This window comes from Vulpes vulpes, chromosome 5, assembly GCF_048418805.1.
Source record: "Vulpes vulpes isolate BD-2025 chromosome 5, VulVul3, whole genome shotgun sequence".
NCBI classification, from domain to species: domain Eukaryota; kingdom Metazoa; phylum Chordata; class Mammalia; order Carnivora; family Canidae; genus Vulpes; species Vulpes vulpes.
The window spans coordinates 61,136,466-61,193,192 of NC_132784.1; the positions used below are offsets into that span (position 1 = coordinate 61,136,466).

The 56,727-nt window shown below is 50.5% G+C and overlaps 1 protein-coding gene across 9 annotated transcripts; it reads left to right on the top strand.

The window, feature by feature from the left end:
• Positions 1–9,723: 9,723 nt before the first annotated feature.
• Positions 9,724–49,696, top strand: CD6 (CD6 molecule). Of its 9 annotated transcripts, none has more exons than XM_025987465.2 (13): positions 9,724–10,074; positions 36,649–36,717; positions 37,680–38,030; positions 38,654–38,965; positions 39,865–40,167; positions 41,337–41,402; positions 43,599–43,739; positions 44,064–44,162; positions 45,211–45,333; positions 47,006–47,125; positions 47,352–47,606; positions 47,906–48,010; positions 48,742–49,696. In XM_025987465.2, exons 1-13 carry the CDS (start codon positions 10,014–10,016, stop codon positions 48,804–48,806), a joined length of 2,070 nt encoding a protein of 689 aa, XP_025843250.1. In that variant the 5' UTR covers positions 9,724–10,013; the 3' UTR covers positions 48,807–49,696. The 9 variants fall into 9 exon arrangements, with proteins under 9 accessions (XP_025843250.1, XP_072614280.1, XP_072614281.1 ...); XM_072758179.1 differs by having other exon boundaries at positions 47,909–48,010; XM_072758180.1 differs by having other exon boundaries at positions 47,006–47,077.
• Positions 49,697–56,727: the final 7,031 nt, after the last annotated feature.

The following is a 56,727-nucleotide window of genomic DNA, read 5'->3' on the forward strand; positions in this document are numbered from 1 at the left end:
AGTGGTCACTGATGTCAGATGAGTGTGATTTCTCTGCACTTTTCGCCCAAAGCTGAAAAGTTAGTCAAAAACTTTGGCCAGTGGACTCCAGACACCAAAAGATGTCCACAGGACAGTGGATAGATCTAAATGTCAGGCCATCTCCATGGCACACTCGACCACACGTGGAAAGGACCAAGATGACATGGCTCAGTCGTAGTAGGACAAAACAAACAAACAAACAAACAAACAGACAAAAACAACAACAAGAAACCTTGGGGATTTTATTAACAGATTCGGGATGAGTCAACATTGTTTGGGTCACCTGAGGCCACAATAGAACAGTGGTTGTCAAGGTGATGGGATTATACTGATTTGTTTTCTTTTCCTAAATTCCCAGAGTTGCTCTAATGTGGTTCTAAGGCACTGTTACACAAAGATCAAATTTGGTATCGAGGGTATCCTTCTGCTCAACTTCAGGCTGATTTTAACAGACCATTGGGTCCAGCGGGTGGCAATCAGAGGGGAGGAAAGGCCTTGAAATCCTGCCCATGGGAGAGAAGAGACAACTGGGCAGCACATCCCTATTGCCAAATGTCCACAGGGCTGCCCCCTGAAGAGGGCTTTATTTGTTTGTTTGTTTGTTTGTTTGTTTTTTAAGATTGATTTATTTACTTGAGAGAGAGCGAGCAGAGGGGTGGGGCAGAGGGAGAGGGAGAGATTCTTAAGCAGACTCTGTACTAAGTGTGGAGCCTGATGTGGGGGCTCAATCCCAAAACCCTGAGACCAGGACCTGAGCCAACACCAGGAGACAGACACTCAACTGACTGTACCACCCAGGCTCCCCTTGAAGAAGGATTATATGTCTCAGGCAATGCTTCAGAGAACAGCTAGGATTTCAGGGTGTTCGAGGTTTCAGCTCTTGAGTCCCTCAGCCCTTCCCTGTGAACCGGGGGTTTTCAAAGGTCCATGGGTGCCCTGTGGGTCTCCAAGACCATTTCTGTGATCTAGGAGGTCAAAACTATTTTCATACTAAATGAAGACATCATGTGCCTTTTTACTGGCATAGTTTGCTGGTACAAAAGCCATGATGAGTAAATCTGCAGGGACATGAAATTGTCCTAGAAGCCACAGCATTCTTCCACCCTCTGCTCAGAGTATAAGCAGGGAAAAAATTGTGAGTTTTACCTAAGAATGTTCTCAATGTAACAGTTAAAATCATTAACATTATTAGATCACAATTAGATGCACAATTTTTTAGTATTTTTTTTTTTTATTAATGAGAGACACACAGAGAGAGAGAGAGAGAGAGAGAGGCAGAGACACAGGCAGAGGGAGAAGCAGGCTCCATGCAGGGAGCCCGACGTGGGACTCGATCCCGGGTTTCCAGGATCAGGCCCTGGGCTGAAGGCAGCGCTAAACCGCTGAGCCACCCAGGCTGCCCAATTTTTTAGTATTCTTTAAAAAAAAGTTGTTTTTAAAGATTTTATTTGTTTATTTGACAGAGAGAGAAAGAGAGAGAGCACGAGCAGGGTAAGGGGCAGGTAGAGGGAGAAGCAGACTCCTAGCCAAGCAGGGAGACTGATGTGAGGCTTGATCCCGAGACCCTAAGATCATGACCTGAGCGGAAGCCAGACGCCCAACCAAACAAGCCACGCAGGCACCCCTAATTTTTTAGTATTCTATGTATGTGATAGGATGAAAATAGCATACACTCTTTCGCTGAGTCCCACCACGCCACGGTCACCACCAGGCTGCGTCATTGGGATTTTTTTCATGGAACACCATCTTTACTTGAAAACTATGGTTATTCAGACTGGAGAATTTGGCAGAAAAAAGTTTTGAAACCAAGCAAAGGAAACCTGTCATTTCAAAGGAAACACATGACAGTATTTGCTGCCAGTGATGAAATTGGAGCTTTTAAGTGAAAATTTTAATTTTAGAAAGACTCTTATCTGCCACCATGCTCTTGACAGCTTCCAAGGACTTAAGGTTTCCTGATGATATCACAGATGATATTAGTGAATGTGATTTTTTGATACCATATAATGAAATATATCAACATTTGGGAGATCTGCATAATTTTTGTGAGCCAGTATGTTCCAGAATGACCGATATATGTTAATACAGAACCATGCATGGATAAAAGATCTATTCAAAGTGCAAGATAGGCCAGTGGATTTTAATTTAACAGTTAATTAAAGTTCATTGATAAAGTTTCAGATCTCACACTGCAACTGACCTTTAGAAAACATCACTTGTCAAATTTTGTTGCAGTATCAGAGAAAAATATCTAAAATTATCTAAAAAGGGTAAAAAAAAAATCTCCTCCTTTTTCCAATTGGTTATTATGAGGACAGATTTTTGTCCATAGACTTTGACCAAAACAACACATCTCAACAGATTAAATGAAGCTGATAAGAGAACCCAAGTGTCTTCTATAAAGTCAGACATTAAAGAGATTTGAAAACATGTAAAACCATGCTACTTTTCCCAATAATCTTTTGGTTAGGAATATATACTAACTTTTCATCAAAAATGTTATTTACAATGACGTATTATAAATTCACTGTTGTTATTTTTAAATGAATTAAATAAATGTTTAAAATGTGTCAATTTTGGGCAGCCAAGGTGGCTCCACGGTTTAGCACCACCATGTCCCAAGTCGGGTTCCCTTGGCATGGAGCCTGCTTCTCCCTCTGTCTGTGTCTCTGCCTCTCTCTCTCTCTCTCTCTCTCTCTCTCTCTCTATCTCATGAATAAATAAATACAATCTTAAAAAAAAATAAAATGTGTCAACTTAATTTCTAATATGGTAAGTATCAATAGGTACAACCCACGTAAACAAAAGTTCTTTGGGTCTTGATAATTTTTAAGAATATAAAAGAGGCTTGAGACCAACAAGGTTGAGAACTGCTGCTCTCTGTGTGCTAAAAGGAGGGACACACGCCCCACAAAGATTTAGGTGGCTGCCATGTTGGAGAAGATTTTAGGTATCCAAAGGTCTAGAGCATGCCAGGATACTGCCTCTATGGCAAAGAGCAAGACTTTGAACCTTGCATCCCCTCCCACCAAGAACAGGGCACAGCACACAGTAGATCTGTTTAGAATTTGGAGCATAGACTATCCTTAGCAATTCTGTTCTGACCCATTTTTCATGTGACTTGAGGGGCTGCCAGTTCTGAGTGGAGCCCAGAGCAAGAGAAGGCTCTATGACAGTTCTAGGCATGATGCTGTGCTAACCTGATCATAAGACCTGCAAAGTCCAATCATACCAAAGGTGCCAGGATGAATAAGGATGCTATGTGGGGGTGCCTGGGGGAGGCTCAGTTAGTTAAACCTTTGCCTTTGGCTCTGTCCTAATCTCAGGGTATTGGAATTGAGCCCCGCATCAGGCTTCCTGCTCAGTGGGAAGCCTGCTTCTCCGTTGTCTCCCTCTGCCCCTCCTCCTGTTCATACTCTGTCTCTCTCAAATGAATAAATAAAAAAATCTTTTAAAAAAAAATGAGGATGCTGTGTGGAGTATCTGGAAGGCTCTAAAGGGGGAAAAGCAAAGCCCTGGAGTAAATCTATGACTCCTATAGCAAAGAACCACTTGTCATTTGAAAACCATCTCCTGCTGGCTACATGGAGACTTAAGCCTGATGATGGGTCACCAAAGACTGGGTGACCTAAGAGCTAGTCATAAGCTAGGTAATACATACACCAGGTTGTAAGGGATTCACTATACACAATAGCTTCAGGCCCAAACAGGTCCAGAAGGTGCAAAGAAATAAGAACAGGGGATGCCTGGGTGGCTCAGCGGTTTAGTGTCTGCCTTCGGCCCAGAGTGTGATCCCGCAGTCCCGGGATCAAGTCCCACATCGGGCTCCCTGCACGAAGTCTGCTGCTCCCTCTGCCTGTGTCTCTGCCTCTCTCTCAGTCTGTGTCTCTCATGAACAAAGAAAGAAAGAAAGAAAGAAAGAAAGAAAGAAAGAAAGAAAGAAAAAAAGAAAGAAGAAAGAACAGATGACCCTGACCTCTGTTGTATTCATGTTTCTCTCTAAACTCGTTCATACCTCTGGCTTCCATGGAGCTGCCATTGACGGAGGAGGAAAACTCAAGTCTGGTTTCCATCAACAAGGGCATAGGCAGTTACTAACTAGAAATAGAAGCCCTCCTGTGGGGGCAGAGATGTGAAAGTACCTCTGGTCATCTGCCGCCTGCAGAAGGAAAAGTGGCTGAAGGCAGGATTAACCATGAGCCCCTGGTGGGGTGCGGAGGAGCTGGGGATGGGTCTGGGGGAGTGGACACCAAGTATGCAATGCTCTGTGTCTTATGTTAATGCCCAGTAGAGAAGGTGTACCCACAGGAGGCTCCAGCAATCCAGTGGACAGGATGCCTTTTCCTGTGGCTGTTAGCTAGCTTCTCTCCCCTAGCCACAGCAGCACTGGTGCAGTGCGGGGCAGGAATGGAGGCGTCCCTGGAGTGGACAGGTCTGAGAACCATCTCGTAAGTCTGACATCAGGCACTACTTGCTGTAGTAGGACCAACCCAATGGTGCACCCTTTTACTGACTGTCCTTCTTCTCCTTTGTCACCCCCCTGTATACCACTCTGTCCTCTAGGATCACGTTCCCTAATAACCCATCTGCAAGCAAGGCTTTTCTGAGAGGGGCAGGCCGAGCCTCAATTTATAAGGATGACCGCTCCCTGGCTCTCCCAGTACCCGGGACTCAGCTTCCCTCCTTTTCTCCATATAATTTACTTATTGGCTATGTCTATTATTTGTGATGTGACTCTCCCACTAAGAGCAGCAATATTTATCTGTTTTGTTCAGTGTTGTGTCCCTAGCCCCTAAAACATGAGACATCTGTGTTAAATGAGTGACCAAGTGATGAGGGTTAATATATGTACATTTAGGTGTGGATGTTTAGACTGTGATACAAAACGCTGGGCCTCAGGAAAGACAAGGAGCTGGCTGTGGCTGCTCTGGAACTTCTTTCAGGACTCCCGAGACAGGAGTGGGCTTGACTCGAGCTGGGGGCAGGGCTGGTCTGAGATTCAGAGCCCCATAGAGCCAGAGCCCTCCTGCTAGAGATGCCGTGTTTCAGCCAAAGAGTTCATGCTTCCACAAGTCCCCCAGGGCCCCCCAACCTTCAAAAGGCTGAACTGCCTATGGTTAAGAACTCAGGGCCTTGGAGTAGACAGCCCTGAGTTCAGAGCCTAGCTCTACTCCACATCTTAGCTGTGGGATCTTGAGCAAACTGCCTCTCTAACCTGTTTCCTGATCTGCATGAGTGTGTGAGGGACAGTACCTGTTTTGTTGTGATGCTGTGAAAATCAGAACAGATCCCCTGTGAAGCATGGGGCAAAATAGGATGCACTCACTAAGTGTCCGTCAGCATGATGCTTTCCTCTGTGCTGCATGACAGAGGATGCAGTCCTAGGGCTTCCCTCCCTTCTGTCCAAAGAGGCCCTCAATGATGTTGCATATTCCACTTTGCTGGGCCAAGGTCAGGAGAGAGACAGAGTCTGGATGAAGGATGCCTGGGCTCTCCACAGCATGGAGGAGCACGAAGTGTCCTTGCAAATCGAGTTCAAAAGGGCTTGGCTCTGGAGCACCTGACTGACCCAAGTCAGTAGAGCATGTGACTCTGGATCTTGGGGTTGTAAGTTCAAGCCCTATGTTGGGCATAGAGTTTACTTTAAAAAGAGAGAGAGAGAGAGAGAGAGAGAGAGATCTTCAAAAAAAAAAAAAAAAAAGATCCTGGCTCCAAGAGTTATACATAAAAATCAGCTCATTAAAGGGCACCTAAGTGGCTCAGTCAGTTAAGCATCTGACTCTTGATTTTGGCTCAGATCATGACCTCAGGGTTATGATATTGAGCCCTGAGCTGGGCTCCACACTGGGCATGGAGCCTGCTTAAGATTCTCTCTCTCCTTTTCCCTCTTCCCCTCGCCAACACTCCCCTCAAAAAAAAAAAAAAAAAAAAAAAAAAAAAAAAAAAAGAAAAGAAAAGAAAAGAAAAGAAAAAGAAAAAAAAGACCAGAAAAAGGAGCTCATTGAGTTAGATACTCAGCTCAGTGTAACTTCCAGCTTCCTATTCAGAGCTTCATGTTCATGAAACATAGTGACTGAGGTGTGTCACATCCATTACCAGGGACACTCCCCCATGTTGTCCTGCCTCAACTTTACCTGTGCCCTCTGCCAGGAAATCTACCAACATTCTGTTTGTCCTTCATTTCTTTCTTTAAAAAAAAAAAAGATTTCATGTATTTATTCATGAGAGACACACAGAGAGAGGCAGAGACACAGGCAGAGGGAGAGATAGGCTCCTGTGGAGAGCCCGATGTGGGACTGGATCCCAGGACCCAGGGGTCACGACCTGAGCCAAAGTCAGTTCAAAGTCAGTTCAACCTCTGAGCCCCCCAGGTGCTTCTGTCCTTCATTTCTTTTCCTTTCCTGTCCTGCCTTCTCATGGCTTTCTGTCAGGCTCTTCAACTCATTCCATTTGATTATTGTACTGGTTTATCATGCACATTGAATTGAACAAAGTCTAAAGCTAGTCAATATCTTATGCTTCTGACAAATAGACCTTCCCAACTCTGCTCACTCCTTATTAATTCATGTCATTTTCTTCTGGTTCCTTATTTTTATCTTGTTTTTTTTCTAACCCACCAGTTAGATATTATTGTAATCGTTGTATACCATCAATGCTTATTTAATTCACCTCCATGTTGACAAATTTCTTTGCTCACCATTCCTATTTGAAAGGTGGGATTTCCTTCTGGGACTATTTTCCTTGTTCCTGAAGAATATCCTTTAAAATTTCCTTAGGTGAGGCTCTGTAGGTTGTAAATGCTCTCAATTTTTATCTGAAAATTATTCTGTTCCACCTCATTCTTTTTTTTGAGTCTATAACAAAATCATTCTCGTTTTTTTTTTAATTGAGGCATGATTTATATGCATCATATTAGTTTCAGGTGTACAAGGTAATGATCTGACACTTGTGTACCCTGTGAAATGATCACCGCAATAAGCTAATCCCCATTCACCACTATAAAAAGTTACAAAAATTTTTTTTATTTTCCTTATGATGAGAACATCCAAGATCCCCCCTCCTGGCAACCTTCAAATCTGCACCACAATACCACTGACTGTTGTGGTCACCTGTTGTGCACCACATTCATATCACCTGCACATTTCACAACTGGAGTCTATACCTCTCAAGCCCCTTCATTCATTGTGCCCATCCACCCTCAACTGCCCTCCCCACCCCCAGCAACCACTACTCTGCTCTCCAGATCCATGATTTTGGTTTGGTTTGGTTTGGTTTTTAGATTCCACATATAAGTATCTGTCTTTCTCTGTCTGACTTCTTTCACTTAGCTTAACACCCTCTAGGTCCATCCATGTTGTTGCAAATGGCAAGCTTGAATAGGCCGATAACCAGGGAGGAAATTGAAGCAGTCATCAAAAACCTCCCAAGACACAAAAGGGCCAGATGGCTTCCCTTCAGAGAGAATTTTTGCATTTGTTTCTGCCAAGTGCCCCAGGAACTACTATCTGCTTTAAATCCTCCTGCTCTTTGTTTATTTGTTTGTGGTGGTGTTTCTGCCTCACAGGTCATGTGAATTCCCTCTCAGCCCCAGTTGCCCGTGGCCTTGAGGTTAGGAGCATTCAGGATTGCCATTTCTTTTTTTTCCACTCAGAGTCAATGCTGAGCCAAGCACATTCTCTGTCAGAGCCCTTGGAGAGGTTTTTTTTCCCCTAGTTCATTCACTGTGAGTCTTGTTTTTCATTGTTTTGCTTTAGGGGGTAGGTTTCTGATTTTGCTTTTCATTTGCTCAGGCGCTAGGTTTTGTCCCATTAAACTGAACTTCTTGGCCACCTGGGATCAGCAGGTACCTCAGGGGAACGTTTGCTTCTGCTCTTAATGATCTCTCTCTCTCTTTTTTATTTGAGAGAGAGAGAGCGAGTGAGAGAGAGAGAGACAGCACAAGTAGGGTGGAGGGGTAGAGGGAGAAGCAGACTCCCTATTGAGCAGGAGCTCGACATGGGGCTCCATCCCAGGACCCCAGGATCACAACCTGAGCAGAAGGCAGACGCTCAGCCACTGAGCCACCCAGATGCTCCTCAGCTTTGCATTTCTAAAGATATTTATAACTGTTTTTATCCCCCTACCCCTTTTTTGGTGTTTTGTATCAGGAGAACTTTCAGCATCTGCTGCTTACCATATTGTCAGAAATAGAAGTCTAGCCATACCCTCCAGCCCATTCAGATGTGTTTCTCTCAGGATGTTGCCCAGCAGTAGGACACCTCTCCTTGTGTCCATCGTACCCTGGCCTGTGCTTTGGTCACCTGGGTTTGTGAACTCCATGCTCCTTGAGGGCAGGGATATGGTTTCCCATCTTTACCTTCCACCTAGCCCATTCCAGAGTTTCCCACACCAAAGTCTCCCTAAGTGTCAGTGGAATGGAAGTGAACCCCGGGGGATGAAGGCCCCCTATTCGCCGCCTGTGCTACCAGGGGCCTTCCACCAGGGGGCAGCCACAGTCCGGTCCAGCTCACAGGTTTAGGCAGGGTTCGTGGTGGAGGGGGCCTGGCTCTCTGTGGCTCCCAAACCTGCAACTGATGCCCCCTTGGATGGGGACCCAGTGGAGAAATCCTGTCCATTCCACAGATGGGGGAATGAAGGCAAACAGAGAGAAAGGAAGCATCAGGCCAGAGATAAGGTCACACGACAAAGGGCCAGGATGGAGCCAGTTTCCTCTGGACTCCATTTCTCCGAGGATTCTGCTTAAACCACCAAAGTACGTTCTCTGCTCCTTCAGTCACTCAACAGCATTTATTCTGCATCTACCTTGCGCCCCACAGGGAGTGCAGCGGTGAATGAAACACACCATGTCCCTGGGGCTCCTGGGGGCTCAGTCGGGTGAGCATCCAACTCTTGGTTTTAGCTCAGGTCATGATCTTGGGGTCATGAGATTGAGCCCTAACTCGGGCTCCACGCTTGGTGCAGAGTCTGCTGGGGATTCTCTCTCCCCCCCCTTTGCCCTTTCCCTGACTCAAGCTCTCCCTCTCTCTCTAAAATAAATAAATCAAATCTTTAAAAAAAAACCCACTCTAAATCCCTGTTCCCTTCCCACAGCATCCACTGCAGACAAGCTGAACAACTCAGAGTTTCCCAAGCAGCCCTGGCCCTTGGGACTGGGAATAGCCCTCTTGCTGTTCCTGCTGACCCTTCCGGAGGCCTTCCCCCTCTCTGCCTGTTGAAACCCTGCTTGTCCTTCCTGGGCCAGATCCCATGCCTCTCTCTCCCTGAGGAATAGACACCCAGCCCAGTGCCCACAGGTGGGGGGCGGGTACTGGAGCCACCTGCACCATCGCAGAGGACACCTCCACCCTGTAAGGAGATGGGGTGCACACCATGTCTCAGACCCTGCTTCACTTGATTCTCTGAGAGGAAACTGAAGCAAGTGCAAGACCACACCCTCCTTCTTTCCAGCCATAAACACACCCAAGGACAAAGTAAGTCTTGGGATTTTATCCCAGAAGATCTGGATTCTGTGGCCTGGGACAGGCTGTGGGTCAGGCATCCATTCTTCCCACATGTGTTGGTTGAACATCTACTATATATCAGGTCTCCAGAAAGAAAGCATGCCCTCACTTCCCTTTTCCTTAGGAGACACTTAGAGGAAGTGTGTGTGTGTGTGTGTGTGTGTGTGTGTGTGTGTGTGTGCTTCTGTGACTCCTGGGGTTCAGCCAGGCTGGGTGGGCTCACAGCAGAGGCAGCCAGGCTCTCCCTCTCAGCCCCTATGATACCAGCCTGGCTTCCTGGAGACCAAAACCACAAGTAGAGCACAGAAACGTGAGAGACACTCACAGGCTGGGTTTGGTCGCATGCGTGCAAAGGAGCACTCTCTTGCAGAGAGAAGGTTATAAACGGGAGCAGCTAAGGTCCGAGCAGGCTCGAGGAACACACAGCAGCCACATCCACCTGCTGGCCCCAGGATGGTTCTTCCCTCTGGCAGGCACACGTAGCAGTCAGAGATGGCACCAGACATGTGGCTCTTCTCTGCGATTGTTGGATTGCTCACGGCAGCCCTCTCAGGTAAGGCCTCTTTCCCCACCTCCCACCACTCATGCTGGAGGACCTGGTTCCTGGCCTCTTGATCCTCTTTCTGGTCATTTTCTCACTCATCTTTCTAGAGCCTTTTACCCAAGACTGTCCCAGGGAGGCCAGAGCCGGGACCTGGAGAGGGTCCAGGAACCCCCTTTTGAGGGGTCGGGGCTGTGCCTGGATGGTGCTAGAAGACTCCCAGGCATGAAAGGATGTGGGCAGCATACCTGGTGTCCCCTGAGCCGCCTCCCAGGGTCTGAGGAGGGTGACTCCTCCTACCATAGGTTCAGGAACTCCCTCATCCCTATTTCTTGGCAACTCTCAGTAAGGAGTAGTTTGCCTTCCAGAAAGGTGAGACCACGGATGATTGTATTCTCAACCTCCAAACTGAGGCTCTGGACTCACCAGGCTTCTACTGCTCATGGCAGAACTGTCCAGAAACAGAACTTGGGGAAGGAACGGGAGATGAGGATAGCTGGTTTCTCTGGTGCAGCCAGTAAGGGTAGTTTATGGCACAAATGAATGGGAAAGCTCTTCCTCCCCCATCCTGAGCTCTCCCTGAGTGCCAACGCACTTCGAAATCCAGGCTGGGGCATCAGGTAGCCAGAAAGTTTGGGGGCTAGCTATGCCCATCAGATGCTGTTGGCCTCTGCTGCATGTAGTGTCCTAACTAACTGGCAGAAACTGAACAGGGGTCCATCATGCCTCTGTTGGGACCTCATGTTTCGGGGGAGGAGGAGATGCATGGAAACAGAATTCTAGGCCAGGGAGTCTGAGCCCACCTGGCAGTAGGGATCCCAAGTGCTTTCACTTTGCTTTCAGAAGGAGACCTAGAGAGGCCCCATCAGGAGAGGCATCCAAGCCCACTAGGAGAACTGGGGAGTTATTTGGGGATGGGGGCAGCTCTTTTCTCCCTCTCTATGTAGAGGTACGTGTTCCTGACCTCACATTGGTTCAGGGAAAGCTGTTTAGCTCTGGGAGCGGGAAAGTGTGTGCCTTTGGCTCCGTGCGGGTAACTTGGCTTCTCTTGCTCTACCAGGAGCATCTGGAGATCAGCCACCTTCTGCCTCTGAGCTAAGACAGATGGTCAGAGAAGGAAGTCCCTCCTTCCCCATTTCTATCATGCTACCCTCCGTCCTTTCCCATGACACTTAACCACTGGCCTCGGCTCAGAATGAAGTCTGGGACCAGGAGGTTGGCTGGCCAACCCCAGGACCCCAAGGGATCTGGCTCTGAGTGGCTCCTGACAGCAAGTGGTCCTCAGGGCCCCAGCAAGAGCTCAGGAGGAGGGTGAGATGAAGGGGCTCCCAGAGCCAAGGTCCCTACACTCGAGTCCTTTTGCCCCCTCCCAACACCCCTCACCGGCCCACTCCACTCCACACCCAGTACAGATATTTACTTAATGTTTCTAAAGCTGCATTTATACTCAATGGCCTCACTTGTTACTAATACAAGTTTAGTTTTGAAAGGAAACTTTATGTCACTATCATAAGGGGAAAACCGATATCATGTGTCATAAATAAAAGATGAAGGTACGCATAAAGATAAATGGGGATGGAAACCAATTTCAATTCCGTGCCAGCAAAAAGTTAAAAGAAATGCAAAAGCCCTTGAGCCTGAAGCCTACACTTGTGCTCTCTGTGGAAGGGGAGATGGCGGGGGGTGGGGGGGCAGTGATAAAGACACCCCAGCCCCCAATTGGCATTTTCTTCTTGACTTTCCAGGAGGACTGATTGGACTTCGAGCAGGGAATAGTTTCCCTGCCATGAAATCTTTTTAAATTTATTTATTTATTCATTCATTCATTCATTCATTCATTCATGAGAGAGGGCGAGGCAGAGGGAGAAGCAGGCTCCTTGCAGGGAGCCCCGTGAGGGCCTGGATCCCGGGACTCTAGGATCACGACCTGAGCCAAAGGCAGACGCTCAATCACTGAGCCACCCAGGCATCCCCTGCCATGAGATATAGAAGCTGTAAATGCTGCTTCCTTAAAGCCTCCGTAGGCTCCCCAGTGGTGTGTGTCCTACTGCCGAGGGCTGTGGCCTGGCAGGATGGGCATTGCAGGCAGAAGGAAACCATGCGACAAAGCCCAAGAGTGGGTGGGAAAGGCTAGAGCTAGCCGAGGCGGGACGCCGTTCCCCCTGGCCTGCCCAAGCAGTTCTTCCCTCCCCCAGCAGAAGCCAAACCCCAGCACAACTGAGCCCGAGGCAGCGCCATAGACTCAGATCTACTTGTGAGGTTCTCCTTGGCGAAATCAGTGTGTGGGGCAGATCAGGTTGGGAAGGGAAGTTAAGATGTCCAAGGAGAGAAAGAAAAACAACAAACAGGGAATTAGGGGAGCTCGGAGAATGAGGCCCAGGAGGGAGATCTAGGGCCTTCACTCAGAGAGAAGCCCTGGCAGGGGTATCAGGCTATGCTCTGGGACCACAGGCGGGTGGAGGTTGGCCCCCTGAGGCCCTGGCAGGCCTGGCCATGGCTCTTCGGGGTTCGGCAGGTCTCCCCTAACCTGCTCTCCTTTGCAGTCCCAGCGCCAGGCTCCATCCTGGGCCTCAGGCAGCTATTCCTCTGGGCTCTTCTCTCCTTGGGCCTGGGTGTGTGCTGTTGAATGAGCAGTTTCTAATTCTGCTCGTGCTCCCTGGAAGCCTGGGTCCAGGACCAGTTTGTCCACCTACCCTCCAGTTTTGTGCCTCAGTTTCCTAATCAGCCAACTGGGGAGAAAGAGGCAGAGAGAATGAATTTGAAGGGTCAGGAGATTGGGGTATTGCTTGGGCTCAGCCTCTAACTCACCATGCATTCTCCTCTGATCTGGTTTTGCGCCAGTGAAACGGGGTGCTTTGGGCAGAAAATCCCTAAAGCCTCAGCGAGCTCTGACATTCTGTGTGTGAAGTAGTAACAAATAACCAGGCCTTTCCGCCAAGGGCTGTGCTGAGGTTGGTGACCTCTATTCTATCTGGACCAAGGTCAGGGAGGGCCTAGGGGGCTGCCTCATGTACTCAAAAGGCCATTTGTGACTACTTAAAAGAAATTCGTCTTAAAAAGAAATTTTTAAAAATCTGATTTTTTCCTTCACTAGTAAATTCAGTATCCCAAATTCATTTTATTTATAAATCCAGTAATTTTTAACAGTGACTTTCAGGAAGCCTTTGGTGAATATTTCATCAAATCAGGTCAAATGGAGTAAGCTTCCTTAAATAATAAATACCACTCACGAATGCAGCTAATTAAGGGCCCTTAGATCTGTGATGTCCCATACAGCATTCACCAGAATATGCATTTGAAACGTGGTAATCTGAGTGGAGAAGAGTTGGAAAGGTAACATCTAGAACAGATCTTGCAGATGTGTTCAAAAAAAGGACATAAGATATCTCATTAATAACCCGTTTATGAATTATGTGTTGAAATGATATTTTGCATAGGTTGAGCTAAATGCATTTTATAATTACAATTAAGTTTACCTATTCTTTTTTAACTTGTAAAATATGTGGCCAGTAGAAAATTATAAATGATGTATGTGCCTCGCTTTATGTTTCTATCGGATAGTGCTGCCTTAGATCATCTAAGCTGCATCTACAAATTTAATGAATTGATTCTCTTATAAATGCTTCAAATACCTCTAAGAAACAAACCATTTCAGGGGATTTCAGAGGATACTTTCCGATCTAAAAACTGACTTTTAAAGTGAATATTAAGTTCTCTTAAATATTCTAATAGAGTTTACAGACACTGCCACATTCTCTTAAATTTTTAACTTAAAATTTTAACTGAAGTCAATTACTCGGTCACACACATTAGAAATACTGACAGCCAAGTGTTGTTAAACACCACAAATATGGGACTTCATGCACCAACACACAGCAATTGATCCAGCTGGCACTTAGCATAGATGTAGAATTACTATGGGTTTTCATGTACTGCCGCCACCTTTATTTTTAAAATTCTAATCTGTCTGGGCTTCAAAGCCCCTTACTGAGGAGGAAAGGATTGTCCCATAGCAGGTAACTTGGATTATCCCCAGCAGATGGGAGTGTCTCTGTCTTAATGGACTGAAATGAGGTCAGCTTTTTTAATGTTCTACTGAAAAGTAAGATGTGACTCTCCTGTGCTGCTGATGGGTGTGCAGTGTGCTCTTCAGTAGCCTCTGCCCTCTGCTTGGGCTGGTCCCTCAACCCACGACCTCTGGACCCAGTTTTATGAACCTGATTCTCAGTGTCTGCCCCAGAACCCAGAGGGCTTCACCACTTGATTGGATCAAATGAAACAAATGTTAGCGATTCTCTTCTTTCCCTTCACTTCTTTCTCTGCTGGCAAGACTGCAGCTGACAGACGGATGAATAATACATGACTGGCATTCGTGTGTTTCTCCAGGCTTAGTCTGGCTCTCTGGTCACAGGTCAATGGCTGGTGGGGACATTCACTTGGCATTCACCACAGTGGTGATGTGGGACGAGGAAGCTCTTAGGGTAATGTGAGTTATTACAGATGGATCTAGAATGAGTAAGAAACCCTGTCCACACTCACTCATTCGATCTGTGTTTATCAAGGCCCACTCTGAGTCAGCCTCCCTGTCTGAAAAGAAGGCTCAGGAATTAAAGTGTTAAAGCTGTTGGATTCCAAGGCTGAAGAACCAACCATATTCCTGGGGACACGGAGGGGTTAAGCAGGTGGCCCCAACTGAGGCTTTGGACCAGGCCAGCTCAACAACCATGAAACCACCAATGGCCACCCGTGCGGATGCTCAGCCCTGCACTGAGCAGACCCTGGTGGGACTGGCATCCCCAAGCCCATCTCCAGTCTACTCACTGTGTCCTCCAACCCTCCCTCCCACCCTCAGCACTGCCTCCTATCCCCCCACGCCCAGGCCCACCCCGCCCCAGGGCCAGGGTGACCAGAGTTAGAGCAGCACTTCCTGGGGGCCCTGGTTCCTGCCCCTTCCCAGTGTTTGCGAAAGCTGCCATCTATTTGACAATTCACTTAATACTCTTAATTGATGTTTTAAAGTGTAAATACATTCATTTTTAGAAGAAACTTTATGCTGCTCCCTTAAAGAAAAAGCCATTGTAAATCACTTTCATGGTGAAAATAAACATGGAAACAAAACAATGTCATGAGATTCAGATGTGTTACTGCTTTTCCTTTGCTCAGACGGGAGGGTTTCTAGATGTCAGGCATTAAGGACGAGTGCCCTGGGAGACTTTCTCCTCCAAGTAATCAGAAAAGCTGAAAGAGAACTATAGGGCACTAATTCCTCCATATAGCTAATGTAAACCATGCCAGTGACCTCCTAAATCATTTTTCAAACCTTGGGTACATGCCTCACACTTTGGAAGCATTGATCCAGAGAAATGACAATGGGGATAGATGATCTGTTCCTCTCACTAGACACAGCCGGGGGGAGCCTTCTGGTCACCTTCTCAGGGGCACAGGGACCCCATATCAGGCTGTCCCCAGGCCCCCTGGGCAGCCCCCTGGATTTCTGCTGAGCCTTGAAGTCAGGGATGGTGCCCAGATTCACATCTCCCAATAGTTCTTGGAATCGAGTCCCTGCAGCATGGAAGGAGGAGCCCAGAGGAAGGATGAGGTGGCGGTAGATTCTTAGAACTCACTCCGGCTCTTGATTGCTGGGTAATCTTGGACAGGCTCATTCTTTTCTCTGGCCCTAGGTCCTTTGCTGGAAAAATGGGCAAAATGAACATGAAAGACCCAGCCAAAAAATCCTTGTAGTCTATGTTGGTGCCTCAAGGCTTTATCGTTTGTGGAGCAGGGCAGGAGAGATGCAGCTATTAGAAACCAGCTCATGGATGGACACAACATGGTAACCCCAGCTGGCATCTGCCATGTGGGGTGATAGACCCTGGCCGCAGGCAGACTTGGGTTCTCAGCCCCGGCTGTGTGACCTAGGTCATTGCTTAGCTTCCGTGTGCCTGAATGCTGCAAATAAAAACACCCACTTTAGGGTGCCTGGGGGGCTCAGTCAGTTAAAAGTCTGCCTTTGGCTCAGATCATGATCTCAGGGTCCTGGGGTGGAATCCTGTGTGGGGCTACCATTCTCAGCAAGGAGTCTGCTTCTCCCTCTCCCTGTACCCCTCCCCTTGCTTGTGCGTGTTCTCTCTCTCAAATAAATAAAATCTTAAAAAAAGAAAACCAAACCCACCTCACCATGGTATGAAAGTTAATTTAGATAATGCATCGGAAAATGCCTGAATATAACAGTGCTTTAAAATGTTAACTTATAAATGTTACATAGCAAGGAAAAGGGTTTCGTATATGTGAATACAGGATTTAGTGGTTAACACGCAGTTTGCATGAACGAGCTCGTTTACCCACATGACAACCCCAAGTGTATAGATGAGGAAAGCAGAGGCTATCAAGCCTGAGAGACTGGTCTGAAGTCTGTAAGTAGGAAGTGTCAGGACTTCAGCTTAGGTGTCCCAGCTAGCAGCTCTCACTCTTTCCCAGGGAAGAGTGGCCTGGCTTGTCTTCGGCTGTCTGCCCTCAGGGTTCCATCCAAATTTGAGGCATCTACCCCAGCTACTTGCAGCTGGAGGGGCCTCTGAGGGCCTGGGGTCCCCTGGAAGGCTTCTCATGGACATATGGGGCCAAATGGGGCTGCTCTCACCAAGGCCCAGCCCTCGTGGGGTCTGCTGTGCACTTACCTTACCTACCTAGGCCAGAAATGGGTGAGGGTAAAGCCGAAGAGATGCCATGAACCTAGGGAAAGCTTGCCTGGCAGAAAGCTCCATCTACTACCATTTATTGAGCACCTGCTGTGTGCCAGGCCCTGTACAACAGTGAGATGTGAAATATGAAGGTTTGCCCTTGGACACTTGACGCGTTGTAGGGAAGATAGTAAAACACACAAAGGTCAGCCTGGGATAGTTGTGACAACAGGTGCAATCCAGTGACAGCCATAATCACCATGCACTGGAGGGGACAAACCGTTCTGACATCAGCTAAGCTGATCCTGTCTTCACCTTACATTGGGGCAATCGTCCCATTTTACAGGTGGTCAATTAAGGCAGAAAGTTATGAATTTTGTCCCAGGCTAATGCGGAGTTTAAACCCATGTCTGTAGGGCTCCCAAACCCACATTCTCCATCACAGGGCTACGCTGCCTTCAGGAGCTAGAAGTCTGAGGAGGGAGATCTTGGGCCTCCCAGAGACACAGGGCGGCCTCCCAGACAGGCGTGCACGAATATCTCAGGGGCTAGACATACAGAGAAGGAGGGCGCCACGACATTTGTAAAAATGAGTGCGTGAAAAAACTGCTGAGGTCTGAGTAAAATGTATATCAGTTAGTTGTGTTGCGCTAATATCAACCTCCTGGTTTGGGTAACTTACTCTAGTTGGTTATACACAATGTCCCTATGGGGGGGAAGCTGGGTGATAGGTAGCTGGGACTTCTCTGCGCTGTTTTGCAACTTCTTGTGAGTCTGTAATTTCAAGATAAAAAGCTAAAGGCGGGAAAAGCATTCCAGGCAGGACTGATTTGAGCAGAAGCCTGCAGGCCAGACAGGCAAAGGTGAAAGCCCAGAGGGGCTGGCTACAGGAAGGGGCGGCCCTCCGCCCTGCCTGTTTTCTTCCTTCTGACTCCTCTGCTGCTGTGCCAGGAGCATTTGACGAGCTAATACTCATGAAAAGGCCAAGCTCAGTGACCGGCACGCAGAAAGCACACACATGAACCATGTATTTCAAGGGGTGAACTGGACAATCACAGAGGTTATGGCCGCCCAGACAGCACTTTGCAAATTCAGAAATCTATTCCTCATGCAGCCGTATGCAATATGAGTTATTGCCTCCATTTTACTGATGAGGCTGCTGAGGCTCAGAGAGGTGAGATGATTTTTCCTAGATCACACAGCCAAGAGACGCACAGCTGACAGATCGTTACCTTGGTCTGATGACTCCTAATCCATGTTCTTTCCCAGCCCTGGGAAATGGGCAGGGCTTGGGCCACGGACCCCATCCATCTCAAGATGTCTTCAGGAAAGGTCTCCCCATTCTCTGCAGACTTCTCATCTCACCCACTGTCAGCTGGGCTGTCATGGAACCTGGGCAAAAACAAAACAGAACAGAACAAAAAGCCTTGAAGCTACTCATGAGACAGAAGTCATGTCCTGGCTGTGTGTCCACTGTGAGACTCAGTTTCCTCAGCTGTAAAGCAGGGTCGATAGCAACCTTCGGCACCCAGGTCTGGGATGAGGCTTCATGAGATGTTGCCTGTGAAATACTTGGGGAGCTCTGCGGCTCCTTGGGGGTGTTGAAAGGTGGCCCTAACTGCTGCTGGGCCTGGAGCCGCGGCAGGAGCTCACGGGACAGGAGAGAGAGAACAGAGGGAAGCCCCGGTTTCCGCCCATTTTGTAGACACCTGTGGCCTGACTGCCTTCTGCCAGAAAATGGCAGCCAAGGGAGCCCCCGGAAGGCCGGCCTGAGCAGGGAGGCAGCATGGGGTGCTGAGGGAGAAGCCACGGGGGCCCTTGGAAGACTCACAGGGACCCCATCATGGGCGAGTGATCACCTGTATTAGGGGGTGGTGGGGCCCATTAGAAGGGCCATCCTATAGTTGCCAGGCCTCCCCCAACCGTTCCATCATGGCAGAGCTGGGCTGGGCTCTCTGGGCTGTGCAGGCAGATAGATGCCCACAGAGCTGATGTATGGGGCTGGGGGCCTTGGGCTGTGTGAGGGGCTGGGAGTTTCTCAGCGTGTCGTGGGGATCTCCCCTGAGCACCCCACTTCTGATTTGGAAGCCACCTGCTGAGTCCTGAGCTAGGGAAGTCACAGAAATGAAGTCACTGTGTCCTTATGGCTATGCACAAAGCCAAGCACAGCTTTGGCTTTTATAGAAGCACATTTGATGGAAGCTCAAACTGATTGATGCTCAGAGAGCTCCAGCCATGCAGCCAGTTGCTGTCAGAACTGAGATCAGTCACTTTCTAGTCACCGAGCCCTCCGTCCCCATCTGCCTCTTTCTAAATGGAGCTTAAAGGAAGGATTTTATCTATGTTCTAGTATAAATTTTGGTAGAGTGCTCACCTTGTCTGGGAGGAGTGTGTGGGAGCTGGGCCGGGCCAGGGGCATGGTTTCCAAGAGGTGGGAAACCGTGCCCTGGATGGGGAGGAAGTCCATCCCTCACTCTGCTCAGGAAGATCCAGAAGTGAATCTTTTCCTCCGTCCACCAGCTAAACTACAGTAAAGGCACTCTCTACATGCATTAAACTCCTGGGACAAATGTGCCGCCCTCTCCAGATAGGATTCTAGAAATATCATGACAGTATCTGGGCTGGAAGAAACCCCAGGGGGCTGCCAGTCAACTACTCCTGTTTGTGAGAGGACAAAACTCAAGGTGCAGAGTAGGGGGGTGACATGCCCAAGGACACAGAGCAGGGGTAGGCAGCCCAGTCTGCAGGGGTGCGGGGGGGGGCGTGTCCTGTGGTCTCTCAGCTGCGGGCTGTGGTCCACTGTGGTCTGAGGTGAGCACAGGTGACTGGGTCCTTAGATGTTAGCTTGGCAGGTGAGGAGCTGGCTTCTGGCACCCACTCTGCCTACACACCTCAACGGCCATCCCTTCCTCAGTGTCTGTCTTCTTTTCCTCTCAGGTTTTTTTCTTTTTCTCCCCAACATTTTATGTCAATGTAATTTCAGACTGGCTGAGAATTTGCAAGTTCCATATGCTCTTCACTCAGATTCCCCAACTGTTAACATTTTACCACAGTTGCTTTACATTTTCTCAGCCCACCCTTTTTTTTTTTTTTTTGTCTATCTCTTACTTTGGTCCTGAATCATTTGAGAGTAGGTCTATAGACATAATGTTTCTTTCTCCTAAATACTCCAGTCTTTTTTTTTTTAAGGACATTCATCTAACCACAAAACATGTATCAAAATTAGATAGCTGACATCAGTACAACATAGATGTTGTACTGATAACCCACAGACCTTTTTCAGATTTTGCCAAGTGTTCCAATAATGTCCTTTAAGACAAAAGAAAATTCTGGTTGGTGTACTATGCTATCTTCTCATGTCTCTTTATTTTCCTTTAATCTAGAACATTTTCTCAGACTTTCTTTCTCTTTTATGACATTGATCTTTGGAAGAGTATAGTCCAGTTATTCTTTTTTTTCCCCTAAAGATTTTATTTATTTATTTATTTTTGTATCTATCTATTTATTTATTTATTTATTTATTTATTTAAGAGAGAGAGAGAGCATCAGCAGGGGGAAAGGCAGAGGCAGAGGGAGAAGCAGGCTCCCTACTGAGCAGGGAGCCCAAAGTGGGGCTCAATCCCAAGACCCCCAGATCAGGGCCAGAGCCAAAGGCAGATGCTTAACCAACTGAGTCACCCAGGTGCCCCCATAGTCCAGTTATTCTGTGTAACATCCCCGATCATGGTTGGTTCGATGATTCCTCATGATTAGTGGTGTGTCCTTGGTAGGAATAGCACAGAAGTGCTTGGTGTTCTCAATGTATCATATCAAGGGGTACATGGAGTCAGCTGGGCCCATCCTGGTGTTCAAATTTTGGTTGCTTGGCTAAGATGATGTCTGCTAGGTAAAGTGATTTTTTTCTCCTTTGTACCAAATATGTATCTTGTAGGCAGATTCTTTGAGAGTATATAAACGTTTTCATCCCCCCTCGAACCTTTACCTGCTTGTTGTAACATGATTGATGCTTCTGGCCTGAATTGGTTATTATCACCACCATTTCTCCATGGTGATGTTATAACTCCATCACTCTTTCTACAAGCTTAGTCGCTGACTTGGCTTTCTTTGCTGGTTCAGAGGTAGGAGCCAACTGGCTCAGAACTGATGAGGCCGAGCTGTGAGCACCTCAGGTGGAACCTCAGACAGCTGCCAACTTGCCCGCCTCAGAAGTTGGAACTCAGTTCAACTCTTCGCTGCTCCCAGGGCTACTTCTCTCCCCACTTGCAATTTCTGCCATTCATTTGTTGAGCTCTGCTACATGTTGGGCAGCGTTTTCAGCCACTGAGGATATGGGACAAATCCTCGAGCTTCAAGGAGCTTCTATTCTAGTGGGGAAAATAGAGAAACGAGCAAGCATGTTTTAAGACAGTGTCACATCAGAGAGGAAAATGTGAGGCAAGGGAAATAAAGCAAAGCAAAGAAGATTGAGTAGGACAGGGTGCAGGTAAGGCCTTTGGAGGCATTTGAGCAGAGATGTGAATGATGAGATTAGTCTGGAATCCCAAGAGATCAAGAAATGGGGGAGAGGGATCTTTCAGGTGGAGAGGACACGGGCCTGATGGCCCTGGAGTGCGAAGATAGGTGAGGGACATGCTAGAGGAGATTGCCTCGGGAGAGGGAGAGTGGGGGATGAGGAGGTGGACAGGCTGCAGATGTCAGGGAACATTCATCACACAGGTGCTTGTAATGAGCTCACAGGAAATGGGAAATATTTGGAGAGTTTTAGTGATCAGATTTGCTTTTGTGTGTATACAATTATTTAACAACTCTTATTTATGATAAACTCCATATTTAAAACCTGTTTATTTTTTATTTATTTTATTTATTTTTATTTATTTATGATAGTCACACACAGAGAGAGAGAGAGAGGCAGAGACACAGGCAGAGGGAGAAGCAGGCTCCATGCACCGGGAGCCCCACGTGGGATTTGATCCCGGGTCTCCAGGATCGTGCCCTGGGCCAAAGGCAGGCGCCAAACCGCTGCGCCACCCAGGGATCCCCTAAGTTTCTTTTTTAAAGATTTTATTCATTTATTTGAGAGAGAGAGAGAAAGAGAGAGAGAGAGAGAGAGCACAAGTAGGGGGAGGGGCAGAGAAAGAAGCAGGCTCCCCACAGTGCAGGGCCCTCGCTATGGGGCTCAAACCCAGGATCCCAGGATCATGACCTGAGCTGAAGGCAGCTGCTTAGCCGACTGAGCCATCCAGGCACTCTTAAGTTAGTCTATTTAAACCTAGAAACCTATAACCATCACATATCTCCGACAAATATTACTTTAATAAATAGAATATGTCCGTATCAACAAAAAACTGAAAACAAAGTGGCATTAAAGAGCTTTCTATCCAAGCCTGGGTCACCTTCCCCTTGTACAGAGTGTTGGGTATTCAGAGCTGAGCAGCACCACCCCAGACTTGTAACCCTGAGCCTGATGAAATGGAAAAAGACACATCCATTCTTACTATGTGCATACACCTGTATCCACATTTCCCCTTTTATTTTTTTAAAGATTTTATTCATTTATTTGATATATAGAGAGAACACAAATGAATACTATTTGATATCCGATCTTAAATTGCCTGATTTGGGGAAACAATGCACTAGTGACAGGGTCAGGTGGGTGGAGGTAGCAGGGACAGGGGAGGGCCGTGCTGTGATGGAGGGAAGTATAGTCTGCAGGGCCCCTCAGACCAGGAGCAATCAGAGGCCAAAGAGCTCCCTCCCATTCCAGCAGTCAGACCCCAGCTGCCTGAGTAGACCCATTTTAGCTTGGAGAAACTGAGGCCCCCCAAAGGGGCAGGGACTTACCTAAAATCCTAATAATGGCTGGGCTTAATTCCACCATCTTTCCTTGTCACTCCCACCAGCTGAAAGTTCACACATGCTGTAAACATTCGTCATCCTTATTGTAAAAATGTTCTAATAACCACATGAAAAGAAATCTCACCCAGCGCCCTCACACAACTCAACCTTTCATTCTGGAAGGAGGGAGTTTGCAAGTCCCCAGAGAGATGCGGAAACACATTCTCATCACACGAAGGTGCGTGTGCAGATGGGCATCGTGCTGGCTTTGATCAGTATTTGTCAGGGTGGCTGTGAGAACGTGGAGTCCAGAAAGAGAGCCTCTGATTCCAGGCTCCAGTGCCTCCTCTGCGGCCCTAGGCAAGTTTCTGAGCCCTTCTAAGGGAAAATGGGAACACTCGAGCGCCAGCTTCTCCATTCTTACACTCTACATGGGCTTTACACCCCTCTTGAACATCCTTACAGTCCACTTCCAGCCACTTGCATGTGTGCAGGCAGTCTCCGGTCCAGCCGTGTCAACATAGTCATGAAACGGTCCCAGGAAGCACTTGCAGGTTCAGAGTCTGGCCATCTGAAAGTGAAGCAGGGGCTCGTACATGCACCCTGAGAGTACCCCTCTTCTCCCTTCTGGAAGCTTCCATGGACTCTCCCTAGCTCCTGCCTCTTACCAAGGCAACCTTTGTTAACAGGCAGAAGTGACTTCGTTTTCTAGAGCTATCATAACTCAGTACCAAGATTGTTGTGTGAGCAACAGAAATGTGTTGTCTCAAGATCTGGAGGCTGAAAGTTCAAGATTAGGATGTCAGCAGAGTTGGTTCCTTCCTTCCCCGGCTGTGAGGGAGCGTCTGTTCCAGGCCTCTCTGCTAGCTTCTGGTGTTTTGCTGGCATTCTTTGCCATCCCTTGGCTTGTAGGAGCTCCAGTCCAATCTCTGCCTTTATCCTAACACAGCATTCTTCCTATGTGCCCACACCTGTGTCCACATTCCCCCTTTTCATGAGGACATCTGTCCTGTTGACTAGAGCCCACCCTAATGACTTCACTTTACCAGATGGGGGTCTGTGAAGACCCTATCTCCAAGTAAGGTCACATTCTTAGGCACTGAGGTTAGGACTCTAACATATCTTTTTTGTGAGACTCAATTCAACCCATAGCAGTATCTGTGTCTCTGTGTGTCTGTGGCTCAGGAATGGAATTTCTGGCTCACGACTACGGAAATGTTTTCTAAAGTGGTTTTCGCGTGTTCGCTTCAGCAGCACATATAATAAAGTGGTTGTCCCGACTTTGCTCCCCGCAGCAGTGTACAGAGTCTCTGCTCACCTCCATTCTCAACACTCAGCATCAGCCCCACGTCTTAATCGTAGACAATCCAATGCATATTAAGACAGTATCTCCCTGTGGCCTTACTTTGCATTTGCCTAATGATGGTGAGGCTGGGTACTTTCTATAAGTTTATGACTCTTGGGTGTTTCCTCTTCCATGACGTGCTTGTTCTGGCTGTTGGCCCATTTTTCTGTTGCTTGCCTTTTCTTTTTTAATTTATACACAAGCTTCTTTTTGGAGGAGGGTTTCTATTAGGAAAGGTGAGTAGAGGGAAAGAGGGAGGGGAAGTTAGGGCAATTTTTCTGGCCTTAAATTTGGAGGACTGATCCACACAGTTACTCTTTTGGAGGAGAGACAGAAAACCACTTCATGTCCTCCATCTCTTCCTGGAATCTGTGAGGCCAGGCACAATTCAGAATCTACAATGTTTGGATTTCAGAAAGGGAACATGGTACCCTTTTGTATATTTTGTAATGTCATGACCAGGGCCTGGTCAGCCCCTGGAATCAAACACATTAATATTTCTGCAACAAAATGTATGATTTTCCACGTGGAGTAAGCAAGGACTATGAATGCCTTGCATCAGTTCAGGTCGGGTGCTACCACCAACAGAGTTATGAAAATGCTTTCAGTTTGGGAGTCTCTGGGGCTTTCGAAGGGCAGGAAAGAATAGTGCATGCAAACATCCTAAGTCAGGCCTGTGGTGCCTCCTTTCTCTGCTGATCTCTTGATTGCTTTAGGAAGGTGAAATCACCACCACATTTATGTGGAGAAAGATCACGGAAGCTCAGAGAGGTTAAGAAATCCAGATCCTGGTATGAAGAGGAAGAGGTAGGATTTGAATCCACGTTAGTCTGACTCTAAATCTCACACACTTCCGACTTTACCGTGCTGCCCCCCAGTCCTATGGGGGTGGCTTCTTGGCTTCTCTACTCCCCAGGACTCTGGAGTTTGGAAACAGAGTCACAAGCCAGAGAAATGGATCAGGAGGGTGGAATGCAGGTGGGAATGAGTAGGTGGGAGGTCAGTTGGCTGAGCCAGACCCTCAGCCCAAAGCAATGGGTGCTGGTGACCAGAGCCCGGGGCTCTCACCTCAAACCTCTGCAAGACTTTCCAAATGTCAATCATACTTTGGTACTGACCGAACATTCAGCCAGGCCTCTACTTACCCCGGATTCAAGCCTAAAGCCTGGGCACCATGAGGAGAAGCACTGACCAGAGATCTTAGTCATCATGGGGACAGAGGCTGAGGAAATAACAAGTCTTCCCAGTATTTAAATCAAGGCTCAAGCACCTATGCAGAGAACGATGGGGAATGATGGGGGAAGCCTGGTCATAATGCCAGGCCACCAGCAGGGAGAATGGGTGGCTGTACGGAGAGTGGTGGCTTGCTGCTGCCCTTGGTAATCTCTCCTCCTGGCCCACTTGCTTCTGGAAAGATGCAGGTTAGATGTCCCAGGTTCTTGGTCTAAGACTCAGACAGCTCTTTCTCTCTATCACTTTTTCATCCCTGAGAACTCCTACTCGTCCTCTAAGACACCTTCCAATTGTCACCTGCTCTTTGGACTCAGAATTATTCCCTCCCACCTCTACTTTTCCCAGAGTACTTTGCTCTGACCCCTGGGATAATGATTACGCCCAACTATAATAAGCCATGAGTCCATCTATGTCCACCACAGCATGGGCCCTGTGATGAAGCCTGGCTGAGAGTGAGAAATGAATGAATGCACCTCTTTGACTAAGGGAATGCGGAAGGATTTTGGGGCCACCTCACAAGCACCTTGCATGTGACTTGTGGAGGGGAACATGGGGCACTCTGAAGCCTGGCAGCTAAGAATGTGTGGGCTTGGCCTTGGACCTGAAAATCATATTCTGCCCCCACCTCCACCCCGGAGATATTCTGGTCCCAGCCTGAAGTCACCTGCTTGGGAAAGGCCTTGGTTCCTTCTCAGAGGGAGGCTGATGTCTTACAACAGCTCTGGGTGCCTGACGTCAGGGGGCCCTTGTCTTAAGGGGGCATTAGGCCACCTCAGGAAGCTGTTAGCTCTACCCCTAGGAGTTGGGGGGATTTTTATCCTGTGCCCACACTCGAGCTTCATTCACCCAGAAACTGCTGCTCCAGCAGCTCTCAGACTCTCGAACCAGAGTCCCTCCTAAGAGCCAGTGGGTGGGGACAGGCCGCCTGGAAAACCCAGCGTGTCCCAGCAAGGTTTCGGCTTCCACTGAAACCCAGAAACCCAGCCTTGCTTCCTGCACAGGGGGCCAAGCTCTGGGGGATTTTATTCTTGAATTTCACTCTACCTTAGCATACTAGTCCCTGTCCTACCTCTGGGCCTTTGCTCGTGCTGTGGTCCCTACCCAGAATGCCCTTGTACCTCCTCTCACTGAGGCTGCCTGAGGTAGTGGAAAGGGTGAACATGGAAAGCAAACTTGGATTTGGATTTTGGGTCTGTCAAGTCTAAGCTTTATGACCTTGAGCTGGATTTGGATTTTGAGTCTGTCAAGTCTAAGCTTTATGACCTTGAGCTGGTAACTTCTGTGAGCCTCTTTGTGAGGAAAATGGTTTCATGGTAATACCCTCTTCCCTGGGTTGTCACCAGGATTCTGTACAACAATGTAGATAAAACACTCCATACAAAGGAAATCCTCAATAATTGTGGGTCCGCTCCCTCTGCCCCAGTGAAACCCTCCTTGACCATCAAAGCCAGGCCCAAAGATTCCCTCTGCTGCAGTGACTTCCTGGACTCTCTCTCCTCTGGGTTCCTTAAGGATATCCTTCATGCCTCCAGAGAGAAAGGAGTTGAGTCAGCTCTTGACGTCTAGGCCTCCTGGCTGGGCTCTGGGTTGCAGACCAACCTGGGGCTCCCTCACCTCCACCTCCCCACAGCAGCTCTAAAGAGCCCACAGAGGGCCTGGCCATAGTGTGATTCTGGAAATGTTGGTGGAGGTGAGGTGAGTGATAGGGATTTCTGTGAAAGAATAATGGTAACTAGGATCTGTTGAGCATTTACTGTATGTCCTGAGGTATTTATCAAGTGGCAATTCAGGCAACCCGGGAAACCCTCTGCCTGGGTTCAAAGTCCTGCTTTGCCTCTTCTCATCCCTGTCATTCTGGAAAGTTCCTTAACCTCTTAAACCCTAAATTTCCCCATCTATAAAACGGGGACAGTAAGGGGACAGGCCGCCTGTCTGAGCATCATGGGGAGATGAAAGAATTGACAACTATTAAAAACCCCTGTAAGCTCACAAGAATCATTAGCAAATAGAATTGATATGACTCAGGCAACTTATAAAGGTTTTTTCAAACCCAGGCAAGTTTGATTCAAGCACCCCACCCAAGACCTGCTGAATCAGCATTCTAGAGAAGGGACCTGACATCCATCTCCTGCTCTCAGGGGTCTGGATTCTATAGGGGATCAAGCAGATGGGGCCCGTGAAAGACTTGCTGCGCTCTCCTGGAAACCCATCCTTCCTGTTATTTCTTGGGATTTATATTGAGCTGCTCATGATTCTCTGTGCTCAGTGGTATCTCATCTTACTGCCTGGCACCTGAAAAGAAGGTATAGTCTGGCATGGGAACCTGAGTAAGTCTTGGGGTTAGGACCACAGGAGCCTTTGCTTTTGGAGGAACTCCTGTTACCGGGGCAACCGCAGGCCACATCTCACCTCCAGGACCATTGGATGCCATCTTGAAGAGCCAGGGAAGGGGGCAGGAAAATGTGATGTGGGGCAGCTCTGCTGAGGTTCATAAGAAAGATGGGGAAGAAGGAGGAAGGAAGGTAGTCTTCGGAGAACTGGAGTAGTTGCTTTACAAAGGAGAAGGCTGAAGGGCCCTCACAGTCATCTTGATGCCCTCCTCTATCCATTCACAGGACTGGACGAGAGGAAGTAGGCCAAAGCCTCAGGATGCAGGATAGTAATGACTGCGGCCATATGCCATGTCTTATGCATGTCGCACGTGTTCTTCACACAGTCCTCAAGGCAACGCGCTATGGCCCAGATATCGTGTACAGTGTCAGCTTAAAACTGAAGTCTGGCAGGGTTCCGTGGCCCTCAAGGTCACACAGCCAGGGGTCAGCAGAGAGGGTTTCGGTCACTATTCTGTCTATCTCCAAAGTCTGCATTCTGAATTATGAAAAAAAGGATTTCCTGAGAGATGCATTGGTGCCTGGGAAAGGCCATGGGCCTTCCCACTCGCAGATCTTCCCAGCCACACTCATCTCAGGCACCTGCTCCGGTCACGGCACGTGGTGATAGGTCAGTGGGTGTTAATGGAATTGGATGCAGGCCAGTTACAGACTCATTTCTCAGCTCTCAGTATAATGTCACTCATACACCTTTGTTTTCTTGAGTAAGCGAGAGAACAGGGAAGTTCCAGAAATCTAACAGACCCCAAAGCCAGTTATGTTATATTATTCTTTTTAAGATTATTATTTATTCATGAGAGACACAGAGAGAGGCAGAGACACAGGTAGAGGGAGAAGCAGGCTCCATGCAGGGAGCCTGATGTGGGACTTGATCCCGGGACCCCGGGATCACGCCCTGAGCTGAAGGCAGGCGCTCAACCACTGAGCCACCGGGTGCCCCTATGTTGTATTCTTCTTATGGTAGAGCTTCCCTTTCTGTGGAGTTTATGAGTTGCTGTTGCCCTTGACCTCCCCTTGGACTTGATGGTGGAGGGGATAGAACCCCCCTGCACGTGCAGGAAGGATGCCATGCAGGCAAACATCCTCTGTCATGTGACAGGGTGACACAAGAAAGGTAAAAAGGCTGGATTTCCCTGACTTCTAACCCTGCTTCCCTCCCAAAGGCTCTACCTCCTAATCCCATCACACTGGGGAGGATTGGGGGTGGGGGGGGAGTATAGCGTGTACATTCAGTCTCTTTTGTGTCCCTAAGCTTTTCCTAAGTAGAAGAGGAGAGAGCAAAAACAAACAAAAACCCCTGGCAATTAAAGTAAACTCAGGCCAAAACACCAAGTCACTGACTTGAGGTTCCAAGGGAAGAGAGGTCACCCTAACCTTCTTGGGATTGGTGATTCCCAGCAGGTACAACCTGGTCTGCTCCCCACAGCCACCCGACGCCAGTCCCCTCTGTAAGCAAGGGCCATGCTATCCAACCAAGCCCCCCAGCCAGCCTCAGTCTCTGACAAAGCTCAGTCCAACTGGGTGTCACAACCCCTCCATATCCCTTCAAAGACAGAACACCGCGAGCTGCCCTGAATCAAGTTATACGTTACTTGTGTGAGCCAGCACCATGCTTCTTTCCAATTTTAATGGAATTCTAGGTTGTCCTGTTTTTCTTTCTGGTTTTTCTATGGATTGTTCCCCCTTAACAACCTCAGAGGAATTTCTTGAAAGAAAAACATTTACATAGTCACGGCCCTCTCCCTGTCAGGGAGCCTTCCCTACCTCCCTGGCTCTGTTGGTGGTTGATTCCCTTCGAATCATCCCTTTCTCCTCAGAATTGAAACAGGGGCTTCAGATGGTGCTGGAGCCAGTCTGGTGGGCAAGGGGCAGGGGCAGCTCGTGGCTAAGCTGGTGGTCTTGTCTCCTCCGTGTGATGAGGGCAGTGGGACAGGTGCCATCCCAGGGACCCTTGCGCGAGGAAGGGTGGTCTCCCTCATTGCAGCTCATCCTAGGCATCAGGGCTCCTTTTGGAAATTAGTCCTTGGGGCTTGAGTGCTGAGCTGTATCGCCTTTGGGGGGGTGGGCTATCATCTCTACATTCAAGGCTTGCTGAGCACCGTAGAGTTGGAAGGACTTTGGAAGACCCCCTGGCTTGTCCGAGCTCCCTGACCCCCACCCTCAGCATGGTCACTGAAGCAGAGAACAGGACACTGGACTCCAACCTGTGGAGTAGAGTGGTTAAGAGTCTGGCCTCTGGAGCCAAATAGCCTGGGTTCAAACCCCAGCTCCGCTTTTTTCTAATCTTGGGCAAACAACTAAAATGGCCTTGTGCCTCATTTTGTGGGCTTGCTGTGAGAATTAAATTAAATTAAATTAAATTAAATTAAATTAAATTAATTCATCTAAAGTATTAGGAAATTAATTCATTTAAAGTATTAGGAAAAAGCCTGGTGTGTAAAAAAGTACCAAATATATGTCAGCTGTATCGCTGAGCTGTGCCAGGAGGTTTGTGATGGGTACTTGGCATGTCTTGGGGCCTTCTCTTTCCTTTCCCATCAGAGCAATGGCAAGAATCACAATGTCTTTCCCTTTCCTCCATGCATTTTGAACACAGAATGCTTCAGATGGGTAACTTTCTGTCGGTGTGGGTCGGAAATAGAACACTCGGTGCCCATCTGGCTGTCCCCCAGATATCCATCTGCAAACTGGGAATGGTGGTCCCACTTGCCTACCCGGTGAAACTTGGGGCTGGGGGCCAGCGGATGCTCTGGACAGCTCCTTGATCCAGTCCTGACCCTTTGAAATATCCTGAGTGAGCGCCTCAGGAAGAAGGCCAGTGGGCTTTCTTGCAACCTTTGTCCTCCTTGTTCAGGACACAAAAGGCTGGTCTACATAAATAAGATTCATGGTGGTCTCCAGCAGCACAGTCCAAGGGAGAGGGGCATACCCGCCCCTGCCTTGGCAGTGTCCTAGAGCAGCAGCAGGGCTACTGGACCAGTGTCCTGGGAGTCTGACTCGCTGTGGACTTTGGGGTATGCTTCCCCCCCCCCCCCCCCCCCCGCTACCCAAGGCCTCAGATTTTGCATCAGTTCAATGAGATTGTAGGTCTGGGTGGTAATAATAATCACATCTGGGTGGGCTCAACAGTTTACAAAACACTTGCTCACAAAAAGCCTTCTGAGAGAAGCACTATGAACTCCAGCTTGCGGCAGGGAGACTAAGGCTTACGTGTCTAAATGACTCCTTCCTGGGTCATGAGGGCAGGGCTGGGACTCCTGCCCTAGCCTGTGGGTGCAAGGCCCATGTTCTCCCTGACACCATGCAAATATGATGAGAGCTGCATTTGTCATTTAAAATTTTCCAGAAGCCACATTTTTAAAAGTAAAAACAGATGAAGTTAATATAATGAAATATTTTACTTAACCCAGATGTCCAAAATATCATTTTCATATCATGCTGTCAATATAGAAAGCTATTCAATGAGCTATTTTACATTCTTTGTGCTTTTTTTTTTTTCTTACCAAGTCTTCAAAATATGGTGTGTGCTTGGTACTTAAAGCCCACCTCCATCGAGACATTAATTTTCATCAGCAGGACTTAATCTATTTAGATTTCATAAAATTCACTATGGAAAAGGTAGATTTGCAGGTCTAAGTTGCTCTTTTTTTTTTTTTTTTTTTTTTTTAGGTTTTCCAATGACTGGATCAAAAATCATTTCTTAAATTAAATTTAAATGAATTGAACTGAGTAAAATGAAAATTTCAATGGACAGTGGAGCACTACACAATTCTCCATTTTGGACAAAATGATCTCTAACATTTCTAGGTTTCTGCGCCTCTGCTGCATTTATACATAAGAACTCTTTGCATATGAACCCACCACTGAAATGATAGACTGAGAGTACAGGACAGAATTCCCATCTACACCAATTGGATGTTGGAAGTTTTACAATATAGTGGTTTAAGAGTGGCTTTTAGAGCCAGACTGCCCAGATTCTAATCTTGCCTCTACCACTGACCAGCTGGGTGGCTGTGGGTAACTTCCTTAACCTCTCTGTGTTGCAGTTTTCTCCACAATGACACAGGGATGCTAATAGTAGCCACCTCATTGGGTAGTCGTGAGGACTCAAGTAGCTGCTACATGTGAATAAAGCACAATGATAGCAGTTGTCTCCGGGGCATACAGTGAGTGTTCAATAGACGCTACCTTTCATTATATATTTTATCTAATTATAGTGGAAAAATGAAAGAACTAGAAGAGTCCAGAAAGCTATCAAGCTGTTGTCTTGCAGGTGAGAAAACAGGTTCAGGGAGTATAAAAGACCCATCCACGGTCACAGAAAGCTGATGACACTCAGCTGGGACCCGCTTCCTTCATGCTCGGTCCAGCGATCCCTCCATATGCTGCCCCCAGGGGTGCTGACGGTTACAGCAGAGGAAGCCCCTGGAGCCACTGAGCACAGGAACTGCTCATTTCGCCCCCAGGACCTAGTGTGGCTCTGGCTGTCAGGGCCACATGACCTGCCAGGTCCTCTCCCAAGGTTCTGGGGAGAAGAATGAGCAGACATCCTGGGAGCTAGCCAAGTGTTCCCCCAGAAAGAAAAGGCCTGTTTGCTTCTTTGGAGACCTTGAATTTTTATTTTGTTGTAAAAGATCTTAAAAATTCAGAGCAACACAAAGAGAGAGAAGATAACAAAACTCACGGCATGGCTATATTTCTTGCTAGTGTTTTTATTTTTCCTACGGCTTTTTTTCCCCTGTAGTAGAGATCGAATTTCATTTATTTATATCCTTTTAACATCCCTTCTGGGTGAGGCACTGTGCCAGGTGCCAGGGATACAGGAGTGAACAAAATAGAAATACTCCCTATCCCCATGACCCTGAGAATCCAGTGGGACTGATGGGAATCAACAGCTCATTTCCAAAACCACTGTGATTGGATGTGGCTGGGGCCACAGGGGAAATAGGTCCCAGGGTTCAAGGAGAGGACAGAATAGGGGACCAACCTCAGGTTCCCCCTGGGTCCTGGAAGATCCTCAGAAGCGTGAAACCAGGCTGGGCAGGGGCAGCAGAAGCTGGAGGGGAGAGTGTAGCCGTATTTATAACTTTCGCCACATCATTAAAAATACTTTGTGAATGTTTTTTGCATCTATTTTTAGTGTTGATTTTCCTAACCGACCTCACAATTTTGCTGTATCCAGCTCAGGGGGATTTCTAATGTTCTTACTATTAGAAACAACATTTGGGAAGACTGTCTCCCACGCAGCGGCTCTAAGTCCTGGCTGCATGCAGGGTCTCAGGGGTCATCTCATTTCATATTCATGATGAGTGGCAACAGTGGGGAGCAGAGGGTCCTACTGTTCCAGCAAGTGCCTGAGGCTAGGAAAAGTTAAATGATCTGCTTGAGTCACCCAGTTAGAAGGCTTCCCAGCTGGAGAAAGAAATCTAGAATTTTCCTTTTTCTTTTTTTTTTTTTTAAGATTTAATTTATTTATTCATGAGACACACACACACACACACACACACACAGAGAGAGAGAGAGAGAGAGAGAGAGAGGCAGAGTGAGAAGCAGGCTCCATGCAGGGAGCCCGATGGGGAACTCAATCTGGAAGGCAGACGCTCCGCCACTGACCCATCCAGGAGTCCCGAAATCTAGAACTTTCCGGTTCTGGACTATCTCTGTGTAGTAGTCCAGATTATTTCATGACAGGTTCCCAGAAGTGAAAATACTGGATCAGAAGGGCTTTGTTTGTTGTTGTTGCTGTTCTTAAGGTTGTTGACATACGAGCTCACAACACTTCACACTGATATTAAAAAAAAAAAAAAACCCACAATATGCTTTGTGGCAGGTGTTGCATGCCACACACTGCATGCTGGTCCTCTCTGTGGGGCTCACCCTGTCCACCCTGCCTTGCCCCCAACCCCAACCCTGCAGCATGTCTCACCCATCAGCCATTCAGCAATCACTATGTACCTATGCTCTCCTTGACACATCGGTTGGAGCCTGGGGCAGCAGATGTTTCCCTCATGCCTGTATGGGTGCCCAGGGCAATGTTCTGGTGAGCTTCTGAAGGGACTGACAGCTTCCCTGCCTGGCTTGCTCTGATATTGGGCCGGCCAGCGAGGCCCTCAGCCTCTCCTTCAGTGGATATGTCTCCTCCCTTTCCATGTCCCCCAGTTCTTCAGCCTCCGGGAATCCCATGGGTCTGGGTGACACAAGACGACATGTGTCCCATTTTCTCAGGCTCCAGGCAAGGTGACTCTTCATTTTTCCTCTCTTCAATCACCTTTATTTCATGTCCCTTTGGCATCTTGCCCAGGGTACCCTGTACAAGGTCCTGTTCAGTCCTGCTTGGGGCTGGCCCTGAAAACCTGCCTTCCCTCTGGGCTGGGGGGAAACTTCTTCTTCTCCCACTAGGATATCCTCCATCCCCTTTCCTTTGCAGAATGGCGGGGGCACAATTCAAGATGATTTTCTGGGGCACGCAGGATAACTGAACTTAGTAAATGAACTTAGTATCGAATAACACTGAGCCGCGTGGTAAGAAAAATATTGAGGGGAGCCCGGGTGATTCAGTCAATTAAGCATCTCAGGTCATGACCCAGGGTTCTGAGATTGAGCCCCATGTCCAGCTCCCTGCTTATCGCAGAACCTGCTTCTCTCTCCCTCTCTCTCTGTCCCTCTCCCTGCTTGTGCTCTCTCTCTCTCTCTCAAGTAAATAAATAAAATCTTTAAAAATATTTGTTTTATCTTCAATGTTCTGTCATTCTTTCTAATCCTAATTAAGGAGACAGTTTATTTGATGATAATGTGTCTTTTTTTAAAGATTTTATTTATTCATGAGAGACAGAAAGAGAAGCAGAGACACAGCCTTGCCCTCCAGGGTTTGCCAGTCTTCAGAAAGCCTGTGTGCTTTTACACATGAGAAAGTGGTTTCCCAGACCCAGAGAGATACACACAACCAAGCTCTGGCCCTCTGCATACACACACATGGTCACACGTGCACGCACACACACACACACACACACCAAGACACTCACTCCCAAATGGTCATAACCTCACACTCACCCCTCACACACACAATCACGTACACAGAAGCAATCGCACTGCAGCCAGCATCCCAGTCTCCCCGGTGCCCCAGCACACACATCCAGAATGGCTCTGGAGCACTGGGGCCGTTGCTGTGGGAACCAGGATCCTGCCATCCTAATTTGTGGACCTTTGAATTCTTGTTCTGAATATTACATTAGCCATGGAGTCTGTGCTCGGAATTCTGACTCACTTCCCCTCCAGGGGGTCAGGCTGAGCAGCCAACCAGGGACTTGGTGAGGACAGGTGATTCTAGGCCTGATTACTTTCAATCTAAGGGATGGAGGGGTCCAGATGGACGCTTGTTGGAGAACTGAGTCTGCAGGCCAGGTGTGTGTGTGTGTGTGTGTGTGTGTGTGTGTGTGTGTGTGTGTGCGTTCACATCTGGGTGTCACAGTCCGAAGAATCTGCTCAGGTGAGGCTAAGAATCTATAGCAGCCATACATCAGTCTGTAACCCCTCTATCAGCAACAAGCACAGGCTGAAATCTTCATGGTTTAACCCACTAAAGGTTCTCTTCTGGTTTTGGTGTTGTGTGGTTTTGTTTTTGTTTTTTTGCAGGGAGCACCTAGATCTGAACTGGAATACAGGTTCACTTCTCATACAAAATTCTGGTGGAGGCAGCACTCCCTCCATCTCAAGGTTGCATCAGAGCCTCAGATCCTAGCACAACAGAGAAAAAAAAGAGATGGCACCTGCTCACTGCCTCTTACTTACATGGGCCTATCAGTGAGCACATGGCCTTCTTCCTAGACAGCAATGGCCCAGCCTAAGTACCAGAGATCCCGAATGCAGAGGAGCAACTTGGGAGCACAACAGTCTCTGCCACAGCTCTCCCTTTGTGCCTCCACAAGCTGCAATCTCCCTGCCCTGCATGGAGCACATTCCTGGGAGACTGTTCAAATCCAGGTTCTGTTTCTTGCAGAGCTGGGGTGGCCTCGGGCCATGGATCAGTCAGGGACCCAACAGGAAATGGGTGGCACTATCACAATAGGAGAGTTTGAAGGGATTTATTCATAAAAAGACCATTTATAAAGGATAAAGTAAGCAAGAACTGCAAGCAGCTGAGCTGTTGCCAAGCTGGGCCCAAGGAGGCAAGAGTAGGGAGTGAACAGTAAGACCAGGAAGGAGGGAGTCCAGGAGAGGGGCCCAGGGCCTTCAGGTGGGGGATCTCACAGAGGAGGAGCCAGAGGAATGTGCACACCTACTCCATTCTCCTCCCTCCCTCCCATCTCTGCTGGAGATCCCATTGGCTGAGCCAAACAGAAGCCAAAGGGCCCAGGAAGAGGCTGCTTTGGAGGCTCTGGAGGAACAAAGGGGCAACCACTTGGCTCAGGAGATGGATTTCTATTCTCTGGGCCTGGCTTTCTAATTTGTAAAAAGCGAACACTAATATCTACCTCACTTCGTGGTTGAAGGAAGATGGAATAATACTGTGAATAATGTTTGCTGGCATATGTTCGGCCCTTGGCAAACATTAGTTTCTCAGCATCTGAAAGCGCCTGCAGTCTGATAGTCCCTCTCCTATGCACCAATCACCCCAAAGTCTGGTATGGATTTCCTGAAACAGATTTTCCAGACCAAAATGTTTTTCCTAACAATAACTCCAATTTTTGAGCTTCTTCCGTAGTCAAGTATTTTACAGATGTTGACTCCCTCCAGCCCCACACTACTCCCCTCAGTGCTATGGCCAGGAAATTGGGGCTCCTGTCAAGAGAGGTTAGTAACCCACCCATGGCCACCCAGCCAGTACATAGATTTGGCCCCAAAGCCCACAGTGGTTCCTCCCTGCTCTGCTCTGATTTCTGAGCACATTTATACAATTCAAAGATGAAGTGGAAGAAGTTGCAGCAACAGAGCTTGAGAATTTCTCTACCCTGAATGGAGGCAACAATGCCCATGGCCCAGGACCATGGCATTTCAAAGTCCTCATGTAGCCACAGCTCCAGAAAATGTCCCTGTCCTTCAAGGTAACCTCTGTGCCCTTTCCCCCTAAGCTCACTCACCAACCATAGCTGCTACTGGTTGATTCCAGGTCACCTGACTCCAGCCCCATCTGATCAGCCGAACACCAGCAGTGCCAAGAGCCAGACCTTGGAGCCGGGTGAGTTGAGACTCCTTCTGGGGGCCCACGGCCAGGTTTCTGAGACCAGGCAGGTGTTGTCTTGGGTGATGGGGAAGGGAAACGGACTTTCAGGCAGTGTCTCTGTTATCTTCAGATAACACTTCTTCCTGGCTCAATGCCCAAAGTGCCACTGCTACATTCACTATGAGGTCTTAGAACTACCGTCTTTGAAAGGCCACCGATCAAATGTCACATACTCGTGGACAAAATGTTCAATGTGCATTTCTAGGAGATCTGTTGAGAACAAGCTGAAAAATGCTTGGTGAGGATGGTGTGGTTCCATCAAGTGGATCCTTGATTAGCTCAAAAGATATTTATTAAGCACTTACTCTGTACCAAGGTGTATGCCACCCTGGGGGTGCAATCCTGGTCAAAAATGGACAGGTGACTCCCCAAGGAGGGTGTCTGGGGAAAGGAGAACCACCATCCCAAGTAGCTTGTCTTCAACCGCATCCCGAATCCCATATCCATCCTCCAGGGGTTCAAGGTCATGACAGCAGCCTCCCCAGTAGTACCCTCAGAACAGCCTCAGAGGGGGAAACATGGCACCCACAGTACCAAGGAGGGCGCCTGAAGCTAGGACTCTGCCCTTCTTTCACACAAGGGTGCTCCAGAGACAGGGGCAACAGAGGGAGATTTGTGGGGATGGGGCCCCTGGTTCTCCATCACCCTAGACCTAATGAAGGCTTCCTAACCTCTACAGTTGCCTTCAACTCCCCTCTCCTGACTCTAAGGAGAACCAGGTCAGGCCTCAGAGGGGGCTCAGGGATGAACCAGCCCAGCCCCATTTTGCAGACTGGAATGCTGAGGCCCAGAGCCCAGTGGGGTATTGTCAAAGATAAGGAGGTAGAGCCCCTGGCCACGGCCCATCCCCACTCCCATCCCTGGGATCTGTCCTGTCTCCGTGGGTGGAGGCCTCAGCTGGAGTCTGGCACTTCCAGGGCAGCGGCTCGGGGTCCGCCTGGTGAATGGGAGCAGCCACTGCAGCGGGCTGGTGGAGGTCTGGTTCAGGCTGTCCTGGGAGCCTGCTTGCCCGGCGCTCTGGGACAGCCGCGCCTCTGAGGCCGTGTGTCGTGCGCTGGGCTGTGGCGGGGCCGCGGAATCCACCCAGCCCACCTCGCCGTCCCCGGAGCTGCCACCCGGGCCAGGTGCGGGGAACGCCAGCGAGGCCTTGAATGCCACTAGAGCCCTGGCGCCCGCCGTCCTGTGCAGAGGTGCCGAGTGGCGGCTCTGCTACGTGGAGGAGCGTGCATGCGACAGTAATGGGAGGCCGGCTGAGGTCACCTGCGCAGGTATGAGCGGACCACCACCTGCGCCCTGTCTGCCCTACCCTCAGCCCTTCAGCCATTGCCCCTCATTCCTGTCCCCAGCCCTGGCCACTGGACCCAAGCCTTACCTCCGGCCTCCTCCCGCACTCCCGCCCACAACCCCCACCACCGACACAAACACAGCTGGTTCCCACACTGCACGATTGCAGCATTGCCCCATTTTCAGCCCTGAGCAAGTCCTCTGATCTGGCCCCCAGACGTCTCCCCCTACTACATCTCCAGTTTGTCTACCTGGTCCCCAAACCGGCCCCTTGGGTCCCCAATCCTAACTGGGTCTCTGGTCCCGCACCTTCTCTCGCTTGGGACCTCTAGCTCTGCCCTTACCTCCCATGTCCATAAATATGCCAGATTCTCAGGGGCCCTCAGCTTCGTCAGTTTCCGGCCCTCAGCTCTGCTCTTCCAGGCCCGGCCCCAGTTCCTAGTCCTGCTGAGTCCCCCACCTCTGCCCACTAGGGCCTCAGTCCTCACAGGGTTCCCCAGTCCTGCCCACCGAATCACCAGCCCCTCTCCTTGAATCCACGGCCACCACCATCCTTCCCACCCCTCCCTTCCTCAGCACCCACAAACGCTTTCCCCTCCTTCCCCAGAAAACCGCGCGGTGCGGTTGACAGGCGGTAGCAGTCCATGCGCAGGCCGCGTGGAGATGCTAGAGCACCGCCAGTGGGGTTCAGTGTGCGATGACACGTGGGACCTGGAGGATTCCCACGTGGTGTGCCGGCAGCTGAACTGCGGCTGGGCGGTTCAGGCTCTGCCCGGCTTGCACTTTGCCCCTGGCCGAGGACCCATCCACCGGGACCAGGTGAACTGCTCCGGGGCCGAGGCCTACCTGTGGGACTGCCCGGGGCTGCCAGGAGCCGGGTACTGCGGTCATAAGGAGGACGCCGGCGTGGTGTGTTCAGGTGAGCAGGCGGTGGCTTCCTTACTGTGGGCCTGGGTGCCGGGAGGGGTGGCTCCTGCCCCTGCTGGTGCGAAGTCAAGTCCCCGAGGGAAGATAAGACCCAGATAAGCGCAGTCGGGGAAGGGAGTGATACGAGCCCTAAGAAAGGAAGCCAGGTGAAGTTTAGAAGGAGCTGGCAATCCAGAGTTAGAAGGGTAAGCCTGCCCACCTCCTGGAGGAAGTGTGAGGGGGGTTCAGAGCAGCAAGAGGAGATGGAGGCAGGGAGCCCCTGAGGAGGCCATCGTTAGTCCAGGCTATGAAGTTCTGGTCCAGCCAGGGCTTCCCTTTAATGTGCACAGGAATAGGGGTTGGGAGGTCTTGGTAAAGATAGATCTGATTCAGTAGGTCTGGGCAGAGCTTGAGATTCTGCATTTCTAACAAGATTCATGCCATGGTGACATTACAGGTCCAAGGACCACAGTTTGAGTAGCAGACATGCAGTGGCAGCCAGAGCAGACGGAGCAGATGAGAGGGGGACACAGATGCAGGAGGGAAAGTACACAGGATCTGGAGACTGATTGGCTGCAGGGTGTTTGCATTCATGAGTCTGGTCTGGTGGGGGTTTCAACCCAAAGGATTTTTTTTTTTAAGATTTTATTTATTTATTTATTCATGAGAGACACACACACACACACACACACAGAGAGAGAGAGAGAGAGAGAGAGAGGCAGAGACACAGGCAGAGGGAGAAGCAGGCTCCCCGAGGGGAGCCTAATGTGGGACTTGATCCCAGGACCCTGGGGTTAATGACCTGAGCCCAAGGCAGATACTCAACCAATAAGCCCCCCAGGTGCCCCCAGCCACCCCCAGCCAGAGGATCCTGACCTAACTCTGCTCCCTACCCCCACCTCTCCCCTGCAGAGCACCAGTCCTGGCGCCTGACTGGGGGCGCTGACTCCTGCGAGGGGCAGGTGGAGGTACATTTCCGTGGGGTCTGGAGCACAGTGTGTAACAGTGAGTGGTACTCACAGGAGGCCCAGGTACTCTGCCGGGCCTTGGGCTGCGGGACCGTGGCCAGAATACCCAATGGGCTGCCCCACTCCCTGCCGGGCAGGATGTACTACTCATGCAGAGGAGAGGAACCCACCCTCTCGCACTGCTCCTGGCGGTTCAACAACTCCAACCTCTGCAGCCAGTCGAACGCAGCCAGAGTCCTCTGCTCAGGTATCCCTCCTCCCACCCCCATCTCATCCCCTCCCCCAGATTTGCACCAGAAATTCCAACTGAATCCGAAGCTGAAGAACTGACAGCCCAGGAGACCACAGCTTGGGCTAGGTCAGGAATGACAACTGCTGGCATTAGAGACACTATTGCCCTTACTATGTCCGGGCAGACATGGCATTCTTTCCCACAGAGCCTTGACTCAGCCCCCAAATATTTATTAAGGCCTTATTATATGCTAAGAAGTGGCCCCTGTTGACTGGAATTGGCTCAAGAGATGAAGCCAGCTGCCATCCCAGGGCAGGTGATCATGGGAAAATAATATTGGGAGACAGAGCCTGGCACCCCAATCATGTGGCAGCCGTTGGGGAGCACCCCGTACCTCTCCTTTCAGCTAAGCCTCATATCCACACTATGAATTACATTCTACTGTATTTCACCAAATCTAAGGTGGCACCGATATGTCACACTATTATTATTTTATGTTCCATAAAGGACAAAAATGCTGCCAAAATAAACTCTTGACATGTCATCAGTTGCAGCACTCGATGCCATCACCCCAATTTCAGAAGTGCTAAAATGTGAAAAAGCCAAAGCATTAGGCCCAAAGAAACATGGTATTAGCCTCCCCATGGGCTGTTTAGGCACCTGGCTAGGGGCTCCAGCTCTGCCACTTACCCACTGGGAGGCTTCGTTCAGTTCTATGAATATGTGGATGCTGATATGAGCCACTTTGCGGGGTAGCTGGGAAATCAGGTGATAGCCAACCAAGGACTTTGTGAGCTCCATCCCTTACCTGTCAAATGATTATGATACTGATGGTAATGTCAGCTTCCTAGCTCCCCGAGGCCAATGTGAAAAGTGAACCCAGGACTTAACAGAAAAGGGGATTTGTGGTCTGTAGCAGATTTTACAGAAAGAAGGGATACTTCCTTTTATTGGCCTCTTATTGTAACCAAAGAAACTTCTCAGCATTTAATCCATGAGATCCTCCTTGTTGCAGGGGGTGGGAAAGGCAGGTTTCCTTAACTATATGGCCCACCCCCTTCCAATGGGACTAAGCCCCTCACTCCAGGTCACTTGTCTGTCTTGTCCAGTTTCTAACACAAGGACTGGCACACAGTAGGTGCTCGGTGATATGTGTTGAGTACATGACTGGTGCTTTCTGACAGGCTCCCGGAGTCTGCTCAATCTGTCCACTCCTGAAGTCCCTGCAAGTATTCAGCCGATCACTGTGGGTGAGTGTCACTTGGTTCACGGTGTCTGAGAGAGGTGGATGCGTGCATGCAAGTGTGCATGTGTGTGAATGCGTGTGCACACCTGGGAGAGGCCCAATAGTGTATCCCTCCTCCTCCATCTCTAGACACTGGACTCGCCTCTCCCTCAGCCCCCACCCTGCCATGCACTCTGTTCTGTGGGTAGTTTTGCTCCTCCCCTCCCCTTCCTGCCACGTCAACTCCCCAACTCCCCGAATGGTACTTCATGGAAAGGAGCCCAGCCTCCTGTCAGATCCTGTTGGGCAAGAGATAGAGCTGGGGAGAGCCAGCACTGGTCTGGTCTGACACCAGCCAGTGGTAGGTGTGCCCAGAGTAGCAGTCAGTGTGTTTATAATGTCCTGGGCACTGGCCCAGAGCTCTCCCCACACACTTTCCCAGCTCTGTAACCTTCCTGGGGTCCCATTGGGGGAGATTTCCTTGGAGCCCTCACACAGAGAAAGCAGCTCAGGTTCAGAGGGTGAAGGCACAGCCAGCCAACGTGGGCTGGAGTGTGCGCCCAAGGCTCTGAACTGTGCTTGGTCTACCCGCCACCTACGGATCACTGGCTGACTTCCAGGAAGACTCCTGAGGCTCAAATCCTAGCTGTGCTTCCTACTAGCTGTGTAATGGAGGACACCTTAACCTCTCTGAGCCTCAGATCCCTTGACTGTAAAATGGGGGTGATGATCATGGCAGCTTTCTCCAAGTACTGTTGTGAGTCTCCAGTGAGTTTTTCTAAAGCACTTAGACCAGTGCAGAGTCCACAGTAAGCAGGGTCTGAGCATTAGTCTCATGATTATTGTGTATGGTTACGGGGCCCCTTGGTACTGCCAGGATAGCCACAGGGGCTGGTCCAAGTGCTGTACCCCTGCTTCCAGCAGAGGAGGGTGGATGGCAGTGTGGGGATGGAGTGGAGGGCCACTGAGTCCTGACAGAGAACCTGGCAGTGGATGAGGACACGGAAAGGGAATGAAATACTGGGGAGCAAGTTGAGGGTAACTCCAGATGGGACCCAGACCCCAGCTTGCACACTGTCTCTTTCTGAGCTCAGGGCAGGGAGCCCACCTCCCAGGACCATACTCTAGCCCTTGGCCTAACAGCCCCACCCTCAGCCCTGTCCCTCTGGGCCTCTCCATTCACTGGTCTCCCCATACCTCGCACAGCCCAGCTTCTCTCTTGCACTCATTTCCTGCTGCTAAGTCCAATTCCCAGCCTGGTCCATGTTGCCCCCTTTGCAGATGGAGAAGAGGGAAGAAAATGAGAACAGGGGTCATCTCGGGGGGAGGGGAGAGCAGACAGTGTCCCCAGCCAGGGGATCAGGATGGTCTCATCCTACCACCCACCCATCCATGATGCTGTCACTACCCTTTACCTAGCCCTGTGGCCTATGCACCCCAGGCTGTATATGCTGAGCAGGGGGTGGTCCCTGTCTCCTCTTCTGACCAGGGCTCCAAGCACCTGCCCCACAGCAGCCTCTGTCCAGCCTTTGAGTTCTTCTTAAGCAGGGATAGGGCCAAGAGAGAGAAAACAGTAAGCCACACCAGAGCTGCAGGGGCTGCAGAGCTGGGAGGTCCAGAATCATGGCCCTCGCCCCTACCCTCAGGGAGGACACATCTGGTAGGAAGGATGTATCCAGGGCACAGAAAGAAATCTCACTCTCCTGATAGTCTGTTCGCTACCAGAGGTAGCTCTAAGTTACCTTCCCTGGAAAGCCAGCCTTAGTCTTCCTCCCTAGAGATTAGATGCCCCTTGTAGGGCCTCATGCCTGCCCATACCTCCATCCCAGCAAGCATGGTGCCATATTGGTTTGAACCTATGTATCGATAGCTCCCCTTAAGGTTTGTGATGCTGATGTCATATTTGTATCCCTAAATGGGGATACGATACAGTGGGCACTCAATAATTGTTGAACAGAAAGAGAGATCCCTGTGGGCTGGTGGCCATGGGAAAGTTTCCTCTGGTCAATTATTTATTCATTCAATATGCATTTCTTGAGCACCTACTATATACAAGTCACCTAAAAGCAGATGGCCAAATTAGAAAAAAAGAAGAGAGGAGGGGGGTAGATCCAGAAGGGAAGTGGGTGAGCTGCAGAGAGGCTGGAGAGGCAAGAAGCACAAGGAGAGGTCTACATACATTCTTCTTTTTCCCTGACTTGGGGCCCTTGTTTCTTTCCAGAATCTTCTGTGACCATGACAACGGAGGACTGGAAACCCCGGGAATTAATGCTCCTCATCCTCTGCATCACTCTGGGAATTCTCTTCCTTGGCTTACTCATCTCCATGGCCTTCATCTTCTTGAAAGTTAAAGGAAAATATGGTAGGTGCAGAGTTCTGGGAGTCACTGGAAAGGCCTAGAGAGGGAAAGAAGCTGGCCTGAGGTGTGGCCCTCTCAGGGGGATGTGGGCCTTGCAGGAGAAATCCAGCAGTGGCCACCCAGCTGTGGCCCCGGGTCACCTCCTGATGGAAAGGATTTTCCCAGCATGCTCTGCAGAAATGGCCTGTGGGTGGACCAGACTCTGTGTGCGTGTGAGTGTGTGATTGAGGGGGAAGTGAGGAGGAAGGTGTCTCAATGAGCATAGGACCGAGTAGACTGGGAGAGAGCAAAAAATGACCTGGAGAATGTCTGCCTCCCTTCCCTCAGCCCTCCCTGTTATGGTGAACAACCCACACCTACTCACCACCACCCCAGAAGGGATCAATAGCTATCAAGATGTCCCCATCACCATTTCCAAAGAAGAAGGTAGGATGTCACCCACCCTGGGGGTGGAGAGGGCTGGGGAGGCAGAAAGGGTATCCTTTCTGGAGGGCCAGTGGTGTTTAGGTCAAAGCTGTGCCCCAGCTGGAGATGAGACCTCAGGTAGCCCATGGCTGCCTGTGAGACCTTGAGCATGTCATGTCTCAATCTGGGCCTGAATGGCAGATGATCTTCCAGGGTAGTCATTCTGGGCTAGGCTTTGGGGTTCTAGAATAATACAGACTCTGGGCATTTCTCAGAGGAAAGCTCCACCCTGCTACTTGGCTTGTAGGTTTGTGATACTGTGGCCTCTTTCAATGGCCTGCTCCATCAGCCTCCCTGCACGGCCCCATCAAGATTTTCCTGGAACATCATTTTATTTGATATTTTCTAAATGAAAGAAAAATTGGATCGGTCATCCATCTTTTATAACATACGGATTTATACTTCGTGAAAGTCTCTTAGGGAACTCAGGCTTAATCACATTGCACTGTGACTCTACTAAATCACCTTTATTTGAAAGCATTCAATGACAAGAAAGCCAATACCAAACCCAGCTAAATGATATGAATACTCGCTGTGCAGGGTATCCGTGTGTTTAAGGAAAGAATACGAATGCAGAACCTGGCACACAGGTGAAGCACAGAGCATTTGCTCACTGACTATCATAGTCTAAGGGTCAAGAGTCACACTGCCTGCTTCTCTGGGCCCAGTGAGGACCTCCCCATGCCTTAGTTTCTTCAGCTGTAAAATGGGGACGCCGACGCACCCACCTCACAGAGTCGTTACGATAATCCAAATAAGATCATGTTTTAAGTGTCCCGCCTGGCCTGTAGCAACTGCTCTATGTTTTGGAAGTAAGCAAAGGAAATAAGCCAATGGGCGGGGGGAGCTTGGCAAACCCAGGCTGGACAGTCTGGTACAAGACGGGCAACCTGGGAGACCTGGCGCTGTCCCTGCCCGTGTGTCTGGCCCCCACCGTCTGCACGCTCCTGCCGCTCCCTGCACCTTTCTGCCTGCCACTTGGCCCTGCCCGACTCTGCTCTCTCCCCAGTTCCCATGCTGCCCATCCAGGCGCAGGCCCCACCACCCAAGGACCCGGACTCCAGCTCGGACTCAGACTATGAGCACTATGACTTCAGCACCCAGCCTCCCGTGGCCCTGACCACCTTTTACAGTGAGTGCCTGGGCCCGGGGTCCTGAGAGCCCCACCCCACCCCCAACCAGGGAGAGGATCCCGTTGGCTGGGGAGCTCCGCGGGGCCCACCAGATCACCCTGCATGCTGTCGGTAGAGTGTCCCTTGACTCAAAGTGGCCCTACGCTGAAGCTCTCCAAGTGTTTTGTGACCCTAGAGACCCCTCTGTGTCTTCAACCTCCTTCCCTCCTGCCTTTGGCCACACAGGGTCTTAGGACTTGTCCCTTGACACTCACCTGCAGGGTGGCCTTGTCTGCGTGAAGCAAGGAAGTCCAGGCAAGAGACACGTTCAGATGGCTTCTCGCAGGCTCACATCCCTTCTGTGCCCCCTCCTGCCCATCAACCTCACCCCTTCCCCCACCTTGCTGGGGAGCCCAGTTTAAACCCCCAGCTGGCTTTTCCAGCTCTCCTCCCTGCCTGCTGGGGACAGGAGGAGGATAGACAGTGCTTAAGGCAGGGCCCAGGCAATGCTGGACATTAGAGCAAAGAATCCCACACCTATGGGGGACTCCCTTGGGAGCTCATCAAACATCCCCCAGCTTCCCTCCAGGACCCACCCTATGAGTTAGGATGAGAGTTTGTGTGTCACCGGCGCCCCCAAACAATGGCATCCTGAGAAGTTGGCAGGGACCAGCCTTCCTCTCTCTTGCTGCTGTGTAGTCCCTAAGATGTTGCACTCATCAACATGGTCCAGAACGACTCACTGCCATTTCCACCTCCTGGACAGCAGCAAGGGGAGGGAAGATGAGGCAGGCTCAGCACTGACAGGCAGGGTACCAAGGATGCCCCCTCACTGCTACGCTCAACCTTGCCCCCCACAGTCTAACTCCCCAGCTGCAGGAGAGGCCGCAGACGAAGCTTCTATCCTGGGCAGCTGTGTGTCCAGATGAAGGCCAGAGGGTCTGCCCTTAGGGGGGTAGAGAATAGAGATTAGGGACGCTGGTCGTCTGTGCCTCACCTGCTGGACCAGGGCCTCTGCGGAAGGAGGTGGTTGACTGCTTCTGCCTTGCCATGCACCAGCATTTGGGAGCCACCAGGGTGAGGCATCCTTAGAACCTGAGGTTCTGCTCTCAGGCATGCAAGATGCTAGGTCGAGAGTCTAAAATCCCATGACACTGCGAATGAGGTTCTATATACCAGGTTTGAGAGCGCAGACTCCAAGGTCCCAGGTTCTCAAGTCCTTAAGATTCAACAGATCCATATCACCTCTCCAGTTCTCAAGCAAAAGTTCCCCAGAGCCTAGAAGGCAGGGATTCCAGACCTCCGGGCTTCCACTCTGCCCTAGCTGGGGCACCATCTGCCCTCTTCCTGCCCACAGCCCCCGGGGCACAAGGAGACAGCCCAGGACTCTCCCTGTTACCTTAAGCAGAAGGAGGGGTATCTGGGGCAAGGCACAAGGCACTAGGGTTTTGGGCAGAAGCAACCTCATCTCATGCTGGTTAAAGACTGAGATTCAGGACTGGCTGGACTCAGATAAGAGCCCGGGAGCTGATGGGAAATGCTAAGCCCCTCTGTACTTCTGGGGTTGTCCTCCCACACTATTCAGCCCCAGGGCACCCCCGCACCAAGTGCCAAGGCACTGCAGCCCTTCCTGTAGGCTCCGGGGGCGAGGAGGTAGGTCTTCAGCCCTCCTCACCACCACTCTGCTTATAGATTCCCAGCGGCACCGCATCACAGATGAGGAGGTCCAGCAGAACCGGTTCCAGATGCCCCTCCTGGAAGAAGGTGAGGAGGTCCAGCAGAACCAGTTCCAGATGCTCCCCCCGGAGGAAGGTGAGTCAGGCTGGGGAGGTGCATGGAGGCAGTGATAACAATGTCAACCTTGACTCCAGACTTAGCAACTCAGCTCACCTTGAGAAATGCCAACAGCAGCCCCCCTCGATAGATCCTTTCTGATTTTAACATTCCCCTTGGCCATTAGTTCTTTCTTGGGTCTAATTTAAAGCCCTCTTGCTGCATTGCTGCTTCTTTCCTCACCATTCTCCCTTTCCTGGGCCAGGACTTGAAGAGATGAACGTGTCCCAGGTCCCACCCATTGGTGCTGGACACTACATGGCAGACACCCCCTCCCTGGGCTCTCAACACCGCCCAAGGAGCAGCAGTGAATCCAGCACATCCTCTGGGGAGGATTACTGCAATAGCCCAAGCAGCAGGCTACCTCCGTGGACCCCCCAGGTGTTTTCTGCAGAGAGGAGCCCCCACCTGGAGCAGCCCCCGAACCTGGAGCTGGCTGGCTCCCAAGCTACTTTTTCAGGTGAGCTGGGCCCAGGAGGATTCCAGGTGTGCCCCAGTTCCCATCCTATAGCTGACCTGGCTGGAGGAAGCATAAAGCTGGAAGCCCTGAGCCAGGCTGAGCTCAGGATTCTAGCCCCAGCTCTGTAGCCACGTACTGTGTGAGCTTGGACAAGTCTCCACCCCTCTCTGGGCCCTCACTTCCTCATTCATGGTCAAGCCAGGAACTGGAGTCTTGTGAGTCATGAGGGCTTCCCAGCTCTGGCAGCTCTCGAGCTGGCTGTCTCCAGGCAGAGAGTGATTGGTTCTCGGGGTTTCCAGCAGGGCCCTTGGCTGATGACAGCTCCAGCACTTCATCCGGGGAGTGGTACCAGAACTTCCAGCCACCGCCCCAGCCCCCCTCAACGGAGCAGTTTGAGTGTCCAGGTACCATTGGCAAGGGAGGTGGTCCTGGAAGGAGGAACAGACAGGGAGCAGGGGGCGGATGAGAGGGGGAACTCCAGATCCTTTGGATTCATTAGCCCAAGAAGAAAAGTAAATGTTTGTTGTTATTTTTTTTTAAGATTTTATTTATTTATTCGTGAAAGACACAGAAAGAGAGGCAGAGGGAGAAGCAAGCTCTCTGCAGGGAGCCCGATGCAGGACTTGATCCTGGATCCCAGGATCACACCCTGGGTCAAAGGCAGATGCTCAACCGCTGAGCCCCCAGGCGTTCAAGGTTTTTTTGTTTTTGTTTTTGTTTTCGTTTTTTAAACAAACAAGAATATGAGGAGGTGGGAAAAATAGATGTGGACGGGACAGAGAAAGATCCGAAGAATGGCTTGAGAGGAAATAAGCTCCCCATTAGTGGAAGTATTCAAGCAGAAGTAGCCAATGGCCCCTTGGGGAAGACTGCGGTAGCAAGGGGAGTGCCAGCACCCAAGTCGCCCATCATTTCCTGTGCAGGCGTGGGCACTGCAGCCCTAAAGTGCACACATGAGGCCGACATTCTAGCAAGGGAGATGGTAATGAGCAAGATAACATGACGGGAGTCTTGTCGCTGCACCCACACAGCATCACATGGGAGGGCTGTGGACTCAGACCCATTCAGCTCTGTCCGATGGGCCTGGAGAGACAGTGACCAGCCTCCCCCTGACCCGAGCCTCCCTGCCACACAGGACTCCCCACTCCCCGGCCTGATTCCGTTGACGGCGAAGACTATGATGACATCGGAGCAGCCTAGGCTAGACTCAGCAAGGCTCCAGGTGGCTCCCTCCTGCTGGACTCCTGCTCTACCTGCCCCTACTCTCCCATCCAGTCCTCCCGCATATTCCCCCAGGGGCCTGACAGGCCTCCTCTGGAGAGACGCAGGGAAAGCCCTCACCCTGCACCCACAGCTCCATCTCCATCCATCAAACAGAAGCTGCTGGCACAGCCCTCCCTTGGCCCCAGACAGCCCTGAGGTGGAGGGTGCTGCCTCTGAGGAGTAGTGAGCTGTCTCAGGGATGAACAAGCGGCCACCTTTCAGCAGACTGCAAGAAGGTCTGAACATAATGACTTCTGAGGCCCTTTCTGATCCTTGGGTGTCTGTGCTTTAGTTCCCTGAGTCTCAGGTCAGGGCCTGGAGGTACTGAGCGAGCAGAAATGGGCCCCATCCCAGTGCCCCCCATGTGTGGGCTGCTAGGCTGCTGTTGCTTTGACAGGTGGAGTCTGGGGCTGAGGGTGGCACACCACTGACCCAGGTTGGCAGCCACCTGGGCACTTAGGAGCAGCCGGCTGACAGCAAGCAGGTCGACCCTACCCCTAGAGACCCGGAGCCAATCAGGGCACTCCCTGCTCTGCAGGGACCATCCCTGGACACAAGGTCCTGCTTCTGAGCTTCCTGTGGCATACAAAGACAGCCCCAGCCCAGCTCCCCCAACGACCCAGAGTTGGGCCCCAGTCCCTTGGGACAGAAGCACAGAGAGGAGCCCCTGTGTCCGCTAGCACCGTTGGGGGCTTCCCTGAGGAGCACATGTACACGCAGTTGACTCACCCTGAGCACAGACATGTGCAGGCAGCCTGAGGGCTCAGAGCCAGCTTCTGGTGCCCAGTTCTGAGTATCCTGAGATTAAAGTAATTGCTGAATAAAAACCCGTGCGTGGAGTGACGAGTCCTTGAGCTCTTACAGTGCCCAGACCTGTGTGTGTGCCTGTGTCTCTGTCTCTGTGTGTTGGGTGAGGGCAGTTCTATCCATCAAGGTGGAGATGGGGAACTGGAAACCATGGCCCGGCACTGTGAAAAATGCTAAGGATACAGGAACAGGAGGACACCTGCCCTCCTGAAGGAGGTGGACACAGAATGTCTGTGAGTTCAGCAGCCTGCTCCCCTCTCTTCTCTGCCCCACTTGAGCCCTGACTCAGTGGCCCCATAATTTCAGAGACAGGGTAATGTGAAGGGATTTTTTGCTCAGAGCCACCTGACAAAGAACTGGCCCCAGGCTGGAAGGAAGGAGTTGGAGATGAGGCTGAGGAATACACAGTGGGGATGGGGTGTGGGGCAGCTTCATACAGAGGAAACCTGCAGCTGCTCAGAGGCTGGAATTTTAGGCTGCTGCAAGGGCCCCTGCCCAGATCTGCCTTCTGGGTGAGGGCAGGGGGTCGGGTTTCCTCTGAGCCCTCCTAGAGCAGGCAGGTGTTGAAGGAGGCTGGGCTGCAGATCCTTCCCAGAAGGGCTGAGTAGGGCCTGTTCTCCTTTCACCTGTCCCAAGACTGAGAGTAAGCTAGCGCTCCCCAGGCAACTGTCACAGGATGTGGTTGCGATTGATGGCCCCCTCCTGACCCTCTGAACCCTCCCCAGAAGGCGGGGGATTCTCAGGGGAGGAGCCAGGGCTGGGGTGAGCCCGGACAGAGCCCCAAGGTGGTTTGTGAAAGCCTTTTTTATCAGACATCCTGGGTTCAAATCCCATATCCTCCCTGTGTGGCCATCAGCAAGCACTCAACATCTCTGAGCCTTTGCTGTAAAGTTTGCCTGTGAAGGGGGCATGGCAGTAGTAGACACTACACAGGTGGCTGCAAGCATTAGAGAGGTTTAGCAATGAATGTTCTCTCTCAGGAGAGGTGAGAGAGCTCCCTGGAAGGAGGAAGGGGAAAAGAAAAGAGCCACCAATCCCCCAGGTCCCAGCGCCCTGGTGCTGGTGGAGGCAAGCATCTTGTCCCACTGTTATCTTTCAGATGAGGACACTGAGGCCCGAGAGGGAAAGGACTTGTCCAAGGTCACTCAAAGTTAATTGCCAAGTCACAACTCGGCCCTCCCCCCTCCCCCCCCCCCCCTCTAGGGCTTAGACAGGGAGATGGTGGCACCCTCTGAGTTCTCTACTCTTAAGAGACCAGACATTATCACTAGTCTCAAGGATCTGGGAACGGAAATACAAGCTGTTATATGGATGGGGCACTGAATTGATTTCAGAAACATCAATACAGGGGGAGGGGCTACATAGGAGCACGGAGGCACTGTAGCAATTTTATGACTTCAAGCCCGCGACAGAATGAACTGGGCCTAGGAGAGCTCCTGATCCAGCTGGAGGGAAGGAGGCATTCATCTGGAAAGACCTTTGCCGGGGATAGGAGGGCAGGTGGTGATGCCTGAGCTGGGTTGTAAAGGATGAGTAGTAATTTGCTATCTAGGGGTGGGGAGGAAAGGGCCTTCCAAGTCAATGGGATGGCATGAGCAAAGACAGCACAAAAAACCAGGTAGCTCACAAGGTAAAGGGTGGTCCAGCCCAATAAAGGAAGAGGCTGAGGGCAGTCAATTCTCACACCAGCTCTATGTAGCAGGTAGGAAAACATAGGCCCAGAGAAGTTAAGTAAAATGGCCAAGTCACACAGCTAAAAAAGAGGCAACTTTACCGGTTGTCCGGCTTCAGAGTCTGAGCATTAACCATGGCACTTCCAGTGGACACCTGTTCCTGTTCCTGGGCCCCTGAAGCCACACTGCTGGGCACAGCCAGAGCCCCAGCCTAGCCCTGGGATCTAGAGACACCAGCCTGTCTGTCCACCAACAGCACAGGCACCTGCTGGGTGTGGGGATTCTGTGCTCAGGAATGGCAAAGAACTCACTACCTGGGCACTTACGTGGAGCCATGCCCTAGCTGACCCCAGAGCAAGAGAGGAGTGAAACCGAGCCCTTTCCTTGGGACTTGAAAGTCCCTGGGGCAGACACACAGAAACCAGCGCCTGCAGTACACACCGGGAGAGCGGTGGCAGTGATGACGGCAGTGAGTGGCACTTGCTATGCACCAGGCATATGTTATTTCACATAATCCTCATAAGAGCTCTCAGAAAAGGTATTATCCTCCCTGATCTATAAATAAGGAAGTGAGATCCAGAGGCAAAGTGACACGCCAGGGGTCACACAGCTTGTCAGGTCGTAGGTACAACTTCTCTACCTGACGCCAAAGCCCCGTGTGAAACCACTTCACTGCACAGTGGGACGCATCCTGGGCACACTTAACCCACATGATCTTCAGTGTATCTGCTCAGCTATGAAACAGAAAGAAAAGGAACAATGGAGCCTGCGGTCCCCCTCAGTGAACAAACACAGAGGGAGGAGAGAGGTGAGAGGCCCTCTGTTTCCCCAGACCCTGAGAACTCTGCACCGCCTGGGCATCTTGCCACTTTAGTCACCAACGACTAAACGTTTTCACGCATGGCAGGCCCGAACACAAAGCCATCACTTCGTCTGGGCGATCCAAGGCTGGCAGGAGGACTGTGTGGCTGGACACAGCACAGGGCTCAGATACAGGAGGCTTCCTACGGGAGCTTGCTTTTCCTCTCCCTCCCTCCCTCGCTTCTTTCCCTCCCTCCTTCCTCTTTCTTTTCCTCCTTCTTTCCTTTTCTGTCTTTTAAACAGTAAATGGGCACATGGCTCAAATCTCCAAACCACATACAAATACACATCGTCGAAATCTTGTTACCCACCCATCTGCCCTCTCTCGTCACCCTTCCCCTCCCTGGGTAGACAGTATTGTCTCTCTGGTGCAAACATAAGCAAATACAAATCTCTCTTGCTTCCCCATGCCCCTGCTTATTTTTATACAAGACGGGGGTCCTTCTACCCACACTCCTAGGCTCCTTGCTTCTTTTCACTTCTCAAGGCATGTCAGAAAACTCTCCTAAGGGATTTTCAGAAGTGATACCATGTTCGAGTTTCATCCCATGTGCTCCCCAAGCACACAACCTCTACTTGGCGTGCATCTCCAACACAGTGCTCCAGAGGGCTGTGTGGACCGAGGGGAAGCAGCCACTAACTCTGACAGACTCTGCTGGAGAAAGCAGGACGAAAGAGAGAACAAATGAGTGGGCCACTGAAGGATGAGGTAGCAGTTCACTGGACAGAAAAGAGAATGAAGGGCATTCCCAGTGGCAACATGTGCAAGCATGGTACAGGTTGGTTGAAGCCTGGGGGTGGGGGGCGGACAGGGGTCCACACGTGGGCAAAATGCCAAAGAGAATGTCAGAGGGTCTATAACTTCCGCCGAGGGTTTGGTTGTCATCCTACAGGCACTAAGGCAGGGAAGTGATGAGACGAGACAGATACTCTAGAAAGATCACTGCTGTGAGGTGAAGGCTGGTTAGAGGGAGACCAGTTGGGGGGTCGTCGCCAAGCACCAAATGCCAAGACTGGGGGTGGAGAAGGATCTCAGGATGTGGAGAGTGATCACATGTAGAGGGGTGACCTCCTAACATGGCAGCCTGCAGCCACAGTGATAAGATGACAGTGACATGAAAACAGCTTCCTTTCCCTGTACTCACTATGTATCAGGTGCTCTTCTGGGAATATTCCAGGTTCTCACACATTAAGGCTCACAGCGGCCCCGTGAGCATTATCTCCACCTCACAGCTAAGGAAACCAAGGCTTGGGGTGTCAAGAGGTCATGGTGTGGCCAGGCCCTGGCTCCCCCTCCACGTGGCCCCCTGAGGTGGGAAGAGCCACTGCAAAGGCTCAGGTCTGTGCGTACTGATCTGAATGCCCAGCCAGGAGGCCACACCATTTATGCTTCAGGCCTCACAGCTCATCTGCATCCTCCAGACATTGGGGAGAGCTCAAGGGAGGAGGCTAGGAGGAGGCTTGGCACGATTATCCAGGGGCTCATCTCTGTTCTGCACCCCAGGCTGCAGCACGTGGCTCTAAGGCCACTCCCAGGGGCACGGGCCTGGGCTTCCCTGCCCTGGCCGGGCGTCTCCTATGGGCACCCGACATTTTCCACTAGAGATCTCACCTCCAAGGCACATCTGCCCAGCCCTGCTCAGATCCCCATCCCTGCTGGCCACCCCATCAACAGGTTCTGCTTCCACACCCCACCCCGCCCTTCCTGAGACCCTCTCCATGGTCCTGGAGGTGGGCAGGGGTGGCCAGAGCCCCGTGTGGCCACTCAGTGTGGCCTGCCCCTGCCCATAGACCGAGACCCCCGCCCCACCATCCTGGCTTTGTAAAGATGGGATGGAGTCTCCAAAGTGGGGAGAAGCAGGGGAGACCCATCGAAGAAGGGATGAGTTCAAAGTAGCCTCAGTGGAAAGTTCATCTCCCACCACATCCTTCAGCTGTTTACCAGTTTGACACGGTTCTGGCATCCTGACATGAAAAGAGGCTCACCCCTCACCAACATCATCGAGGAAGGACAGAAATAGCAGCAGAATAAGACAAAGAAGAGGGAGACGGGGGTTGGGGTGGGCTGGGAGTGCGTGAGGAGACAGGGAGGGAGGCAGGTGGGAGGCAGCATATCCTGTAGCAGACAGAGGGAGAGACAGGCCAGAAGAGGCCGCCTCAGATGCTGGAGAGGATGTGGAGAAAGGGGAACCCTCCTGCACTGTTGGAGGGAATGTGAACTGGTGCAGCCACTCTGGAAAACTGTGTGGAGGTTCCTCAAAGAGTTAAAAATAGACCTGCCCTATGACCCAGCAATTGCACTGTTGGGGATTTACCCCAAAGATTCAGATGCAATGAAATGCCGGGACACCTGCACCCCGATGTTTCTAGCAGCAATGGCCACAATAGCCAAACCGTGGAAGGAGCCTCGGTGTCCATCGAAAGATGAATGGATCAAGAAGATGTGGTCTATGTATACAATGGAATATTCCTCAGCCATTAGAAACGACAAATACCCACCATTTGCTTCAACGTGGATGGAACTGGAGGGTATTATGCAGAGTGAAATAAGCCAATCAGAGAAGGACAAACATTATATGGTCTCATTCATTTGGGGAATATAAAAAATAGTGAAAGGGAATAAAGGGAATGGAGAGAAAATGAGTGAAAATATCAGTGAGGGAGACAGGACATGAAGACTCCTAACTCTGGGAAACGAACAAGGGGTGGTGGAAGGAGAGGTGGGCGGGGGGTGGGGGTGACTGGGTGACAGGCACTGAGGGGGGCACTTGGCAGGATGAGCACTGGGTGATATGCTATATGTTGGCAAATTGAACTCCTATAAAAAAAATATACAAACGAAAAACAAAGAACAGAAGAAGCCGCCTCTCTCCCTTCCCCTGTGCTGGGAGCTGCCCTAGTCCCTTACCCATCCACTGTCACTTAACCCTCAAGGGCTCTCAGGGCAGCAAGATATTCCCATCTCCCTTGCCTTCTAGGTAAGAAAAGCAGAGCCTGGAGAAACCATGAAACTTGCTCAAGGCCACCCGCTAGGGCCGGAGGGAGCCCCAGCCAGCAGGGATTCCACATGCAGGCAGGAAGGAGAAAAGGGAAGAGGATGGGCAAGTAGAAGGCTGGAGACTGAGACGGGACAGGCTGGAGGAGGCCCAGCAAGGATCGAGGGTTGGAAACATCTTCTCTTAGGGACAGAGGGTGGCTGAAGGCAGGTGCCCTGTCCTGGTTACCTCCCCCAGACTCCCCCTGACCCCTCCCACCTACCCATCCCCCAAGTGCAAGAGAGAGGGGGAGTCATCCTCTGGGCCTTCATTTCCTTCTGACCAACCCCCTCTGTTACAGAGTGTCCTGCCACCGCCACTGCCCGCACCCCACCCCCCCCACTGGGCAAGGGGCCAGGCCCACCTCATCCCCCTCCAGGTCTCTTGCAGCAGGGAGAGAAAAATGACCCACAAACACATTCCCCACCTGGGTCTATGGGCCACACTCCGCTCTCCCTGGGGGATACAGGAGCAGGGGTCATATTTCCCTCTGAAGCCTCCTGTTTGAGGAAGCACGCCCAGCCTTCCTGTGGGCCTTGCTCAGACACCTGGGCCTGACATGAAGGTTGTTCTCACCTGAGGAGGAGACGCTAACACGACTGGAGTCAGCAGCCCCCAACTCTTCTGAGTGACTGAGACACAGTGATACCTTTTGTCACAGGTCCATGACAGCATCCTTTTTCTCCCCCAGACCTGTGGTCCCTTCTGCACCAGCACCCCAGCTTCCCATGGCTCACCCCATGTCCTGCTCTCACTCGCATCCCTCCCTCTTTCTGGGAACCTGCAGGACCCCCAGGGTCACACCCACACTCCCCCTCTGCCCAGAACAGCCCCTCCCCTGGAGAAGGCCCCAGTGGGGTCTTGGATCACACAGGCCTTCATGACCTTCTGTCCCCAGGCCATCCTCCCTGGGGACAGTTAGTGTGGGACCTGAAGTAACCTGGCCATCCTGCTCCTCTGGGTGCTGGGGAACACTCCATAGTGTGGGGGGATACAACAGCATTGACTGAAGCTGCCCAGTAAAAATCCTGAGCTACCTTCCCTCTGGTTCCAGAGAACTCATCTGTCCTACCCATACACAAGTCTTCTTGCTGCTTTGTTGAGCTCGTTTCTTCATTCTTAATATGTTATGGGCTGTTTGTCCCATGACTCCTGTCCACATCGAAGCATGCCTTCCTCCCAGCCTCTGCCCAGCCCTAGGGAGGGAGCCCAGACCCTGATGCCCTGCCCAAGCCTGAGCTTCCACCCAGCCGTCTAGAAGAGCTTCTGTCTCACCATTTGATCCACAGTCTTTCACCTGGTGGGATGAGGAGCCAGGAGCAAAAGGACGTTGATTTAAACCAACATCTCTCAAACTCCAGCTTTCCGTGTGTCTTCTTGGTTTTGCTCTATCGGTGGACTATTTGTTCTTCGGTTACTTAATCCAGGTGTACCTCGCTTTATTATGGTCTGGTTTATTGTGCTTTGCAAACACTGTGTCTT

What these genes read in the sequence shown, in the direction of transcription:
- CD6 (XM_025987465.2), top strand. Translation starts at nt 10,014, where the DNA reads ATGGCACCAGACATGTGGCTCTTCTCTGCGATTGTTGGATTGCTCACG. An exon ending in AGCCAGAGTCCTCTGCTCAG is followed by an intron (nt 40,168 to 41,336) that starts GTATCCCTCCTC and finishes GCTTTCTGACAG; the next exon opens with GCTCCCGGAGTCTGCTCAAT. An exon ending in GGAGCAGTTTGAGTGTCCAG is followed by an intron (nt 48,011 to 48,741) that starts GTACCATTGGCA and finishes CCTGCCACACAG; the next exon opens with GACTCCCCACTCCCCGGCCT.